The 72,089-nt window shown below is 43.0% G+C and overlaps 1 protein-coding gene across 1 annotated transcript; it reads left to right on the top strand.

The window, feature by feature from the left end:
* Positions 1–47,518: 47,518 nt before the first annotated feature.
* Positions 47,519–63,127, top strand: LOC127339164 (uncharacterized). Its single transcript, XM_071827801.1, has 20 exons — positions 47,519–47,965; positions 48,657–48,802; positions 49,785–49,882; positions 50,007–50,064; positions 50,212–50,354; positions 51,937–52,115; positions 52,211–52,356; positions 53,057–53,338; positions 53,777–53,917; positions 54,171–54,425; positions 54,609–54,752; positions 54,829–55,122; positions 55,271–55,444; positions 56,403–57,342; positions 57,420–57,505; positions 57,923–58,027; positions 58,121–59,251; positions 59,802–60,731; positions 60,836–61,031; positions 61,460–63,127. Exons 5-20 carry the CDS (start codon positions 50,287–50,289, stop codon positions 62,722–62,724), a joined length of 6,336 nt encoding a protein of 2,111 aa, XP_071683902.1. The 5' UTR covers positions 47,519–47,965; positions 48,657–48,802; positions 49,785–49,882; positions 50,007–50,064; positions 50,212–50,286; the 3' UTR covers positions 62,725–63,127.
* The last annotated feature ends 8,962 nt before the right edge of the window (positions 63,128–72,089 follow it).

Here is a 72,089-nt window from a genome sequence, read left to right as displayed (position 1 = left end):
AATGTTGTTTACAAACCACACGAGTATAAATGTTTCCTCCTAATACAGTTCTAGAATGGAGCATAAACATTTATCACGAACAATGAAATATGATAATAATCTTATTATTATTGCCTATAGGGCATATTTCTAATATGTCAGCCATAACAACTTTTCTTCTAGTGAATGGTGTTATTCTAACTTTTTTTTATAATTTTCTCTTTTTAGATGAACTAGTATGCGCCTATGCAGTGTACAAAGAGTGACCCCAGGAGTCTATAGTTCATGACAGAGGTGCAATGAACAAATGACATACTTCAAAAACAACCGCCACAAAGGGTTTGAGACTAGAGAGAAAGTAGAGGACAACTACTCCTAGTTTGTAGTTGGAGAGAAGTCCAATCATGGAGTAGGAAAGTGTAAGGGTGTAACATCCCAAATTTCAAAACAAAGAAGAAATGCATTTTCCCTTATTACAAAATTTGGAGCCAACAAAAACTTGAATTGATTTATATGGTGTGCATAGTTTTCATGCATGAATGTGTGATGTTGCCATGATGTTTGTTTGAAGTGCTTGACAATGTTCCTAAACCCTAAACCATGCCTATTTGGATCCAAGAGAAACAAAGAAAAAGAAAATAAAATAAGAATAGAATTATATATGAGCCTATGGCCACATTTGCAAATCTTAACCTATGCCATGTTTACTTGGTGTAAATGGTTTGAAAACAATACTAAACTCAAAATAATAACATTTGTGTCAAAGAAAAGCAAAACAAATCAAAAGAAAATGAAAAATCCATGCACATGTGATAATGGTCATTTTTGACAAATTTAGCATGATGCCTACTTTGAAACCCTGTGGTTATTCTTTTCTAAACCAAACCTCACAATCTTTTTGCCCAGATCTATAGTACACATAAAAGTGAACAACTTGGTGTTGGCCAAACTTGCTGAATCAATTTCCATTTTTTATAATAAGCAACCAAAGTAGCAACTATGAAACAGATTTAAGATCACCTCCATTTTGAATTTTTTCAAATCAACTTCATTTTGCAAACCAATACCACCAAGAGATGCCAAACATTATTTGACTGACACCCATAAAATATTTTGGCAAAATTTAAATTTAAATTTCTTGCGGCCATTAACACAAACACCTTGCGTGCATAATTCATCTATGTGCATACCCTCTAATATCCAGCAGGTTTTAGCCTAAACCATCCATGCTTGTGTCATCCTTAGGGTTCCCTTGCATCCTCTGGACAATGCCAAGCTTTGGCACCACTGTTCCTTGACGAAATTGACCAAGTCAAGCCCATGTCGTGAGCTCATGCCACTCCTCCATGCCACCCTTCTCTCCACTCCTCTCTGGTTGACCTCAGCATGTCCTGGAGCTTCCCCTCTCTCTACTGAGCACGCTGGTACCAGCCCTTGGCCAAGGAGAGACCAGCACAGCCCTAGCCAGGACGTCCCCATGTCATCCAGTGACGCCAGGATCGGCATGGCCACGCCCACGAGCACGCCAGAGCACGCGCTCGCCCCGTCGACTCCGACCTCGCCTTGACCCATGCTTCCGCCATGAGCATCGTCACGCCACCAGCTACCTCCCAGACACGACCATTTGGACCAGAGCATCCTGTAGCCGCCGTCATCGTCGGCGACCTCCGCCGGACCCGTGACAGACACCGACGTCGCCCGAGCCATCCCGTCCACCTCCTGCTGCGCAATGACGCACACAAGGACCGCCAGGCCACGCTGCACCGTCCTAGCTCCTCGCCCACGCCTCTGCGCCGTTGTAGCACCGTCGACACCGTCGCCATGTCCGTGAGCCTCGGCACCTCTCGCTCGCTATAAAAGGAGCACTCCCCCGTGCTCAATCTTCACACCATTCCACTCCTCTCCTCTCCCTGATCCTCCTCGAGCAAACTGATACGTCTCAAACGTATCTATAATTTCTTATGTTCCATGCTAGTTTTATGACAATACCTACATGTTTTGTTCACACTTTATGTCATTATTATGCATTTTCCGGAACTAACCTATTGACGAGATGCCGAAGTGCCAGTTCCTGTTTTCTGCTGTTTTTGGTTTCAGAAATCCTAGTAAGGAAATATTCTCGAAATTCGACGAAATCAACGCCCAGCATCTTAGAATTCCACGAAGCTTCCAGAACACCCGAGAGCCACCAGAGGAGAGCCACAGGGGGGCCCACACATGGGGCTGGCGCGGCCAGGGCTGGGCCCACGCCGCCCTATTGTGTGGCGGCTCCGTACCCCCTCCGACTCCGCCTCTTCGCCTATTTAAAGGTCCCTGACCTAAATCTTCGATACGGAAAAGCCACGGTACGAGAAACCTTCCAGAGCAGCCGCCATCGCGAAGCCAAGATCTGGGGTGTTCCGGCACGCCGCCGGGACGGGGAAGTGCCCCCGGAAGGCATCTTCATCAACACCACCGCCATCTTCATCAACGCTGCTGTCTCCTATGATGAGGAGGGAGTAGTTCTCCCTCGAGGCTAAGGGCTGTACCGGTAGCTATGTGGTTAATCTCTCTCTCATGTACCCCAATACAATGATCTCATGAATTGCCTTGCATAATTGAGATCCATATGATGAGCATTGTATCACTATTAGTCTATGTGCTACTCTTGTGATGTTATTAAAGTATTCTATTCCTCCTTCACGGTTTAATGCTGACAGTGTGTGCATCATGTAGTACTTGGCGTAGGTTATGATCATAATCTCTTGTAGGTTATGGAGTTAATTATTACTATGATAGTATTGATGTGATTTATTCCCCCTTCATAGTGTAAAGGTGACAGTGTGTATGCTATGTTAGTACTCGGTTTAAATTGCAAAGATCTATTATGCTCTAAAGGTTACTTAAATATGAATGCCGAATGTTGTGGAGCTTGTTAACTCCGGCATTGAGGTGCTCTTGTAGCCCTACACAACGAATGGTGTTCATTATCAAACAAGAGTATATGTAGCACAAAGGAAGAGAACTTATTTATTATGTGATCAATCTTGAGAGTGTCCACTAGTGAAAGTATGATCCCTAGGCCTTGTTTCCAAATACTGCAATCATCGCTTGTTTACTGTTTTACTGCATCTTTACTTCCTGCAATATTACTACCATCAACTGCACGCCAGCAAGCACTTTTCTGGCGCCGTTACTACTGCTCATATTCATTCATACCACTTGTATTTCACTATCTCTTCGCCGAACTAGTGCACCTATACACCTGACAAGTGTATTAGGTGTGTTGGGGACACAAGAGACTTCTTGTATCGTGATTGCAGGGTTGCTTGAGAGGAATATCTTTGACCTCTTCCTCCCTGAGTTCGATAAACCTTGGGTGATCCACTTAAGGGAAACTTGCTGCTGTTCTACAAACCTCTGCTCTTGGAGGCCCAACACTGTCTACAAGAATAGAAGCACCCGTAGACATCAAGCACTTTTCTGGCGCCGTTGCCGGGGAGGTAAGGTAAAAGGTATTCACATCCTCCGACTACTAAGCTATTTCCTAGCACTGTTGCCGGTGTGTGAGTGCTCGAAGCTATTTCCTTTAGATCCTGCAATTGCATCTTTTTGTTTCTTGTTAAACACTAGTAAGGCATAATGGAAAACATCTGTGAGCTTTTTAAACTATTTTCTGAGTCAAGACATGAATGGTTTAATGCGAAAATAAAAAAACCTATGGAACCTTATTTGCATGCTAGTAGCAATGATATTAGTATGAACGCTTTGAACACCATTGTTGCTAATGATATAGAAAATTCTAAGCTTGGGGAGGTCGGTTTTGATGAAAATGATCTATTTAGCCCTCCGGGTATTGAGGAGAAAGTTTATGTTGATTATGATATGCCTCCCATATATGATGATTATAATGATACACTAGTGGAGAAGAGGCCTTTGGACCCAAGCAAATGACCCACTGCTGAACCAAACCGGGTCCAATGCCCCCATTGGACCCGGTTCGTTTCTGCCCAGGACGACCCCACCCGCTGGCGCCTGTCCTGTAGCGGCCTTTGGACCCGGTTTGTCATACAAACCGGGACCAAAGGGTCCACCCGCAGGGCGCGGCAGGCCGTGTCAGCCTGGGGAACCCTTTAGTCCCGGTTTGTATGACAAACCGGGTCCAAAGGCCCCCCTCTGGCTATATAACCTTGCCCCTGCCCAAGTGTGAGCCACACTTAGCCATTTTTTCACTATCTTCACAAGAGGGTGTATTGCTCTCCTCTCTTCTTCACATGCACAAGAGGTGTTTGATGAAATGCTTAAGAGGATTTGCCACTTGAGTTTACACAAATCAAGCCACACTTAACTTGCTTTTTTCTTCTTCATCGAGGTTAACAACTTTATCCTTTTCATCTGCAATTGATAAAATGCATGTGTATATATACATCGTGATGTTCGTAATGGTTTTGATCAGCTTAATTATATCATGCGGATGAATCAGCAATGGATGTACATTGACCGACGGTTTGACGAGTTCATCGCGGGCCTGGATAATTTTATGGCCGTGGCGGAGGCAAACAAACATGGTGGCTTCATGTATTGTCCATGTGTGGACTGCAAGAATACCGTAAATTATGCTCGCTCGAGTCTCATTCACAGCCACCTTCTGCGATCCGGTTTCATGCCCAAGCATTATTGTTGGACCAAGCACGGAGAAAGAGGGGTTATGATGGAAGACAATGACGAAGAGGAAGAGGATGATGACGGTTATCCCAATTTCCCTGAATACGATGATACTGCAGAAGGCAATGAAGACAATGAAGTAGAAGATCAAGAGGCACCAGATGAGCCTGCTGATGATGATCTTGGCCGGGCCATTGCTGATGCAAGGAGAGAATGTGAAACTGAAAAGGAAAGGTTGGCCTTCGACAAGATGATAGAAGATCACAACAAATTGTTATACCCAACTTGCGAAGATGGCCATAAAAAGCTAGGCAGCACACTGGAATTGTTGCAATGGAAGGCAGAGAACGGTGTCACTGACTCAGGATTTGGAAAGTTGCTGACAATAATTAAGAGGAAGCTTCCAAGGGGTAACGAATTGCCCGCCAGTACGTACGAAGCGAAGAAGATTGTCTGCCCTCTAGGATTAGATGTGCAAAAGATACATGCATGCATTAATGACTGCATCCTCTACCGCGATGAGTACGAGAATTTGGATGCATGTCCGGTGTGCACTGCATTGCGGTATAAGATCAGACGAGATGACCCTGGTGATGTTGAGGGCGAGCGCCCCAGGAAGAGGGTTCCTGCCAAGGTTATGTGGTATGCTCCTATAATACCACGGCTGAAACGCTTGTTCAAAAATAAAGAGCATGCTAGGTTGTTGCGATGGCACAAAGAAGACCGTAAGAAAGACGTGATGTTGAGGCACCGCTGATGGCTCCCAATGGAGAAAAATCGATAGAGAGTTCCCAAACTTTGCACAGATGCAAGGAACTTACGGTTTGGTCTCAAGACAGATGGCATGAATCCTTTTGGAGAGCAGAGCTGCAGCCATAGCACCTGGCCCGTGACTCTTTGTATATATAACCTTCCTCCTTGGTTGTGCATGAAGCGGAAGTTCATTATGATGCCGTTGCTCATACAAGGCCCGAAGCAACCCGGGAACGACATTGATGTGTACCGAAGCCATTAGTCGAAGAACTTCTACAGCTGTGGTCCCTAGCAGGTGTACGTGTGTGGGACGAGCACAAGCAGGAGGAATTTGACCTAAGAGCGATGCTTTTCGTAACCATCAATGACTGGCCTGCTCTTGGTAACATTTCAGGACAGTCAAACAAGGGATACAATGCATGCACACACTGTTTACATGAGCTCGAAGGTGATTATTTGGAAAAGGTCGAAGGTCGTGTACCGGGGCATCGTCGATTTCTTAGGCTTACCCATCCCGTAAGAAAGAAAGGCAAGCATTACAACGGTGAGGCTGATCACCGGAGGAAGCCTCCCCATCGTGATGGTGTTGATATATTTGGTATGGTCAAGGATCTAGATGTAATATTTGGAAAGGGTCATGGCAGACGGTCTGTTCCGAATGACGATGCCGGACACGCGCCCATGTGGAAGAAGAAATCTATATTTTGGGATCTACCCTATTGGGAAGTCTTAGAGGTCCGCTCTTCAATCGATGTGATGCACGTGACGAAGAATCTTTGCGTGAACCTGCTAGGCTTTCTGGGTGTGTACGGGAAGACAAAAGATACACCAGAAGCACGGGAGGACCAGCAACATTGGAAAGACCCCAAAAAGCTGCATGAGAGAGTTAAAGGACGTAATTTATCCAGCTACGCTCTTACAAAAGCAGAGAAGGAAATATTTTTTGAATGTCTTAGCAGTATCAAGGTCCCGTCTGGCTTCTCCTCCAATATAAAGGGAATAATAAATATGGAGAAGAAAACATTCCAGAACTTGAAGTTTCATGACTGTCACGTGATAATGACACAGTTGCTTCCGATTGCATTGAGGGGGCTTCTACCGGAAAATGTTCGACTGCCCATTGTGAAGCTATGTGCATTCCTCAATGCAATTTCTCAGAAGGTAATAAATCCAGAAATTCTACCGAGGTTGCAGAATGATGTGGTCTAATGTCTCGTTAGTTTTGAGCTGGTGTTCCCAGCATCCTTCTTCAATATTATGACACATCTCCTCGTTCACCTGGTCGATGAGATTTCCATTCTCGGTCCTGTGTTTCTACACAATATGTTCCCCTTCGAGAGGTTCATGGGAGTCTTGAAGAAATATGTTCATAACCATGCTAGGCCAGAAGGAAGCATCTCCAAGGGCTATGGAACAGAGGAGGTCATTGAATTCTGTGTTGACTTTATTCCTGACCTTAAGCCGATTGGTGTTCCTGAATCGCGGCATGAAGGGAGACTAAGTGGAAAAGGCACGCTAGGAAGGAAATCAATGATATGTAGGGACGGGATTTCTTTGACTCAAGCACACTACGCAGTCCTACAAAGTTCCACCTTGGTGGCTCCGTATATCGGTGACCACAAGAACTTTCTACGCTCCCGTAACCCGGGGCTCGAACGATTGGATTAGACGTGAACACATGTCGACTTTCGAGCGGTTGGTTGCAAAAACATCTCCCGAATAACAAACATATTGAAGATCAGTTGTACTTGCTGGCCCGTACACCATCTTCGATCGTAGTGACTTTCCAAGGGTACGAGATAAATGGGAATACATTTTACACGATCGCCCAAGATAAAAAGAGCACCAACCAAAACAGTGGTGTCCGCTTTGATGCAATAATGAATGAAGGCCCAAATGACACATATTATGGTTACATAGAGGATATATGGGAACTTGAGTATGGACCTTCTTTTAAGGTCCCTTTGTTTAGGTGCAAATGGGTCAACAAAACAGGAGGCGGGGTTCGGGTAGACAAGTTGTATGGAATGACAACAAGGATCTCAACAATCTTGGGTATAGAGACGAACCATTCGTCCTAGCCAAGGATGTGGCCCAGGTTTTCTATGTGAAGGATATGTCTACCAAACCAAGAAAAAGGAAACATAAGGAAACAAATACATCAAACGATGAGCCAAAGCGCCACATAGTTCTTTCCGGAAAAAGAAACATCGTGGGAGTGGAGGACAAGACAAGACATGTCGGAAGATTATAATCAGTTTGATGAAATTCCACCCTTCGTAGTGAACATTGATCCAAGCATCAAGTTAAATGATGAAGATGCTCCATGGTTACGGCCGAAGAAGATTAATTAAATGATGAAGATGCTCCATCATCAAGTTAATTGAAGAATGTTCATGGCACAAATGAGTATCTCAACATGGCAATCAATTTCCCATTTATTTTTGTGTTATCATGTAATCGTATGTAAGATATTAAAAGTGGAGATGCGCCACGGGAGATTTCCCAACCCTTTCCCCAACACATTAGATGAGATGTAGTCGTTCAGGGGCTTGGCAAGGCGTATCGATGCTCCTTTTATAGGCACGGCACCTCTTCTACTTTGTCTTGTTCCTTCGACAGGGCGTCGTGCGCTACATGCTTTATCTCATCGAGCAGTGCGTCCACCCATGCGTTCTTATCCTGCCGACATCTTTAGTCCCGGTTGTACCCACCAGCCGGGACTAAAGGTTACCCACACGTCCTTATCCCACCGACAGTTTTGTTAGATGACACAAAAAAGGATCTTTAGTCCCGGTTGTACCCACCAGCCGGGACTAAAGGTTACCCACACGTCCTTATCCCACCGACAGTTTTTGGCGCCACTGCGTTCCCGCCTATTTTTCTTCCCGCGCTTTCCACTGCTTCCCGCCTCCGTCCTCCCGCCATTTTTTCACTATATATATGTTGGCTTGGCCTCCATTTACATATCACATCTAGACTCATATCTGCAAACCTCATCACCAGGTCACATGGCTTCCATTGTATCTCTAACCCTCCGGGAGGCGGAGGCGCTTTGCGCGTCGAACTACCCCTGCCCGTCGGGCTACCGCGTCCCTACCGGCTGGTTGCTGAGCGTCGGAGGGGTACCGGTCCCTCCTGTCCCTCTAGGTGTGGCGCGCGAGATGGCCATCACGAACCACTACTACTTCGAGCTCACGCCAGAGCAGCGGAGGAATCCCCAGTGGCATCCCGACTACAGCCCGACTTGGGAGAGCTTCTTCATCAATCGGCGTGAGAGGGCGCTCGCCAGGCACGAGGAGGGCGGCCCGCCTCCTTCGAACTTCAACGAGGCCGGCCGTCGGCTGTGGTGGCGCGACCGAACTCTCCAGGGTGTCATGGCCCACCGTGGCCCCCGCCTGCGCTACCCTCAGTCCCAGCCCACGCGTGCTCTCCCGCCGAGGTTTGACTACCGCGACCCCGATGCCAGCGACGATGATGATGGCGACTACGACGACTACAGTGGCGAGTACTATAGGGCTAGGCACGAGTATGACTGAATGACTCGAACAGTCGAATCTGGCCATGTATCTTAATTAATTTTCAGTTGAGCTAGGCACGAGTACTATAGGGCTAGGCACGAGTACTATCTGGCCATGTATCTTAATTAATTTTCAGTTGAGTTCTGTACTTTAATTCCACATGTAATCTGGCGGGAAACTTTTCTCATCATCAGCGTCTGCCACAACGACTTTATTGAAAATACAATAAAATAGATAAACAACTAGTCTAGTCGATCTACTCGTCGTCGGAGGTTGTCTTGGTCCAAATGTCGTCCCACCGAGGGTCGTTGTCGGCCCAAGTTGTATTCGGTTTATCGAGCTCGAACACGGCGACGGCCCGACGATGGCGCCTGTTGGACCTGCGTTGTGCCCGGAGGTCAGCGAAGAACGCGGCGGTGTTGTCGACGTCGTTGGGGAACTGCGCCCTCCACTGGCGCATCAACTCCTCGTCGTGCTCGGCGATTGCGATCCGGCGCTGCACCTGGCGGTGGCGGCGACGGTCCTCGTCGTCGACGAGGCACGGCGTCGGCGCGAGGAACTCCGCCTCCTCTAGCGATTCGACGTCTGGGAAGGTCATGTCGCACCGTGGCCGCCGAAATCGCCATGCGGCCGCGTCGTAAGCGCGCGCCGCCAGCTCCGGGGTGTTGTACGTGCCGAGGGTGAGTCGGAAGCCACCGGCACGCATCTCGTCGTAGAACCTACCGTTCGGCCGCGCTCGGACGCCACGGAAACCGGACGAGCCGCGACGGCGCGGCGGCATCCCGGCGACGAATGAACGGAGGCGACGGCGACGTGTGGTTCCGCGCGCACGCGGCGCTTTATAGCACAACGACGCGGCAAGTTTGGCGACAGGTGGCGCGGGGAAGCGGCGGGGCGTGGCACGTGGAAGCGGCGGCGACAGGTGGCGCGGGGAAGCGGCGGGGCGTGGTACGTGGAAGCGGGATCTACACGCCGCACGGCGGTGGCGGCGGGGCGAGGCACGTGGAAGCGGTGGCGACACGTGGCACGCGGGAAGGGACACGTGTGGCGGTGGCGGTGGTGGCAGCACGGCGGTGGCCCGTACATGGCGGTGACGGTGCTGGCCGGCGGTGGCGGTGGCGGTGGTGGGCAGTACACGGCGGGGCCGACGGTGGCCAGTACCCGGCGGTGGCGGTGGTGGGCAGTACACGGCGGTGGCCCGTACATGGCGGGGGCGGCGGGGCGAGGCACGTGGAAGCGGCGGCGACACGTGGCACGGGGAAGGGACACGTGTGGCGGTGGCGGTGGTGGGCGATACACGGCGGTGGCCCGTACATGGCGGTGACGGTGGTGGCCAGGCGGTGGCGGTGGTGGGCAGTACACGGCGGTGCCGACGGTGGCGTACACGGCGGTGGCGGTGGTGGGCAGCGGTGGCGGTGGCGACAGTGGCCACTACACGGCGGTGACGGTGGTGGCAGGCTGTGCGGTGGCGGTGGCGGTGGTGGGCGTACACGGCGGTGCCGACGGTGGCCAATACACGGCGGTGGCGGTGGTGGGCGTACACGGCGGTGGCCCGTACATGGCGGTGGCGGCGGGCGAGGCACGTGGAAGCGGCGGCGACACGTGGCACGGGAAGGGACACGTGTGGCGGTGGCGGTGGTGGGCAGTACACGGCGGTGGCCCGTACATGGCGGTGACGGTGGTGGCCAGGCGGTGGCGGTGGCGATGGTGGGCAGTACACGGCGGTGCCGACGGTGGCCGATACAGCGGTGGCGGTGGTGGGCAGGCGGTGGCGGTGGCAGCGATGGCCACTACACGGCGGTGTCGGTGGTGGCCAGGCGGTGGCGGTGCGGTGGCTTTTTTTCATTTGAAATAAGGCGGGAATGAAATTTTTTAAAAAAATTGGCCTTTGGACCCGGTTTGTATTACAAACCGGGACTAAAGGCCTTTTTGCGCGCGCAAAAACGCAGCAAAAAGACCTTTAGTCCCGGTTTGTTTTACAAACCGGGTCCAAAGGTCTTGGACCCGGTTTGTAAAACGCACCGGGTCCAAAGGGGGAGCACTATAATCGTCGCCCCTTCGTCTCGCGGAGATCAATCCCGCGGAGACGAAGGCAACGACGCCGCCGGGCTGCTTGGTCTCGCCCGCTTTGCCGCGCCGCCGCCGTTCGCCGCCGCCGTGCACCGCCGCCCTCCACGCGCGTGCGCCGCCGCCGCTCGACCACCGCGCGCGCCGCCGCCCTCCGTTCGGCCGCGCGCTCACCGGCGCCCTACCGCCCGCGCGCGCCGAGCCGTTCGGCCGTGCGCCGCCGCCGTCGCCTCCACGCCGCGCCACCCGCGTCGCCCTCCTCCACGCCACGCCCCGCCACCGCGCCTCCTCCTCGGCCGCCTCCTCCTCGACAGCCGCCGCCTCCTCTCCGCCGGCCGGCAAAGGTGAGCCCCCCCGGCCACACCCCCTTTTTTTATATTTTTGTTTCTTATCAAATTTGACATATTAGATATATATTAGATGTATCAAATTTGTTAGTATAGTTGTTAATTAATTAGTATAGTTGTTAGTATATAGTTGTTAGTATATTGTTAGTATAGTTAATTCGAAAAAAATGTTATATAGAAAATAGTGAAATTTATATATGATTTGTTAGTATAGTTGTTAATTAGTATAGTTGTTAGTATATATTGTTAGTATATAGAGTATAGTTAATTAGTATAGTCGGCGCCCCTCAAACGGGTAGTGCCGGCGCTCTCAAATGGTAGTGCCGGCGCTCTCAAACGGTAGTGCCGGCGCTCCTCAAACGGTAGTGCCGGCGCCCCTCAAACGGTAGTGCCGGCGCTCTCAAACGGTAGTGCCGGCGCCCCTCAAACGGTAGTGCCGGCACCCCTCAAACGGTAGTGCCGATGCCCTCAAACGGTAGTGCCGGCGCCCCTCAAACGGTAGTGCCGGCGCCCCTCAAACGGTAGTGCCGGCGCCCCTCAAACGGTAGTACCGGCGCTGACTAAATAGAGTAGTGCCGGCGCCGACTAAATAGTGCCGACGCCCACTAACATAAAAGTAGTAAAGTTATTTTTTAATTTATGTTAACGTTGGTACATATATATATGATTTGTTTTCGTAGCTACGATGCCGCGACAGCGACAGCCGGCGGGCCGTGGTCTGACTCTCACCGAGGAGATGGAGCAGATGGGGGAGGTCCGGGACTGGGCTCCACCGGGGTGGCACTGGGAGGTCTTAGCTTCCGGGTCGCGCACCTTGGTGCGGAATCCGGGTCCCGTTGTCGACCCGGATATTCTTTGGTGGAGGTCTTATGGGCCACGGTCGTTTCAGAGGGAGCCGGCCCCGCCGGAGGAGGTAGCTCAGCGCATTGAAGCGGAGGACCAGCACGTTCGCCGTTACATGTACGCGTTAGACAACATGTATAGGACCGGATGGAGCGTTATGCGGGGATCTCATGTTAGCTATGCTCCCGTTGTTGTTCCGTGGCTTTGGGGGCACACCCAGCCGCGGCTCGTGACCCGGTCGGCGCCCTCTAGGACCCGGTCTGCGCGGTTGAGTGGTTGTAGTAGTGATTGATATGTATTAGGGTTAAATAAACATGAACCCGATCTATGTATGCATGTAACTGCAGTATCTGCTTTCAGCACTATATTATCGATCCTTAGTTAAGACTGAAGAGCAAAAGGCGTTTCTTGCAACTGCGCCGAAGAAGATGTTTATTCCACCGCAGACAGTGAAGCACTTTGCCGGGATTCTTTATTACCGAGGTCCTTACCCCAGATGGAGAGCACTATCGGAAGATCATGACGGCGGAGGATATTCGTTCAGAAAAAGTTGTATTGTAAATATGCATGCATTACGTGTACTGTGTTGACTATGTCGTGTACTGTTGACGATGTCTATATATATTCATGACGATTTTTTGTGGTTTCTTGAATGATATATATATGCATTGCTGAAACTCTGCCGCGGCAAGGGAAACAGACTGTTTCTCTGCCGCGGCAGAGACACGCTGGTACAGCCCCAAGGTGTCCCGCGGCAGAGAAATAGCAATTCTCTGCCGCGGCAGAGAAACATAGGCCCGGTTCGTACCACGAACCGGGACCAAAGCCCTTCCAGCGCGAGCTCCCTGGTCGCACCACGTGTTGAGGCCTTTAGGCCCGGTTTATCTTTGAACCTGGACTAAAGGGTACCCCCTTTAGTCCCGCCTAGTTGGTCCCGGTTCAGGAACCGGGTCTAAAGGCCCAAATGGACCGGGCCTATTGCCCAGTTTTCCACTAGTGATAGTGGTCTTCTAGTGCCGCCTACTATGGAGGATAAAGTTTATTATGATGATACTATACCTCCTATATTTGATGATGAGAATAATAATGATAGTTACTTTGTTGAATTTGCTCCCACTACAACTAGTAAAATTGATTATGCTTATGTGGAGAGTAATAATTTTATGCATGTAGCTCATGATAAGAATGTTTCATGTGATAGTTATATTGTTGAATTTTTTCATGATACTACTGAAAATCATTATGAGAGAGGAAAATATGGTTGTAGAAGTTTTCATGTTACTAAAACACCTCTCTATATGCTGAAAATCTTGAAGTTGCGCTTGTCTAGTTTTCCTATGTTTGTTGCATTATGCCTACATGACTTGTTTATTTACAAGATTCTTTTTCATAGGAAGTGGGTTAGACTTAAATGTGTTTTTAATTTGCTTCTTGATGCTCTCTTTTGCTTCAACTCTTATTTCTTGGGAGTGCATCATTAAAATTGTTGAGCCCATCTTAATGGCTATAAAGAAAGAACTTCTTGGGAGATAACCCATGTTTTTATTTTGTTACTGTTTTATTGTGTCTTGGAAGTTGTTACTACTGTAGCAACCTCTCCTTGTCTTTTTTTATTGCATTGTTGTGCCAAGTAAAGTCTTTGATAGTAATGTTGATACTATATTTGGATTACTGCGCAGAAACAGATTTCTGTCTGTCACGAATTTGGGAAGGGTTCTCTGTAGGTAACTCAGAAAAATCTGCCAATTTACGTGCGTGATCCTCAGATATGTACGCAACTTTCATTCAATTTGAGCTTTATCATCTGAGCAAGTCCAGTGCCTCTAAAAAAAATCGTCTTTACGGATTGTTCTGTTTTGACAAATTCTGCCTTTTATTTCGCATTGCCTCTTTTGCTGTGTTGGATGGATTTCTTTGTTCCATTACCTTCCAGTAGCTTTGGGCAATGTCCAGAAGTGTTAAGAATGATTGTGTCACCTCTGAACATGTGAAATTTTGATTATGCACTAACCCTCTAATGAGTTTGTTTCGAGTTTGGTGTGGAGGAAGTTTTCAAGGGTCAAGAGAGGAGGATGATATACTATGATCAAGAAGAGTGAAAAGTCTAAGCTTGGGGATGCCCCGGTGATTCATCCCTACATATTTCAAGAAGACTCAAGCATCTAAGCTTGGGGATGCCCAAGGCATCCCCTTCTTCATCAACAATTTATCAGGTTTCTTCTCTTGAAACTATATTCTTATTCGGTCACATCTTATGTACTTTACTTGGAGCGTCTGTGTGCTTTTATTTTCGTTTTGTTATTTTCATTCTCTGAATAAATTCATGCTTGTGTGGGAGAGAGACACGCTCCGCTGTTGCGTATGAACACATGTGTTCTTAGCTTACTCTTAATGTTCATGGCGAAGGTTGAAACCGCTTCGTTAATTGCTATTTGGTTGGAAACAGCAAATGCTTCATGTGGTAATTGGTATAATGTCTTGAATAATTTGATACTTGGCAATTGTTGTGCTCATATAGATCATGTTTAAGCTCTTGCATCATGTACTTTGCACCTATTAATGAAGAACTACATAGAGCTTGTTAAAATTTGGTTTGCATGATTGGTCTCTAGAGTCTAGATATTTTCTGGTTAAGGTGTTTGAACAACAAGGAAGACGATGTAAAGTCTTATAATGCTTACAATATGTTCATATGTGAGTCTTGCTGCACCGTTTTATACTTGAGTTTGCTTCAAACAACCTTGCTAGCCTAAGCCTTGTATTGAGAGGAATTCTTCTCGTGCATCCAAAATCCTTGAGCCAAAAACTATGCCATTTGTGTCCACCATACCTACCTACTACATGGTATTTCTCTGCCATTCCAAGCAAATACTTCATGTGCTACCTTTAAATAATTCAAAAGCTATTATCTCTTATTTGTGTCAATGTTTTATAGCTCATGAGGAAGTATGTGGTGTTTTATCTTTCGATCTTGTCATTTACTTCTGACAGACTTTCACAATGGACTAGTGGCTTCATCCGCTTATCCAATAACTTTGCAAAAAGAGCTGGCAATGGGGTTGCCAGTCCCTATTAATTAACTTGCATTAATAATTCTCTTCACATGTTTTGCTCTGATTCATCAGTAAGCAACTTAATTTTGCAAATAGACACTCTTTCATGGTATGTGATTGTTGGAAGGCACCCGAGGATTCGGTTAGCCATGGCTTGTGAAAGCAAAAGGTTGGAAGGAGTGTCATCCATAAATAAATAAATAAACTAAACTAAAGTACATGTGTAAACAAAAGAGAAGAGGGATGATCTACCTTGCTGGTAGAGATAACGTCCTTCATGGGAGCCGCTCTTGAAAGTCTGGTTGATAAGGTAGTTAGAGTACCCGCTACCATTCGTTGACAACAACAAACACCTCTCAAAACTTTACTTTTATGCTCTCTATATGATTTCAAAACTTAAAAAGCTCTAGCACATGATTTAATCCCTGCTTCCCTCTGCGAAGGGCCTATCTTCTACTTTATTGTTGAGTCAGTTTACCCACTTCTTTCTATCTCAGAAGCAAACACTTGTGTCAACTGTGTGCATTGATTCTTACATGTTTACCTATTGCACTTGTTATATTGCTTTATGTTGACAACTATCCATGAGATATATATGTTACAAGTTGAAAGCAATTGCTGAAACTTAATCATCCTTTGTGTTGTTTCAATGCCTTCTACTTTCAATCTATTGCTTTATGAGTTAACTCTTATGCAAGACTTATTGATGCTTGTCTTAAAAGTACTATTCATGAAAAGTCTTTGTTATATGGTTCAGTTGTTTAATCATCATCTTTACCATTGCTTTGAATCACTTAATTCATCTCATATGTTTTACAATAGTATTGATCAAGATTATGTTGGTAGCATGTCACTTAAGAAATTATCATTGTTATCGTTTACCTACTCGAGGGCGAGTAGGAACTAAGCTTGGGGATGCTTGATACGTCTCAAACGTATCTATAATTTCTTATGTTCCATGCTAGTTTTATGACAATACCTACATGTTTTGTTCACACTTTATGTCATTATTATGCATTTTCCGGAACTAACCTATTGACGAGATGCCGAAGTGCCAGTTCCTGTTTTCTGCTGTTTTTGGTTTCAGAAATCCTAGTGAGGAAATATTCTCGGAATTGGACGAAATCAACGCCCAGCATCTTAGAATTCCACGAAGCTTCCAGAACACCCGAGAGCCACCAGAGGAGAGCCACAGGGGGCCCACACATGGGGCTGGCGCGGCCAGGGCTAGGCCCGCGCCGCCCTATTGTGTGGCGGCTCCGTACCCCCTCCGACTCCGCCTCTGATATGTCTCAAACGTATCTATAATTTATTATGTTCCATGCTTGTTTTATGACAATACCTACATGTTTTGTTCACACTTTATATCGTTTTGATGCGTTTTCCGGAACTAACCTTTTGACGAGATGCCGAAGTGCTAGTTCCTGTTTTCTGCTGTTTTTGGTTTCAGAAATCCTAGTAAGGAAATATTCTCGGAATTGGACGAAATCAACGCCCAGCATCTTAGAATTCCACGAAGCTTCCAGAACACCCGAGAGGCACCAGAGGGGAGCCCTGGTGGCCCCACACGTGTGGGCGGCGCGGCCAAGGAGCCAGGCGCGCCGCCCTATTGTGTGGTGGCCCCAGACCCCCTCCGACTCCGCCTCTTCGCCTATTTAAAGCTCCCTGACCTAAATCTTCGAGACCAAAAGCCACGGTATGAGAAACCTTCCAGAGCCGCCGCCATCACGAAGCCAAGATCTGGGGGACAGGAGTCTCTGTTCCGGCACGCTGCCGGGACGGGGAAGTGCCCCCGAAAGGCTTCTCCATCGACACCACCGCCATCTTCATCACCGCTGCTGTCTCCCATGAGGAGGGAGTAGTTCTCCCTCGAGGCTAAGGGTTGTACCGGTAGCTATGTGGTTAATCTCTCTCCTATGTACTTCAATACAATGATCTCATGAGCTGCCTTACATGATTGAGATTCATATGAGTTTTGTATCACTATTAGTCTATGTGCTACTCCTGTGATGTTATTAAAGTAGTCTATTCCTCCTTCACGGTGTAATGGTGACAGTGTGTGCATCGTGTAGTACTTGGCGTAGGTTATGATCATAATCTCTTGTAGGTTATGGAGTTAATTATTACTATGATAGTATTGATGTGATTTATTCCCCCTTCATAGTGTAAAGGTGACAGTGTGTATGCTATGTTAGTACTCGGTTTAAATTGCAAAGATCTATTATGCTCTAAAGGTTACTTAAATATGAATGCCGAATGTTGTGGAGCTTGTTAACTCCGGCATTGAGGGAGCTCTTGTAGCCCTACACAACGAATGGTGTTCATTACCAAACAAGAGTATATGTAGCACAAAGGAAGAGAACTTATTTATTTATGTGATCAATGTTGAGAGTGTCCACTAGTGAAAGTATGATCCCTAGGCCTTGTTTCCAAATACTGCAATCATTGCTTGTTTACTGTTTTACTGCATCTTTACTTCCTGCAATATTACTACCATCAACTGCACGCCAGCAAGCACTTTTCTGGCGCCGTTACTACTGCTCATATTCATTCATACCACTTGTATTTCACTATCTCTTCGCTGAACTAGTGCACCTATACATCTGACAAGTGTATTAGGTGTGTTGGGGAGACAAGAGACTTCTTGTATTGTGATCGCAGGGTTGCTTGAGAGGGATATCTTTGACCTCTTCCTCCCTGAGTTCGATAAACCTTGGGTGATCCACTTAAGGGAAACTTGCTGCTGTTCTACAAACCTCTGCTCTTGGAGGCCCAACACTGTCTACAAGAATAGAAGCACCCGTAGACATCAAGCACTTTTCTGGCGCCGTTGCCGGGGAGGAAAGGTAAAAAGCACTCATACTCCGGTCCCAGGTAACTAAGTACTTTTCTGTTGCCGTTGTGTGTGTGCTCGAAGCTATTTCCTTTAGATCCTGCAATTGCATCTTTTTGTCTCTTGTTTTACACTAGTAAGGCTTAATGGAAGACACCAACAAAATGAGAGATCTTTATGAACTTTATCTTGAATTAGGACATGATGTGTTTGAAGAGAAAATTAAAAAACCCATGGAACTTATGCATGCTAATGGGAATGTTATTAGTATGAATGCTTTGAACACCATTGTTGCTAATGCTATGGAAGAATTTAAGCTTAGGGAGGTCGGTTTTGATGAAAATGATCTCTTTAGTCCTCCGGGTATTGAGGAGAAAGTTTATGTTGATTATGATATGCCTCCTATTTATGATGATTATAATGATAGTGGTCTTTTGGTGCCGCCTACTATGGAGAGTAAATTTTATTATGATTATACTATGCCTCCTACACTTGATGAGAATAATAATGATAGCTACTTTGTTGAATTTGCTCCCACTACAACTAATAAAATTGATTATGCTTATGTGGAGAGTAATGATACTTTTATGCATGTGAATCAGAATGCTTTATGTGATACTTATATTATTGAGTTTGTTCATGATGCCACTGAAAGTTATTATGAGAGAGGGAAACATGGTTATATGCATCTTAATAATATTAAGTTTCCTCTCTTTGTGTTGAGAATCTTGAAGCTACTCGTGTTTTATCTTCCTATGCTTGTTACTTTGCTCTTCATGAACTTGTTTATTTACAAGATTCCTATGCATAGGAAGCATGTTAGACTTAAAAGTGTTTCTAATTTGCTTCTTGATGCTCTCTTTTGCTTCAACTCTTATTTCTTGCGAGTGCATCATTAAAACTGCTGAGCCCATCTTAATGGCTATAAAGAAAGCACTTCTTGGGAGATAACCCATGTTTTATTTTACTACAGTACTTTTGTTTTATATTTGAGTCTTGGAAGTTGTTACTACTGTAGCAACCTCTCCTTATCTTTATTTTATTGCATTGTTGTGTGATACGTCCAATTTGCATCACTATTTTATATCATAATTTGCTGTTATTCATTGATATATTTCATATTTGGACACAATACTTATGTTATTTCATCTATTTTGCATGTTTCATCATTATTGGAGGATCAAGCACCGGAGCCAGGATTCTGCTGGAAAAAGCACCGTCAGAACGCAATATTTTGGAAGATCAACTGTGGAAGGAAATTATACCAAAAATCCTATTTTTCAAGATGACGAAGGAAGCCAGAAGGAGGAGCTGAGAGGGCCCAAGGTGGGGCCAGACCACAGGCTGGCGCGGCCCATGGCCTGGCCGCGCCACCATGTGGTGTGGGGACCCCACAGCCCCTTTCGCCTCCTTTTCTTCGCGAAACCCTTCGTCCCGAAGACCTAAGCCACAGAGGGTACCTCACGAAGGGTTACAGCCGCCTCTGCGGGGCGGAGAACACCAGAGAGAAAAGAGCTCTCCGGCGGGCAGGAATCCATCGGGGAAATTCCCTCCCGGAGGGGGAAATCGACGCCATCATCACCGTCATCGAGCTGGACATCATCTCCATCACCATCATCATCATCTCCACCATCATCACCGCCGTCTCCACCGCAGCACCTCGTCACCGCTGTAGCAATTTGGGTTTGATCTTGATTGTTTGATAGGGGAAACTCTCCCGGTATCTATTCCTACTTGTTGTTGATGCTATTGAGTGAAACCATTGAACCAAGGTTTATGTTCAGATTGTTATTCATCATCATATCACCTCTGATCATGTTCCATATGATGTCTCGTGAGTAGTTCGTTTAGTTCTTGAGGACATGGGTGAAGTCTAAATGTTAGTAGTGAACTATGGTTGAGTAATATTCAATGGTATGATATTTAAGTTGTGGTGTTATTCTTCTAGTGGTGTCATGTGAACGTCGACTACATGACACTTCACCTTTATGGGCCTAGGGGAATGCATCTTGTACTCGTTTGCCGATTGCGGGGTTGCCGGAGTGACAGAAACCTAAACCCCCGTTGGTATATCGATGCAGGAGGGATCGCAGGATCTCAGAGTTTAAGGCTGTGGTTAGATTTATCTTAATTACTTTCTTGTAGTTGCGGATGCTTGCAAGGGGTATAATCACAAGTATGTATTAGTCCTAGGAAGGGCGGTACATTAGCATAGGTTCACCCACACAACACTTATCATAACAATGAAGATTATTTAGCCGTATGTAGCGAAAGCACTAGACTAAAATCCCGTGTGTCCTCGAGAACGTTTGGTCATTATAAGTAAACAAACCGGCTTGTCCTTTGTGCTAAAAAGGATTGGGCCACTCGCTGCAATTGTTACTCTCGCACTTTACTTACTCGTACTTTATTCAACCGTTACATCAAAACCCCCCGAATACTTGTCTCGTGAGCATTTACAAGTGAATCCTTCATCGAAACTGCTTGTCAACACCTTCTGCTCCTCGTTGGGATCGACATTCTTACTTATCGAAAATACTACGATACACCCCCTATACTTGTGGGTCATCAAGACTATTTTCTGGTGCCGTTGCCGGGGAGTGAAGCGCTATTGGTAAGTGGAATTGGTAAGGAAAACCTTTACTGTTTGTGCTGATTTTATTTCTGCTTTTCTGCTATAAGTCATTATGGAGAGATCTTCTCTTCAATTTCTATTTGGGAAATCTACTACTACTGCAACGGTAGTGGATGAGGCGCCAGGTGAGGAAGTGATACCATATAAAATACCTATGAAAATTATTGAACGTGTTATGGATAACCGCTATGAAGGGGATGGAACTGTCCACCCTGGAGATCATTTATTGTTCTTGCATGAATTATGCGGTTTATTCAAGTGTGCAGGTATTGCTATGGATGAAGTGAGGAAGAAACTATTCTCTATATCGCTGTCCTGGTAAGGCGGCGCATTGGTATAAATTCTTGGATAATGGGGATTCTCTTGAATGGAATGATATTGTGCCCCGGTTTTATTCTAAGTTCTATCCTCCAAGTGAAATTCACAAGGATCGGAATCGCATATATAATTTTTGGCCTCATGATGGAGAGAGTATTGCCCAAGCTTGGGGAGATTGAAGTCTTTAATGCTCAAATGCCCCATTCATGAGCTTCCTGGTAATGTTATTATTGATAATTTCTATGCAAGACTTTCTTTTCAAGACAAGACCTTGCTGGATACTTCTTGTTCTGGATCATTTACACGCAACAAAGAAGAGTTTAATAGGGACCTTCTTGATCGGATCCAAGAAAATACTGAAGGTTGGGAGAACGACAAGGATAGAAAATCAGGTATAATTTATGATTATAAATGCATTGAAGCTTTTATGGATACTGATAAATTTCGTAATATGAGTGCTACATATGGCCTTGATTCTCAAGTTGCTGCAAATCTTTATAAAGCTTTTGCCTCTCATTATGAATTGCCTAAGAAGAATTTTGATAAGTATCATGAACCGTATAAAGATAAAATTGATTCATCTATTAATAAATGCTTTGTAGTTGAAACTGCTGATCATGTTATTCCTGAAGCTTATATTGAAAAAACTCCTTTCCCTGCTAAAATGAAGGAGTACTCTGTTATAAATAGTGCGGTTCATAAAAGTGAAATGAAACTGTAGAACACGAAGAACAAATAAAAGTTGAACTCTTTGTTGCAATAATTAAAGATCTTGTGACTGAAAATGTGGAGGATGGTCATATTATTTTCTGTGAAGATGCTTCTAATATTGTTTCACATCCTAATAAACCCAAACAAGTTAGTGTTCCTATGCTATCTGTTAGAATTGGTGATCATTGCTATTATGGTTTATGTGATATTGGTGCAAGTGTTAGTGCTATTCCTTATGAGCTTTACACGGAGATTATGCACGAAATTGATTCTTGTGAACTTGAAGATATTGATGTGGTTATTCAGCTGGCTAATAGAGAAACTATTTCTCCAATTGGTATTGTTCGAGATGTAGAAGTTCTATGTGGTAAGATTAAATATCCTGCTGACTTTTTGGTACTTGGTTCTGCTGCTAGTGATTATTGTCCTATCATTTTTGGTAGACCTTTTCTAAATACTTGTGGAGCTATTATAGATTGCAAGAAAGACAAAATTTTGACTAAATTTGCTGGTGAATCTTATGAGTTTAACTTCTCTAAATTTACCAAAACTCCTTATAAAGCTGATTTGCCTAGTGATGATTTTAAAATGGAGCAGTGTGCATCTATTGTTCTTGTTCCTAATAATCCTTTGCAGCAACATTTGGAGAATAGCGAGAGTGAAGTTTTTAGGAAAGAAAGAGAAGAGCTTGAGGAAATTTTTCTCCGCCAACCTATTCTCAAGCATGATTTACCGGTGGAAGATTTGGGTACAACACCGCCACCAAAGGAAGATCCTGTTTTTGATTTAAAGCCTTTACCTGATAATCTTAAATATGCTCATATTGATGATAAGAAAATATATCCTGTTATTATTAGTTCTAAGCTTTCAGAGATTGAGGAAGAAAGGTTATTGGAAATATTGAAGAAACACCGAGGAGCTATTGGCTACACTCTTGATGATTTGAAGGGGATTTCTCCTTCTATTTGCCAACATGCTATTAATATGGAAGATGATGCAAAGCCTGTTGTTGAACATCAGCGTCGTCTAATTCCGAAGATGAAGGAGGTGGTAAGGAATGAGGTATTAAAACTTCTTGAAGCTGGTATTATATATCCTATTGCTGATAGTAGATGGGTTAGTCCTGTGCATTGCGTTCCCAAGAAAGGAGGAATGACTGTTGTGCCTAATGATAATGATGAGCTCATCCCTCAAAGAGTAGTTGTAGGGTATAGAATGTGCATTGATTTTCGAAAAGTTAATAAAGTTACTAAGAAAGATCATTACCCTTTACCATTTATTGATCAAATGTTAGAAAGATTGTCTAAAAATACTCATTTTTGTTTTCTTGATGGTTATTCTGGGTTTTCACAAATTGCTGTTAAAACTAAAGATCAAGAGAAAACCACTTTTACTTGTCCCTATGGAACTTATGCTTATAGGCGTATGCCTTTTGGTTTATGTAATGCTCCTGCTACTTTTCAAAGATGCATGTCTGCTATTTTTCATGGCTTTTGTGAGAGTATTGTGGAAGTATTCATGGATGATTTTTCCGTCTATGGGAATTCTTTTGATAGTTGCTTGCGAAACCTTGATAAAGTTTTGCAGAGATGTGAAGAAACTAACCTTGTTCTTAATTGGGAGAAATGCCACTTTATGGTTAATGAAGGAATTGTATTGGGACATAAAATTTCTGAGAAAGGTATTGAAGTTGATAGAGCTAAAGTTGAAGCAATTGAGAAGATGCCCTATCCGAGGGATGTTAAAGGTATTCGTAGTGTTCTTGGTCATGCTGGGTTTTATAGGAGATTTATTAAAGATTTCTCCAAGATTTCAAAGCCTCTTACTAATCTTCTTCAAAAAGACGTACCTTTTGTTTTTGATGATGATTGTAAGGAAGCTTTTGAAACTATAAAGAAAGCCTTAACAACTGCTCCTGTAGTTGAACCTCCTGATTGGAATTTGCCTTTTGAAATTATGTGTGATGCTAGTGATTTTGCTGTAGGCGCTGTTCTTGGACAGCGAGTAGATAAAAAACTGAATGTTATTCATTATGCTAGTAAAACTCTTGATGCTGCTCAAAGAAATTATGCTACAACTGAAAAAGAATTATTAGCTGTAGTCTTTGCTTGTGATAAATTTAGATCTTATATTGTTGATTCAAAAGTTACGATTCATACTGATCATGCTGCAATTAGATACCTTATGACAAAGAAAGATGCTAAGCCGAGGCTTATTAGGTGGGTACTTCTTTTGCAAGAATTTGATTTACATATTGTAGATAGGAAAGGTGCTGATAATCCTGTCGCTGATAATTTGTCTAGATTGGAAAATATTGCTTATGATCCTGTTCCTGTTAATGATAGTTTTCCAAATGAACAATTGGCTGTAATAAAGGTGAGATCGCGAGACATTCCTTGGTATGCTGATTATGCTAACTTTATTGTTTCCAAGTACTTGCCTCCAACCTTTTCAGCTCAGCAAAGGAGGAAATTCTTTTATGACTTGAGGCATTATTTCTGGGATGACCCACACTTATATAAAGAAGGAGTGGATGGTATTCTGCGAATGTGTGTTCCCGAATATGAACAACAAGAGATATTAAGTAAATGTCATGGTAGTGCTTATGGAGGACATCACGCCGGAGAAAGAACCGCGCAAAAGGTTCTACAATCAGGTTTTTATTGGCCAACTCTCTTCAAGGATGCGAGAAAGTTTATTTTATCTTGTAATGAATGCCAAAGAGTTGGTAATATCTCCAGACGTAATGAAATGCCTATGAATTATACTCTTGTTATTGAACCATTTGATTGTTGGGGATTCGACTTCATGGGGCCTTTTCCGTCCTCAGAAGGTAATACTCATATACTTGTTGCTGTTGATTATGTTACTAAATGGGTGGAAGCCATACCTACAAAAAGTGCTGATGGTGAGACCTCTTTAAGAATGCTTTTAGACATTATTTTTCCTAGATTTGGAGTGCCTAGATATATTATGACTGATGGAGGTTCTCATTTTATTCATGGAGGTTTTAGAAAAACTCTTGCTAGGTATGGTATTAATCATAGAATTGCTTCCGCTTATCATCCTCAAACTAGTGGTCAAGTAGAATTATCAAATAGAGAGATTAAATCTATTTTGGGAAAGACCGTTAATAAAACTAGAAAGAATTGGGCTAGTAAATTGAAGGATGCACTATGGGCTTATAGAACTGCTTATAAAAATCCCATGGGAATGTCACCTTATAAAATGGTTTACGGAAAAGCTTGTCATTTACCTTTAGAACTAGAGCACAAAGCTTATTGGGCTGTTAGAGAACTAAATAAAGATCCTAAACTAGCTGGTGATAAGAGGTTGTTGCAATTAAGTTCTCTAGATGAATGGAGAAGTGAAGCTTATGAAAATGCTAAACTCTTTAAAGAGAAAGTTAAGAAATGGCATGATAGGAGGATCATCAAAAGAGAATTTAATGTTGGGGATAAAGTCCTATTGTATCGGTCTCGTCTCAGACTCTTTGCAGGGAAATTACTCTCGAAATGGGAAGGACCATATGTTGTTGAGGAGGTATATCGTTCAGGAGCAATTAAAATTAGCTCTCTCCAAGGCAATGCTACGCAAGTGGTGAATGGACAAAGACTCAAGCATTATATCTCGGGTGATTCTTATAATGTTGATGTTGATATTATTCAAGTGGAAACACCGGAGGCTTTCATCAAAGGACAAATTGACAGTCCGCCAGAACTCGACTTTGGATAGGTAACAGTACTGGTAATTAAAAGTTCGCAATTTACTTTCCGAACAATATTTTTGCTGTTTTTGGAAAATATGAAAAATTACGAGTTCGAAACGGAGTGGAAAGGACGCACGAGGGCGTGCCACCATAGGCCGGCGCGGCCTGACCTGGTCCCGCGCCGACCTATGGTCTGGCCGCCTCGTCGCCCCTTTCCGACTCTGGTTCGATCTGGTACTTTCCGTTTGTCGTGAAAATTTTTGCTATATAATCCCCCGGATCCCTGGAGGTCCGTATATCGTTTTCTCGATGTGTTTTGTTTCGAGCTGTTTCTGCCAGGATCTGTTTTCGGTCTAGAAGCACCATGGCCTCCAACAACAAGGGCAAGGGGCTTTCGGAGGAAGAAGTGAAGAGGGTGCCATCAAGACAAGAGCAGCAAGCCGTTGGGAGCAAGCAAATCTTGGTGGGATCTGTTGACACTCGACGTTCTTTTTCTCATAACTTGCAGGGACCTTTACCACCCGCTCTTAGCCTCGACTCCTTCCCTGTGTTGGAAGAAGCTCTACGGACTACCGATGAGTTTTGTGATCAATATCGGGCTCTAAGAAGAGAAGTGGAGATACTCCAGGAGGAGAATTGCCGTCTCCGAAGAATGCTGGAATACCACTCGATTCACATCACAAGGTCATCATTGCCAACTTCAGATAACAATGAATCTCTTCGAGTCTTAGTGCAGAATTGCCAAGCTGAGAAACCAGTGAAGGAGATCTGTAAGAAGCGCGGGAGGAGTTCATCACCATCATCGCCAAAGGAGTAATTCATCATCGGTATTGGCATCCCCTTGGTTTGTTCCAAGCTTGGGGGAGTGCCGCGGTATCACATCATCACTATCTTTTACTTTTTACTGTCAAGTAGTGTCATGTCATGAGTAGGGAAGTTATCATATAAGATGGGTTGCAGTTTGGAAGTATCTCTCCTTTAGTTGGTTATCTATGTATCCCTTGGTGTGAGTTATCGTTATGAAATATTAATGAGAAGTCTTATCATTTACATATTGCACACCTTATTTTAGTTTGCAATTTCTACTATATGATTGATCTTGATTTTAGTATTGGTACCACTTTGGGAGCATTGAGTAAATCTATTTGATTTTGGCAAACTTAGCAATGGTCAATAGCAACAACACTTTGAGTTCAAGAAGAATAGAGGAAATACATGTAGAAGATGTTATTATCTTTCTTATCAGTTCTTAGCTTAGTATTCTGAAGTTAAAACTGTTTGTACTTACAAGGAAGATGCATGATTGTTTCTATCACATGTATATTTGTTTGTTTCCTTCAACTCTTATGCTTGCTAATTAGCCTTGCTAGCCAAAAACTTGTACTGAGAGGGAATACTTCTCGTGCGTCCAAGCCTTAGCCCGAACCTATGTCATTTGTGTCCACCATACCTACCTACTACATGGTATTTTCTGCCATTCCAAGTAAATACTTCGTGTGCTACCTTTAAACAATTCAAAACTTATTATCTCTTATTTGTGTCAATGTTTTATAGCTCATGAGGAAGTATGTGGTGTTTTATCTTTCAATCTTGTTGGGCAACTTTCACCAATGGACTAGTGGCTTCATCCGCTTATCCAATAATTTTGCAAAAAGAGCTGGCAATGGGATTCCCAATCCCAAATTAATTAAACTAAATAGACACTCCTCCATGGTATGTGATTGATGGACGGCACCCGAAGGATTCGGTTAGCCATGGCTTGTGTAAGCAAAGGTTGGGGGGAGTGTCATCATCATAATAAAACCAAGATAAAAAGGCACTCTTTCATGGTATGAGATTGTTGGCAGGCACCCGAGGATTCGGTTAGCCATGGTTTGTGAAAGAAAGGTTGGAAGGAGTGCCACACAAAATAAAAATAAAATGGGAGCCGCTCGTTGAAGGTTTGTCTGGCAAGGGGGTTAGAGTACCCGCTACCAGTCGTTGACAACAACAAACACCTCTCAAAATGTTACTTTTATTATCTCTATATGATTTCAAAACTGAAAAAGCTCTAGCACATGATTTAATCACTGCTTCCCTCTGCGAAGGGCCTGTCTTTTACTTTATGTTGAGTCAGTAAACCTATTTCCCTCCATCTCAAGCAAGAGTAGTTGTGATCAAACCATTATATTGTGATTTGCTTCATCATGTCCTTTATTCTTCCTTGTTTAGTACAAGTTTTATCTGAATGAATATAGCTTTGCAAGTTATCAATGATCATGAGGACCATTATGATTGAGTATGCAAGTTGTGCCTTATAAACTTTAACATGAGAGCGCTGCTCAATAAGATAAGTATAATCTGTTAATTGTTCTCTGACCAAAAACGAAGTTTGCCATCACCAACTATGATTTCTTATGCACCTTTATTTGTGATTACCTTATACTTGTTTCAAGTTGAACTATATGAGGAAGTTGTTTACTAGAATGTCTTGTGTGAATGAATATGATGCTTCTTGTCCGTATTTTATTTATCAACTCTTCACTCCATAAACATGTGGTCCTGTTTATCGAGTTCGCCGCTTGGGGACAAGCGAAGTCTAAGCTTGGGGGGAGTTGATACGTCCAATTTGCATCACTATTTTATATCATAATTTGCTGTTATTCATTGATATATTTCATATTTGGACACAATACTTATGTTATTTCATCTATTTTGCATGTTTCATCATTATTGGAGGATCAAGCACCGGAGCCAGGATTCTGCTGGAAAAAGCACCATCAGAACGCAATATTTCGAAAGATCAACTGTGGAAGGAAATTATACCAAAAATCCTATTTTTCAAGATGACGAAGGAAGCCAGAAGGAGGAGCTGAGAGGGCCCAAGGTGGGGCCAGACCACAGGCTGGCGCGGCCCATGGCCTGGCCGCGCCACCATGTGGTGTGGGGGCCCCACAGCCCCTTTCGCCTCCTTTTCTTCGCGAAACCCTTCGTCCCGAAGACCTAAGCCACAGAGGGTACCTCACGAAGGGTTACAGCCGCCTCTGCGGGGCGGAGAACACCAGAGAGAAAAGAGCTCTCCGGCGGGCAGGAATCCGCCGGGGAAATTCCCTCCCGGAAGGGGAAATCGACGCCATCGTCACCGTCATCGAGCTGGACATCATCTCCATCACCATCATCATCATCTCCACCATCATCACCGCCGTCTCCACTGCAGCACCTCGTCACCGCTGTAGCAATTTGGGTTTGATCTTGATTGTTTGATAGGGGAAACTCTCCCGGTATCTATTCCTACTTGTTGTTGATGCTATTGAGTGAAACCATTGAACCAAGGTTTATGTTCAGATTGTTATTCATCATCATATCACCTCTGATCATGTTCCATATGATGTCTCGTGAGTAGTTCGTTTAGTTCTTGAGGACATGGGTGAAGTCTAAATGTTAGTAGTGAACTATGGTTGAGTAATATTCAATGGTATGATATTTAAGTTGTGGTGTTATTCTTCTAGTGGTGTCATGTGAACGTCGACTACATGACACTTCACCTTTATGGGCCTAGGGGAATGCATCTTGTACTCGTTTGCCGATTGCGGGGTTGCCGGAGTGACAGAAACCTAAACCCCCGTTGGTATATCGATGCAGGAGGGATCGCAGGATCTCAGAGTTTAAGGCTGTGGTTAGATTTATCTTAATTACTTTCTTGTAGTTGCGGATGCTTGCAAGGGGTATAATCACAAGTATGTATTAGTCCTAGGAAGGGCGGTACATTAGCATAGGTTCACCCACACAACACTTATCATAACAATGAAGATTATTTAGCCGTATGTAGCGAAAGCACTAGACTAAAATCCCGTGTGTCCTCGAGAACGTTTGGTCATTATAAGTAAACAAACCGGCTTGTCCTTTGTGCTAAAAAGGATTGGGCCACTCGCTGCAATTGTTACTCTCGCACTTTACTTACTCGTACTTTATTCAACTGTTACATCAAAACCCCCTGAATACTTGTCTGTGAGCATTTACAGTGAATCCTTCATTGAAACTGCTTGTCAACACCTTCTGCTCCTCGTTGGGATCGACATTCTTACTTATCGAAAATACTACGATACACCCCCTATACTTGTGGGTCATCATTGTGCCAAGTAAAGTCTTTGATAGCAAGGTTGATACTAGATTTGGATTACTGCGCAGAAACAGATTTCTCTCTGTCACGAATTTAGGCAGGGTTCTCTGTAGGTAACTCAGAAAAATCTGCCAATTTACGTGCATGATCCTCAGATATGTACGCAACTTTCATTCAATTTGAGCATTTTCATCTGAGCAAGTCCAGTGCCTCAAAAAAAATTCGTCTTTACGGACTGTTCTGTTTTGACAGATTCTGCCTTTTATTTCGCATTGCCTCTTTTGCTGTGTTGGATGGATTTCTTTGTTCCATTGACTTCCAGTAGCTTTGGGCAATGTCCAGAAGTGTTAAGAATGATTGTGTCACCTCTGAACATGTGAAATTTTTGATTATGCACTAACCCTCTAATGAGTTTGTTTCGAGTTTGGTGTGGAGGAAGTTTTCAAGGGTCAAGAGAGGAGGATGATATACTATGATCAAGAAGAGTGAAAAGTCTAAGCTTGGGGATGCCCCGTGGTTCATCCCTGAATATTTGAAGAAGACCCAAGCATCTAAGCTTGGGGATGCCCAAGGCATCCCCTTCTTCATCGACAACTTATCAGGTTTCTTCTCTTGAAACTATATTTTTATTCGGTCACATCTTATGTACTTTACTTGGAACGTCTGTTTGCTTTTGTTTTTGTTTTGTTTGAATAAATTCATGCTTGTGTGGGAGAGAAACACGCTCCGCTTTTTCATATGAACACATGTGTTCTTAGTTCTATCTTTAATGTTCATGGCGGAGTTGAAAACCGTTTCGTTAATTGCTATTTGGTTGGAAACAGGAAATGCTTCATGTGGTAATTGGTATAATGTCTTGAATAATTTGATACTTGGCAATTGTTGTGCTCATATAGATCATGTTTAAGCTCTTGCATCATGTACTTTGCACCTATTAATGAAGAACTACATAGAGCTTGTTAAAATTTGGTTTGCATGATTGGTTTCTCTAGAGTCTAGATATTTTCTGGTTGAGGTGTTTGAACAACAAGGAGACGATGTAAAGTCTTATAATGCTTACAATATGTTCATATGTGAGTCTTGCTGCACCGTTTTATACTTGAGTTTGCTTCAAACAACCTTGCTAGCCTAGCCTTGTATTGAGAAGGAATTCTTCTCGTGCATCCAAATCCTTGAGCCAAAAACTATGCCATTTGTGTCCACCATACCTACCTACCACATGGTATTTCTCTGCCATTCCAAAGTAAATTACTTGATTGCTACCTTTAAAATTCTATTCTTTGCCTTTACAATACATAGCTCATGGGAAAATAGCCTTAAAAACTATTGTGGTATTGAATATGTTGCTAGGTATCTTATTTCTTATAAGTTGCTTGTTGAGCGGTAACGATGTTTCTGGGGACGCCATCAACTTTTACACCTTTGTTGAATATCATGTGAGTTGCTATGCATGTTCGTCTTGTCTGAAGTAAGGGCGATTTTCATGATCAAATGGTTTGAGTATGCATATTGTTAGAGAAGAACATTGGGCCGCTAACTAAAGCCATGAATCATGGTGGAAGTTTCAGTTTGGAGCCAGGCGCGCCGCCCTGTTGTGTGGTGGCCCCAGACCCCCTCCGACTCCGCCTCTTCGCCTATTTAAAGCTCCCTGACACAAATCTTCGAGACGAAAAGCCACGGTACGAGAAACCTTCCAGAGCCACCGCCATCGCGAAGCCAAGATCTGGGGACAGGAGTCCCTGTTCCGGCACGCTGCCGGGACGGGGAAGTGCCCCCGGAAGGCTTCTCCATCGACACCACCGCCATCTTCATCACCGCTGCTGTCTCCCATGAGGAGGGAGTAGTTCTCCCTCGAGGCTAAGGGCTGTACCGGTAGCTATGTGGTTAATCTCTCTCCTATGTACTTCAATACAATGATCTCATGAGCTGCCTTACATGATTGAGATTCATATGAGTTTTGTATCACTATTTGTCTATGTGCTACTCTTGTGATGTTATTAAAGTAGTCTATTCCTCCTTCATGGTGTAATGGTGACAGTGTGTGCATCATGTAGTACTTGGCGTAGGTTATGATCATAATCTCTTGTAGGTTATGGAGTGATCATAATCTCTTGTAGGTTATGGAGTTAATTATTACTATGATAGTATTGATGTGATTTATTCCCCCTTCATAGTGTAAAGGTGACAGTGTGTATGCTATGTTAGTACTCGGTTTAAATTGCAAAGATTTATTATGCTCTAAAGGTTACTTAAATATGAATGCCGAATGTTGTGGAGCTTGTTAACTCCGGCATTGAGGGAGCTCTTGTAGCCCTACACAACGAATGGTGTTCATTACCAAACAAGAGTATATGTAGCACAAAGGAAGAGAACTTATTTATTTATGCGATCAATGTTGAGAGTGTCCACTAGTGAAAGTATGATCCCTAGGCCTTGTTTCCAAATACTGCAATCATCGCTTGTTTACTGTTTTACTGCATCTTTACTTCCTGCAATATTACTACCATCAACTGCACGCCAGCAAGCACTTTTCTGGCGCCGTTACTACTGCTCATATTCATTCATACCACTTGTATTTCACTATCTCTTCGCCGAACTAGTGCACCTATACATCTGACAAGTGTATTAGGTGTGTTGGGGACACAAGAGACTTCTTGTATTGTGATCGCAGGGTTGCTTGAGAGGGATATCTTTGACCTCTTCCTCCCTGAGTTCGATAAACCTTGGGTGATCCACTTAAGGGAAACTTGCTGCTGTTCTACAAACCTCTGCTCTTGGAGGCCCAACACTGTCTACAAGAATAGAAGCACCCGTAGACATCAGCCTCTTCGCCTATTTAAAGGTCCCTAACCTAAATCTTCGATACGAAAAAGCCACGGTACGAGAAACCTTCCAGAGCCGCCGCCATCGCGAAGCCAAGATCTGGGGGTCAGAAGTCTCTGTTCCGGCACACCGCCGGGATGGGGAAGTGCCCCCGGAAGGCATCTCCATCAACACCACCGCCATCTTCATCAACGCTGCTGTCTCCTATGATGAGGAGGGAGTAGTTCTCCCTCGAGGCTAAGGGCTGTACCGGTAGCTATGTGGTTAATCTCTCTCTCATGTACCCCAATACAATGATCTCATGAATTGCCTTGCATAATTGAGATCCATATGATGAGCATTGTATCACTATTAGTCTATGTGCTACTCTTGTGATGTTATTAAAGTATTATATTCCTCCTTCACGGTGTAATGGTGACAGTGTGTGCATCGTGTAGTACTTGGCGTAGGTTATGATCATAATCTCTTGTAGGTTATGGAGTTAATTATTACTATGATAGTATTGATGTGATTTATTCCCCCTTCATAGTGTAAAGGTGACAGTGTGTATGCTATGTTAGTACTCGGTTTAAATTGCAAAGATCTATTATGCTCTAAAGGTTACTTAAATATGAATGCCGAATGTTGTGGAGCTTGTTAACTCCGGCATTGAGGTGCTCTTGTAGCCCTATGATGTCTACGGGTGCTTCTATTCTTGTAGACAGTGTTGGGCCTCCAAGAGCAGAGGTTTGTAGAACAGCAGCAAGTTTCCCTTAAGTGGATCACCCAAGGTTTATCGAACTCAGGGAGGAAGAGGTCAAAGATATCCCTCTCATGCAACCCTGCAACCACAAAGCAAGAAGTCTCTTGTGTCCCCAACACACCTAATAGGTGCACTAGTTCGGCGAAGAGATAGTGAAATACAAGTGGTATGAATGAATATGAGCAGTAGTAACGGCGCCAGAAAAGTGCTTGCTGGCGTGCAGTTGATGGTAGTAATATTGCAGGAAGTAAAGATGCAGTAAAACAGTAAACAAGCAGTATTTAGGAACAAGGCCTAGGGATCATACTTTCACTAGTGGACACTCTCAACATTGATCACATAACAGAATAAATAGATAGATGCTAGACTCTACACCCTCTTGTTGGATGATGAACACCACTAACTGTGTAGGATTACACGAACCCTCAATGCCGGAGTTAACAAGCTCCACAATATTCAATGTTCATATTTAAATAACCTTAGAGTGCATAACAGATCAACATAACCAAACCAAGTACTAACATAGCATGCACACTGTCACCTTCACACTACGAAAGGAGGAATAGATCACATCAATACTATCATAGCAATAGTTAACTTCATAATCTACAAGAGATCACAATCATAGCCTACGCCAAGTACTACACGATGCACACACTGTCACCATTACACCGTGCAGGAGGAATAAACTACTTTAATAACATCACTAGAGTAGCACATAGATAAATTGTGATACAAAACACATTGCAATCATAAAAGGATATAAATAAGCACTTCACTATGCCATTCATACAGTGAATAAGTATTCTGTGAAATATAGCCTAAGAGACCCACACGGTGCACACACTGTCACCTTTACACACGTGGGACAAGGAGTCTCCGGAGATCACATAAGTAAAACCCACTTGACTAGCATAATGACATCTAGATTACAAGCATCATCATATGAATCTCAATCATGTAAGACAGCTCATGAGATTATTGTATTGAAGTACATAGGAGAGAGATGAACCACATAGCTACCGGTACAGCCCCGAGCCTCGATGGAGAACTACTCCCTCCTCATGGGAGACAGCAGCGGTGATGAAGATGGCGGTGGTGTCGATGGAGAAGCCTTCCGGGGGCACTTCCCCGTCCCGGCGGCGTGTCGGAACAGAGACTCCTATCCCCCAGATCTTGGCTTCGCGATGGCGGCGGCTCTGGAAGGTTTCTCGTACCGTGGCTTTTCCGTATCGAGGTTTTAGGTCAGGGACCTTTAAATAGGCGAAGAGGCGGAGTCGGAGGGCTGACGGGGTGGTGACACAACAGGGGGGCGCGGCCCACACCCTGGCCGCGCCGCCCTATCATCTGGGCCCACCAGGGCTCCCCTCTGGTGGCTCTCGGGTGTTCTGGAAGCTTCGTGGAAAAATAGGATGCTGGGCATTGATTTCGTCCGATTCCGAGAATATTTCCTTACTCGGATTTCGGACACCAAAAACAGCAGAAACAAAGAATCGGCCCGTCGGCATCTCGTCAATACGTTAGTTCCGGAAAACGCATAAATATGACATAAAGTATGCATAAAACATGTAGATATCATCAATAATGTGGCATGGAACATAAGAAATTATCGATACGTCGGAGACGTATCATTAGTTCCTGCTCGTCCCGAGCAGGTAAACGATAACAAAGATAATTTCTGGAGTGACATGCCATCATAACCTTGATCATACTATTGTAAGCATATGTAATGAATGCAGCGATCAAAACAATGGTAATGACATGAGTAAACAAAATGAATCATAAAGCAAAGACTTTTCATGAATAGTACTTCAAGACAAACATCAATAAGTCTTGCATAAGAGTTAACTCATAAAGCAATAAATCAAAGTAAAGGTATTGAAGCAACACAAAGGAAGATTAAGTTTCAGCGGTTGCTTTCAACTTATAACATGTATATCTCATGGATAGTGTCAACATAGAGTAATATAACAAATGCAATATGCAAGTATGTAGGAATCAATGCACAGTTCACACAAGTGTTTGCTTCTTGAGGTGGAGAGAAATAGGTGAACTGACTCAACATAAAAGTAAAAGAAAGGTCCTTCAAAGAGGAAAGCATCGATTGCTATATTTGTGCTAGAGCTTTGGTTTTGAAAACATAAAGAGAGCATAAAAGTAAAATTTTGAGAGGTGTTTGTTGTTGTCAACGAATGGTAGTGGGCACTCTAACCCCCTTGCCAGACAAACCTTCAAAGAGCGGCTCCCATGAAGGACGTTATCTCTACCAGCAAGGTAGATCATCCCTCTTCTCTTTTGTTTACACATGTATTTTAGTTTTATTTATGGATGACACTCCTCCCAACCTTTTGCTTACACAAGCCATGGCTAACCGAATCCTCGGGTGCCTTCCAACATTCACATACCATGAAGGAGTGTCTATTTGCAAAATTAAGTTGCTTTCTGATGAATCAGAGCAAAACATGTGAAGAGAATTATTAATGAAGGTTGATTAATTGGGGGCTGGGAACCCCGCGCCAGCTCTTTTTGCAAAATTATTGGATAAGCGGATGAAGCCACTAGTCCATTGGTGAAAGTTGCCCAACAAGAATGAAAGATAAACACCACATACTTCCTCATGAGCTATAAAACATTGACACAAATCAGAGGTGATAAATTTTGAATTATTTAAAGGTAGCACTCAAGCAATTTACTTTGGAATGGCGGAGAAATACCATGTAGTAGGTAGGTATGGTGGACACAAATGGCATAGTGGTTGGCTCAAGGATTTTGGATGCATGAGAAGTATTCCCTCTCGATACAAGGTTTAGGCTAGCAAAGTTATTTGAAACAAACACAAGGATGAACCGGTGCAGCAAAACTTACATAAAAGACATATTGTAAACATTATAAGACTCTACACCGTCTTCCTTGTTGTTCAAACTCTTTACTAGAAATTATCTAGACCTTAGAGAGACCAATTATGCAAACCAAATTTTAGCAAGCTCTATGTATTTCTTCATTAATGGGTGCAAAGTATATGATGCAAGAGCTTAAACATGAGCACAACAATTGCCAAGTATCAAATTATTCAAGACATTTTACCAATTACTACATGTAGCATTTTCCGTTTCCAACCATATAACAATTAACGAAACAGTTTCAACCTTCGCCATGAACATTAAAAGCTAAGAACACATGTGTTCATATGAACCAGCGGAGCGTGTCTCTCTCCCACACAAGGATGAACTTATTCAAACATAAACAAAAACAAACACAAACAGACGCTCCAAGTAAATTACATAAGATGTGACTGAATAAAAATATAGTTTCAAGAGAAGGAACCTGATAATTTTGTCGATGAAGAAGGGGATGCCTTGGGCATCCCCAAGCTTAGACGCTTGAGTCTTCTTGAAATATGCAGGGGTGAACCACCGGGGCATCCCCAAGCTTAGAGCTTTCACTCTTCTTGATCATAGTATATCATCCTCCTCTCTTGACCCTTGAAAACTTCCTCCACACCAAACTCGAAACAAACTCATTAGAGGGTTAGTGCATAATCAAAAATTCACATGTTCAGAGGTGACACAACCATTCTTAACACTTATGGACATTGCTCAAAGCTACTGGAAGGTAATGGAACAAAGAAATCCATCCAACACAGCAAAAGAGGCAATACGAAATAAAAGGCAGAATCTGTCAAAACAGAACAGTCCATAAAGACGAATTTTAAAGTGGCACCAGACTTGCTCAAATGAAAAAGCTCAAATTGAATGAAAGTTGCGTACATATCTGAGGATCACGCACGTAAATTGGCAGATTTTTCTGAGTTACCTACAGAGAATTCTGCCCAGATTTGTGACAGACAGAAATCTGTTTCTGCGCAGTAATCCAAATCTAGTATCAACCTTGCTATCAAAGACTTTACTTGGCACAACAATGCAATAAAATAAGATAAGGAGAGGTTGCTACAGTAGTAACAACTTCCAAGACTCAAATACAAAATAAAAGTACTGTAGCAAAATAAACACATGGGTTATCTCCCAAGAAGTTCTTTCTTTATAGCCATTAAGATGGGCTCAACAGTTTTAATGATGCAATCGCAAGAAATAGTATTTGAAGCAAAAGAGATCATCAAGAGGCAAATTCAAAAAAAAATTAAGTCTAACATGCTTCCTATGCATAGGAATCTTGTACATAAACAAGTTCATGAAAAGCAAAGTAACAAGCATAGGAAGATAAAACCAGTGTAACTTCAAAAATTTCAGCACATAGAGAGGTGTTTTAGTAACATGAAAATTTCTACAACCATATTTTCCTCTCTCATAATAATATCCAGTGGCATCATGAGCAAACTTAATAATATAACTATCACATAAAGCATTCTTATCATGAGTCTCATGCATAAAATTATTACTCTCCACATAAGCATAATCAATTTTATTAGTTGTAGTGGGAGCAAATTCAACAAAGTAGCTATCATTATTATTCTCATCATCAAATATAGGAGGCATATTGTAATCATAATCAAATTTATCCTCCATAACAGGCGGTACTAAAAGACCAATATCATTATAATCATCATAAATAGGAGGCAAAGTATCATCAAAGTAAATTTTCTCTTCAATGCTTGGGGGACTAAAAATATCATGCTCATCAAAGCCAGCTTCCCCAAGCTTAGAATTTTCCATATCATTAGCAACAATGGTGTTCAAAGCGTTCATACTAATATGTTCCATAGGTTTTTAAATTTTCGCATCAAACCATCCATGTCTTAAATCAGGAAATAGAATAAGAAGCTCATTGTTGTCCATTATGCCTAACTAGTGTAAACAAGAAACTAAAAGATGCAATTGCAGGATCTAAAGGAAATAGCTTCGAGCGCACACACAACGGCAACAGAAAAGTACTTAGTACCTGGGACCGGAGTATGAATGCCTTTTACCTTTCCTCCCCGGCAACGGCGCCAGAAAAGTGCTTGATGTCTACGGGTGCTTCTATTCTTGTAGACAGTGTTGGGCCTCCAAGAGCAGAGGTTTGTAGAACAGCAGCAAGTTTCCCTTAAGTGGATCACCCAAGGTTTATCGAACTCAGGGAGGAAGAGGTCAAAGATATCCCTCTCATGCAACCCTGCAACCACAAAGCAAGAAGTCTCTTGTGTCCCCAACACACCTAATAGGTGCACTAGTTCGGCGAAGAGATAGTGAAATACAAGTGGTATGAATGAATATGAGCAGTAGTAACGGCGCTTAAAAGTGCTTGTCAAGTGCGATTGATGGTAGTAATATTGCAGGAAGTAAAGATGCAGTAAAACAGTAAACAAGCAGTATTTAGGAACAAGGCCTAGGGATCATACTTTCACTAGTGGACACTCTCAACATTGATCACATAACAGAATAAATAGATAGATGCTAGACTCTACACCCTCTTGTTGGATGATGAACACCACTAACTGTGTAGGATTACACGAACCCTCAATGCCGGAGTTAACAAGCTCCACAATATTCAATGTTCATATTTAAATAACCTTAGAGTGCATAACAGATCAACATAACCAAACCAAGTACTAACATAGCATGCACACTGTCACCTTCACACTACGAAAGGAGGAATAGATCACATCAATACTATCATAGCAATAGTTAACTTCATAATCTACAAGAGATCACAATCATAGCCTACGCCAAGTACTACACGATGCACACACTGTCACCATTACACCGTGCAGGAGGAATAAACTACTTTAATAACATCACTAGAGTAGCACATAGATAAATTGTGATACAAAACACATTGCAATCATAAAAGGATATAAATAAGCACTTCACTATGCCATTCATACAGTGAATAAGTATTCTGTGAAATATAGCCTAAGAGACCCACACGGTGCACACACTGTCACCTTTACACACGTGGGACAAGGAGTCTCCGGAGATCACATAAGTAAAACCCACTTGACTAGCATAATGACATCTAGATTACAAGCATCATCATATGAATCTCAATCATGTAAGACAGCTCATGAGATTATTGTATTGAAGTACATAGGAGAGAGATGAACCACATAGCTACCGGTACAGCCCCGAGCCTCGATGGAGAACTACTCCCTCCTCATGGGAGACAGCAGCGGTGATGAAGATGGCGGTGGTGTCGATGGAGAAGCCTTCCGGGGGCACTTCCCCGTCCCGGCGGCGTGTCGGAACAGAGACTCCTATCCCCCAGATCTTGGCTTCGCGATGGCGGCGGCTCTGGAAGGTTTCTCGTACCGTGGCTTTTCCGTATCGAGGTTTTAGGTCAGGGACCTTTAAATAGGCGAAGAGGCGGAGTCGGAGGGCTGACGGGGTGGTGACACAACAGGGGGGCGCGGCCCACACCCTGGCCGCGCCGCCTATCATCATCCGGGCCCACCAGGGCTCCCCTCCGGTGGCTCTCGGGTGTTCGAAGCTTCGTGGAAAAATAGGATGTCGGGCATTGATTTCGTCCGATTCCGAGAATATTTCCTTACTAGGATTTCTGGAACCAAAAACAGCAGAAACAAAGAATCGCCCTTCGGCATCTCGTCAATACGTTAGTTCCGGAAAACGCATAAATATGACATAAAGTATGCATAAAACATGTAGATATCATCAATAATGTGGCATGGAACATAAGAAATTATCGATACGTCGGAGACGTATCACCCTACACAACGAATGGTGTTCATTATCAAACAAGAGTATATGTACCACAAAGGAAGAGAACTTATTTATTATGTGATCAATGTTGAGAGTGTCCACTAGTGAAAGTATGATCCCTAGGCCTTGTTTCCAAATACTGCAATCATCGCTTGTTTACTGTTTTACTGCATCTTTACTTCCTGCAATATTACTACCATCAATCGCACGCTGCAAGCACTTTTCTGGCGCCGTTACTACTGCTCATATTCATTCATACCACTTGTATTTCACTATCTCTTCGCCGAACTAGTGCACCTATACACCTGACAAGTGTATTAGGTGTGTTGGGGACACAAAAGACTTCTTGTATCGTGATTGCAGGGTTGCTTGAGAGGAATATCTTTGACCTCTTCCTCCCTGAGTTCGATAAACCTTGGGTGATCCACTTAAGGGAAACTTGCTGCTGTTCTACAAACCTCTGCTCTTGGAGGCCCAACACTGTCTACAAGAATAGAAGCACCCTTGGACATCACAAACCTCCGTCCCAATTTAGCCCGTAGCCACCCAATTGTTCGCCGGAGCTCCGCCAGCACCACCGCAAGCTCGCCGACGATTGGAGCCACCCCAGGAGCTGCCGCCGGTACCAGGAGCCTCGCCGTCTTCTTTTTTTTGAAGGTGAAACAGTGGGAGAACCCACTGCAATTTTTATATTAACATAGTTTATATCATTACATGAAAGAGGGAGAGCCTCTTTAAAAGAAAACAGAAAAACAAAACTAGTCTAAATATGATATTGGAGCCATTCTTTAAAAGTATCTGCATGCTTCTTCTTCATTCTGTAAGTGAGCAACTTTGCTTCTTGGAAGAAGATAATTTTCCAAGTTTCAAAACTTGGCGCTCGCCGTCTTCTTCCACGTCGATCGCCGCCAAACCCGACCATCACCGGCCACCGGTGAGCCCTCCGACCCCCTAGGTTCGCCACCATTAGGGTTTGAGCTCGCCGTCGACGACGAGCCTCGGCCGTTCGATCGTGTTCTAATCCTACGGTCCATCTCTCGCGTACAGTTTCGGCGTGTTAAGTGACGCTGACAGTGGGACCCACTGTTAGGCCGCCCGCGTGTGCGAGACACACTGCTGGGCTGGCCCGTTTCTCTTTTTCTCTGGCCCGTTAGCATTTCCCGCCTAGCCCACGAATTCAAATTTGATTTAATTCATTTAACCTAAATTCCAATACTGGTGCCCTGTTCAAAATTGAATAAAAACAAATATACTAAGCCAATTTGAATGATTCAAAGTTTGTGTGAAAGTAGATAAAAATATCTATCCAACCCCACTGGTCTCAACCCTTGATTTATTACAGAACAATGGCAATAAAAATAACAAGGTAGTACCTTTGCCAAATTCAAACATTTTTATAAAATCAACCATAAATGATTTTGAGGTGATTCCACCTCTCATAATTCACATTTCAAATACTCTATTTGAATATGTAAAAATATGACATGGTTGCTTCATATGATCATAGGCTAGATTCAAATAATGGCAATGTGGCTATTTCTAGCCCATTTAAATTATTCCAAAAATAGTATTTAAAATCTATGAGATGTAGCATCTCATTTAAATCACTTTACCAAGTAATTTGATGTGAGGTTATGACTTTTCTTACATGGCCTCATATTTTATTATTTGAGGATATTAAATCTTAGTAATTTTCAATGAGAGGAAATTATTTTTCAAAGGAAATACATGGAAACCCTAGTATTATGTTGGGTGATGATTGTGATGATGCTAGATCATCTTGTGTGTTAAATAGAATACTTAAGTATTGTTTGGTGATTGTATACCTCGTATCCGTTTATAGACGCTAGTACCGAAGGCTACGAGGAGGAGGAGGTCTTCTACGAAGAAGAGGAGGAAAACTTTGATCATTGTACCAATCAAGGCAAGCAATTACCAATACAAGCTCCATTAATACAAGCTATACTATTGCAAGATACTCTTGCAATATTATTGTGTTTAAGGATTTGTCCAAGCCCAAGTTTTTATCTTGCCATCTTTTACTTTGTTTATCAAGGCTTATTTTTTATAGTTAACTTTGGTCTAAGTGTAGAGTACTACAAGAGCATAAAACTTAGCCTAGAGAGTAAAAACTTAGTTAGCACCCCTCATGACTAGTTGCTAGTGCTAAAACTAAAATTGACTACTCTAGATGGGAACTTGTGAATCAAATGACTTTGAAAACCTTAGAATGAGGAGTCATTCTACTGAAAGTTTTGAAGGTGAATATGACTTTTGAATGACAAGGTGAATTTGACAAAAACTGATGGTTGGGTTCGGATGCGATACCATTCCAACTTTAGAGTACCCCCACAATACCTGATAATGGGTAGGGCTTAGCTGGAAATTTATGTGCTTTAGTATGGGTTCCCTCTGAACAAGCGTCATAGGGGTTATGCCGAGGCTGCCTCCGTGAAAAGTGAAATGACGTGAAATAGAGGTGAATCTCTTACCCAAGCCCTGTGCAGTTCCCAGGATGGCAGATTGCCATCGCTGGGAGGCCAAGCTCATAGGGGAGGTGCCTATACTAGGGTATGTAAGTGAAATGTTAATGGTTGATGATCCGCATACTGAGTATGATTATTCAGGGCTATCCCTGACGGATGTAATCAAAAGTTGTGGCACAAGTGTACAACCTCTGCAGAGTGTTAAACTATTCGAATAGCCGTGTTCGCGGCCATGGAAGGTTGGATGGCCATACTGTTCCATTGTCAGATGTTTTCTAAAAATGACTTGTGACTTGAAAGGTGAATCTGACTTGATCACAACAGAGTTGTGGGAATGACACTAATGTTCCCACTTGAGTAAAACTTAGACAACTAAAGAGTCTTTGAGTATTAAGTATTTATGAAATAAAACTAGCTTTGTGCAAGTAAACCTAGAAGCTTAGAACTATGATTAGAGCTATTAGTACTTCTATTAGTGGTAGTTTGCGAGTACTTTAAAAGTACTCATGGCTTTGTCCCTGGCTATTCAAATGGCCAGACTATGAAGATGAGCACCAATACCAGGAGGATGGACAGCAGGATGTCTATGATACCTAGGACTACCTCCCAACGTCAAGCGTTGCATGTGGAATAGATGGACCGCTACTACGTTTTCTTCCGCTATGTGTTATGTAATTGATCTGTAGATCAACTGTTGTTGTAAGACTGGATCATGAGATCCTTTGTTGTAAGACGATTATGGTTTGTAATAAATAATGTTCTGTGATATCGACTATTATGTCTCGCAAAAACAATCTTCCTGGGATTGCGATGTATGGCATAATAGGCATCTGGAATTAAAAATCCGGGTGTTGACAAAGGGTATATTGCCCCTATGTGTGGTTTTGGCAATTAGTGACAACCCCTATGGACTAATGTTTTCATTGAGTTTATATGAAGAAATATTCCATAGGTACTACTTGTATTCCATGTGTTGGATTCAAGTATGGATGTCATGAAGATAAAGATATACCTTGTGTATTGGCATCAGGATCATCGATTTGAAGATATATATGTGATATGCTCAAGAAGAGGAAATGAAGATGGAGATCTTATATGGAACTCAATATTAGCCATGGTCTAGCTTATGTGATAAGCAATGAATGATCAAGATCTTGAGTGCTTGATTCCAAGTGAAGAATTCAAGTTATGACTCTAAGTCGGTGTCATGATAGTCTCATAAGTTGAGCTATGGTTGACTAAGATTTAGAGCATGCACACAAATGAATAATTCTATATACACCTCAAGATAGTATGATAGAGCATTAGAAGATACAAGGTTGACCAATACAAAGAGTGAAGAATAGATTCAAGTTTGGTCAAGACATGAAGCATGAAGAATGTGCCACGAGAAGTCATGTGGTATGGTAAGCCGTGTCAATTATGCTTTATGAACTAACCCATCATATATGTTCCCTTGTGTTGTCTATGTGGGTTAGGTATCTTTTCATGGGCATGCATCAAAAGTGAAATCTCATATAGCCCATGAGAGGATGACGTCAAGTGGTGATCGTCATCAAGGTTGAGTTGGGCTTGTTCAAGTTGAGCATCTCAAGAGGATCATATGCTTGAAGCTTTTCATCCATTTGGTGATAATGGACATGTGAAGATGTGCATCAATGGAGCTTTCCCATCATGGTGTATGGGGGAGCATTTGTGAGTCTTCATGAAACAACAATGATCAAGTGAGCCATTCCGGCTTGAGTGGAGCTTGAAGAGTTATCATCAAGATCAAGTGGGATGCGCAAGACAAAGTTATGGCCTTGCTAGGTTTCCCTTTTACTGGTCTCAAGGTGGTTGTTTGGAGACCGGGTTATAGGATACATAGCCGCACTATCAAGAGGGGCTTTCGGTTGGGTAACTTGATCACATCGTCTTAGGGAGCTCAACCCTTTGCATGATTTGCATTCCATAAATCTTGTTTCTTCTTGGTGTTTCTCTGTGTGAGGATCTCTAGCTTGTTGCTAGCTTCACAACAAGCCCAATTTCATCGAAAATGGAATTCGTATGCATCTTCTATTGCGTTTTTGAGCTTGGATGTTTTACCGGTGTCTCTTTTATAGATATGTCAAAATATTCATCTTCTGGTTTTTACTCCGTGGGTGCACAATGATGTTTCTATGCATAAAGTTGTAGGACTTGTTGTTCTGATTCCAACAAGCCCAAGATCATCGAAATCGGAGTCCTGACGCAAAAGTTATCATGGTTTTTGTAAAACATGTTTTCATGTTTGGCCCGGTGGCGCCGACTCGGCTTGTCCGACACAGACCGGCTCCCACACCGGTGCCGACCGGATGGTTTCCAGGGGGCTCTCAGAGTCGCCCAGTCCCTGGCCCGGTCTGACTGGCTCTCCCACCAGGCGGCCCGGTCCCTGGCCCGGTTTGGCCCGGTTTGCCAGGCTGCTAGAAAAAACTCCCAGATCTGCCCCAAACGCATATTTCGTTTGGCTATAAAAGGGGCTTCTTCCCCAACATTTTTCTAGGGTTCTTGAGCACGTTTTTAACCACCATTGTTGAACCTTTTGAGCTTTCTTCCTCTCCCTTCCCTCCTATGATTCTTGCATATTCTTGGGGGATCTGAAAGAGGAGATCTAGATCTACAACCTCCTTCAATCCATTCCTCCTCTAAGTGAGGGGAACTCTTGGGATCTAGATCTTGGAGTCATTTGTTGATTTCCTCCATTGTTCTTCCTCCCTAATCTCATCCTAGCATTTTTTTCTTTGGTGGGATTTGAGTGTGAAGGATTTGAACACCTCTAGTGTTCTTGCTTTGCATCATTGCATAGTGTTGAGCTCTCCACCACGATTAGTTCGAGTGAGAGACCGTGAGCTTGTTACTCTTGGAGGGTGACCTCCTAGCTGACTTGGTTGGTGTCCCGGTGACCTCTTCGTGTAAGATTGTGAAGGGGCAAAGGCTTCTCCTTCGTGGAGCTTGTGAAGTAGTTGTGGAGCTTGCCATCTCCGGAGTGGAGGAAAAGCTAGCCATAAGGAAAGGGCTATTCCTTCGTGGGATAGGCTCGGAGAATAAGGTGAGCCTTCGTGCCGTTGGGGAATCCTTCGTGGGACCTCCACCCCTCCAAACGTGACGTACCTTCCTGCAAAGGAAGGGAACACGGGAATACATCTTCGTCTCCGCGTGCCTTGTTTATTTTTATACCCGAGCTTACTTTTTTTGTGATAGCCATCGTGCTTGAAGTACATATATCTTGCTATCACTTGTGCTACATATATCTTGTGCCTATCTTGCTTAGCTCTAGTTGTTGTTGTTGCACTTAGGTGAGTCTAGCATATTTAGGGTTTGTGCTTGTAAAATAAACGTTAGTTTAATTCCGCATTCTTACAAGCCAAATCCGTAAGAGTTTTTAAAATGCATATTCACCTCCTCTAGGCAACATCTCGTCCTTTTAGAAAGGGTGAAAGATCAAATCGGTTTTAGTATGTTTAAAGACATCATAATCATCGTACAATTTGTTATAATCGTGACGCTCTTGTGTTTTCTAATTGCGTGTAGAATCATTTGTATGAGACATGCAATGCGCAACTAAAGATCCACATTTGCATCTACCCAACACAAGAGCCACAAAAAGCCAACCAAAGAGTAGGGGGTAAAGCTTGCGCTCTCATCTCCATAAGGAAAATACATGAACCAAATTAGTTACAAAACATGATTGAAAGCCTGCGTACAACTAAGTAGACTCACATGAGTCATGAAACCAAAATGCACGCAAATCTCGTGAACAACCACACATGTCCTAGAACATATAATGAGCCATGTCCAAACTGTCGAATCCTCCCAGGCCCAACAAGGCCCATTCTCACGTCTCTCGTAAGGTCGATTCCTCGCCACCATTTTGTATCAATGCTATATTTGGTCGCTAGCTGTCTCTTAGATACGCTATATTTGATCACGGTTTAGATTTGGGATGTCAAATATTTGTTTCCAGATGTATACTGAATTAATTCTACCTTAAAGGGGGCTAGCCTACCAGGTCTCCCATGCCATCCTCACGCAATCGCGTTCATTAGCTATTAGACGCGGCTGCCAGCGTATGTCTTTATTGCCGACAGACTGTGCGCCGTTCTTCCTGATTTCACCGTTGTCTGGTTTTGGAAGGTGCATGACCGGTGGACCTCGTTACATGGAGGCTAGGAAATGACAGGAGGGTTTTCTCCGGCTGGTCATACGCGAAGCACGACCATATATAGATGTGAAACCCTATAAGCAGCGGCCGACTCCCCTCCTCTCTCTTCACTTTTTCCTTCCTCGCGCAGCCGCCACCGCCGCTAGGGTTTTTCTCCGGTAGGTCATACGCGAAGCATGGACCATATATAGGTGTGAAAACCTATAAGCAGCGGCAGACTCCCTCCTCTCTATTCACGTTTCCCTCCCTCACGCAGCCGCCACCGCCGCTGTTGCCTCGTCCCCCAGCCCAACACCGCCTTCTTCGAGGGCGACAACCCACCCACTCCCTCCGCCTCCATCCCCATGCGTGCAACGACGACCCAAAGAGGAGCTCCGAACTCGGCAAGAAGAGCTCGAGCCGCAGCGGAGGTCCACGGCACGGCCGCCATCACCATGGGCAGGTTTGTAGAATCAATCTACACCGCTTACATCACCTTATCGTTCTTTGGTGTTTACTACCAAGTATTATTTGGCCGTGCTCCAACTGCTACCCTAGGGATTTTCTCCATACACCAAATTTATCTCATCGAAATAATATTCGTCGGGATTTTCCGTGTGGTAAATTTTCCGATACAGTGAATTAATTTCACTGTAATCATGGTGAGCCGTTGTGGCTCGTAGTAAATACCTCGCCATTATTTGTACCGACGGTAATAATGGGTGTGGGAGCCAGCAAAGACCACTGCTGCTACTACAGTGCCTGCGACGTGACGGCGGGTAAAAAAACAGAGCTTCTTTCCGGCGGCGGCTGCCCAAAACCCCGTCGCGGGCTGCCGCCTCCTTTGAGCGATCGGGCGGAAACCCTAGCCCCGCCCCGCCGTCGATGGTTCCGCGCGTTTGGTGGAGAGGGGAACGGCCGGAAGCTTATATCCGGCGGCCCCCCTGTTCTCGGATTTGTTCTGGGTTTCTTGGCTTCCGGACGGCGGCCGCCTTTGTGACTGCAATCTCGCTCGATTTTGCTTCCGATTCTTCCTTGCATGCGATGCGGGGTTGGGGTTTTGGTTCTGGTTCTTTCTTTTTTTGACAATTTTCTTGTTCTGATTCGATTACTGAGGCTGTGTATGAATTTGTGACTAACGGAAAGTTCTGTCTGTGATTGGTGCCAGCACGCCGCGTGCTTCCGGAGGCCCCGTGACCCGGGCGGCGGCGGCGAGAAGCCGCGCAAACGATGCTCCCCGCCCGCCGGCGCCAGGCGAGCCGGGTCTGAGGAGCTCAGGTGGGGAGAGGGGTCCCCCTGACATTAGCCACGGAACAAAAACATTCACCAAGAAGGGGAATGGGAGCACGGGGAGGGAAGACGCAGGCACGTCACACGCGCCCAGAGCGTCAGACGTGGTTAAGAACAGCGCTTTAGGTTCCCTGTCAAGAGATTCAGACAGGAGCGCTGGCTCTCCGAAGGGCGCAGAAACGGCAATTGGTGAGAATGCCAATGGTAGCAGCACGTCAAAGAAGCGGAAAAGGATCGTTGCCGTGTATTCCAGAAGATACCCGAAGAGATTCAAGGCGGTCCAAGGAGGGAATGCCGCAGGTATCGAATTCTCTTATGGTATAGTATCTACTTAGGGGCCCAATGGTCCCTTCCTGTGAAACTATTAGATTTTTATGGCATATGTGTGCTTAGGTAGGCGCTTTTGTTGGTAACTTTGTTAACCAGTGGCATCCTGCATTAAGCATATAATCTTGGTTGCAGTTGTCTAGTGTGATAATATTAGGGATTTTCAAAATTAAAAACGGTGGAAAAGTTAATGCTCGAATTGGTAGATCAAAATTGGCATGTCTAAGAATAGGGTTAAAAAAACTTAGAATTTAGTATTTGATAAAAAATATTATTAGTAGATTCATAAAACTGGCTGAAACAAATCTTCCAATAAAGTCAAGGTCTTTTATTTGGTTGCAGAATGGACAAGCTAGTGCATACCCTGAAACGACTTTTTCTGACCATGTCTACACTCTGATTGGGCCAAAAAAAAGGCATGTAGGACCAACTTTTGCACACCTGTTTGCAATATAAGCATAGCAAAGGAGAGCTGGATCGTAGGATAAGCAGAGTAGTAAGCAGAAATACACAAAGAGATGGCAGCCAGGAGCCTTCGGCTTCACGACGTTGCTTTGTGTAACAGTTTCTTTAGGAACAACCAAGCACTCAAGTGAACTAATAGCATTTTTTGCACTAATTCATCCGAATACTAGCATGCCTAACTTATCTCTTAACTTTCCAGATGTAGTTGTTGCTTCTCCTGACACAGTGGGGAAGGAAAACACTTCAAGCGGGCATGTGGCAGAGAGCAACATTTCTAAGCTATATGAAAGTAGCAGGTTAACTGAAAAAAACAAAGTTAACCAATATTCTGCACCGTATTCAGAGGTTTGTTTTCCACTGTCATTTTGATTAGCGCTAATGCCCCTGTTTTACTCTCTGCAAAATAGAAACTCTTTGAACATATTAGCAAGTTCTTGGTAGACTTCAATGCCATCTGGTGCAGGATCTAATGTAATGTTGCAATACCTTTTTCTTTGCTTCTATGTTACTGGCAGGGGGGTTTATTGTCCGTTTCCTTAGTAATCTTTGCTAGAACAGTTATCCACTTAAGTGGGATATTTCATACTGTACTGTCTGTACATTGAATTGAAAAAGCATCTCCAGACTTAGAGAGCCACATATATACCTATTTTTTCTCGGTCTGATTCAGTTCTCATTCACGTACTTTTGCATGTGCATCAGGCAGGACCTATGTTTTCAATAGCATGTACTGCAAGATTAGTGGCTATGTATTCTCTCACAGCAAAACTCTCTTGGTTGTATTCGCAAATTCTTCAAGTCACTCAACTCCATCTACCTTAAAGTGGACCGGTGAAGATATATAAGTCAACATGATTAATATGCCACGAAAATGTAAAATTCAGCATCATGAATTAATAGTTTTTCGTTCTCGTCCAAAGGTACTGGACTGATGCGTTCTTCACTCCTCTGTTTTTGGTTGTCAATGTGCATGTCTGGGATCTTGGTTAAAGAATTTATAATGACAGATGGCTAGATAAGAAAATGGTTAGTGGAAGATGCCACAGTATTAAAGCTCAAGCATGTTAAGTGCAGTTTCATGCATCGATTGTTCATGATAAATGATGTGCATGTGCTTGGGAAGAAGCAACATGCAATAGATGGCTCCCGTTGAGTCCTGAAACATTTTCTGTGCTAAAGCACCAATATACTTTCCTGCTATAGTGGCAACTGAGTGGCACATTTGCACTACAAATCTAATCACTAACAGCAGTCAGGTGCCTTGTACTCGATTGGACATCATTTGAAACAGTGAAAATGACCAACCTCTTATCGTCAATTGTTGTAGGTACAGCCGCGTAAACCTACCAATGTGTGCCCGCAAACTGCAGCGGCTGAAAGCAGTCTTCCAGTGAAAGCTGGAGACCAACACATTGCCCCCGCAAGGTGCTTTCTTTCTCAGTGCAAGGATTGCTATTCTCAGCTCAGCCTTTGCGGCTTATTAGATATTAAGCAGCTGGGTATGCATTTGAATCCATGTTGATTCTATGTTAACCTTTTCATTTTGCAGACAAAGTTGTCTGTCATCATCGCAAAGTGTGCCAATATCTTTTATTCATCATGAAGAGGTACCTCTCCAAACTAAAAAAATAATTCGATTCTTTCGGCAATTTGTTTTTATGCACTAACCCTCTTGTCTCATCCATTATGTGCTTTCTGGATTTTATGCATCAACGGATTTGGGGCTGAACATTTGCTCTTTGACATTGTGTTAGATCAAGAGCACACTTGGAGACAGTGAACCAATTATCGTTCAGAAAGAAGATTCTGCTTCAGGACATGTCAAGGTGATGCCATCTGATGAAACAGATGGTAACTCCAACATATGCGGTTCTTGTGGGTCCCCAGGAACTCTTAGGTAAGTCGATTATTTTTTTTATCAACATCAGTTTTACTAATGTTTTTAAAGAACAGCCGTGCAAACAAAGCCATTTCTCTTGGATAGCAACATAATAGATTATTGTGATTTAGTGATTTATAAATGAAAATATCATCTACCCTTGCTGAACTAAGGGGTTTCTCCATTCAATTTGAATGTTCGGCCTTGTATGCTCCTTATTACCCAATTTGTCCAGGGGCCTGCTCTGAATTTTTAAGTGTCAACAATTATAATCCCAAATCAATATTTTCAGAACCGTCATGAAATATATTTCCATATTATGTGCATTTAAAATTGTAGGTGTTGATACTTTTTGTTACTCCGTATACAGTTGATCAAACTTCAAAAAGTTTGACTTTGACCAAAAACTATAGGCATCCTAATTTGGGAAGGAGGGAGTATATGTTTGTCTGTGTGTGTATGTATAATTTTATGCGAGCAACATGCTTCAGCCTGTAGTAATATTTGGCATGTTTTATTGTTTAGTGGGCAACAAAATTAATAGGTATTGTTTGCTTTGTTACCATGGTACTGAATTCTGTTTTGGCTTCCATGATGCCCAATCTTATTTCTTATCCTGAAGAATGTATCGATTCTTAATGCACCCAAAGGAGATATATGCATTCATGCATTATAAATCCAATATGTATACTTTTGCCTTGTTCCATCATGATGAATGGAGGGATGGCATGCCATGTGATGGCTGTGCATTGAAGAACGTCTGAATGCTGGACATGGTTTTTTCCTTCTTCATAATTTCACTCGCCACATCTCCAATTTCTATAGTTATGTACTTCTTAAATTTTTTATTTGGAGAGTTATCATAACAATTCACCCAAATTAATGGTTGTATCAGTTATCAAACCCTGTGGTATAATCTCAGCCGAACACCAGGTTAGTAGAACTTACAAGAATGAAAATGCACATCTGAACCCGAGCTCATATGCTCCTGCCCGAATATTTTTTTTTTGCAAAAAAGAATCAAAATAAAAAATTCTGATTTTTTTATGACGAACATGAGAATGTGTTCTAACTGCAAGCAACATTGGGGTGAGAAATGACATGTTTGGTGGTCTATGAAAAAATAACAAAATTTGATGCTGTTTGGAGCATATGGATTTGTTGTTTGCAACAATCAGATTTGTCTTTTTTGCACAGACCAATACATATATCGTTTCTCGGAGATTTTTGGTAGGCTATTGTAACACATGTTTTTGTTCATTGTACAAAATTTTCAGAATTTTTTGACTTTATTTGCTATTTTTCTGAATTTTTTATTGAAGCAGGAGCATATGAGCTCGGGAGCAAAAAAAAAAAACCTTGCTTACTTAGTTTAAGACTTAAGAGTGGGTATCCTAAAATTAAAATATCACAGAATCAGATAACATGTTTTATGAGTACCAATTTGTAAGTGCGCATGTAACTCTCTAGCATGGTAAGAGAACACACTATTACAACTTATAATCGGATCTGTGTATATTACTGATATTCTGCGTTTACTTTGGTCCATCATGCACAATATTCACTTCATGATCTGATTTATATATTCGACTGATAATAGGTCTTGTGATGGGAAATCTTGCCAAAGTAGATACCATATCTCTTGTTTGGATCCTTCCCTGGAATATTTATCTCCTGGAATTTGGTTCTGTACCAGCTGTACAAAGAAGAGGTTCCAGTTTGGTTTACATTCTATTGTTGATGGAATAGAGTCTGTGTGGGATGTCAAGGAGGCTGAGGGTAAGTACACCTTTTCTTATGGCGTGAGACAATCTATTTAGCAGTTCTTCTATTTCCAAATTGGTTAACTCTTTTTATTGGTTCTATGTTTGTAGGAATGCAAAATAGCAAGCAGTATTTTGTTAAGTATAAGAATCTGGCGCATGTCCATAATTGTTGGGTTCTAGAAGATGATATCAATGTCATGCCTGGAGGTCCTGATGTTCTTTCCTTGTTTAACAAGAGGAATCATACTGAGAAGGTGATTGCTTTTGTGGTGAACTTTATTTTGTTATCCATATGAGCAATGATTCAGGCTTTGCAAAAGAACTGTGCTGTTGTGGACTTCGATTCACAACGGGATAACTGCCGTGCAGAAGATAGCCATACGGCGTGGCTGCGAGGGATTGGGTAGACATAGATTGGGTTTAGAGAATAGTTGGGAGAGATTAGATTGATTATTCTTCCTTGTCTCAAACCTAGATACATGACATCCTTATGTAGTGGATGCTAAGCAGCGGCGAAACCAGCGTATGAACAATGCGTGTACAAAGCAGAGTAAAAGTTACAGTTATACTCATATTTCTCCTAATTTATTTGATGTATATTGCTCTACATGTGAATTAGACACAAATATACAAGCTTTTGCCAAAAATAACGGGTGTACATTTGTACACCCTTGTACTGATCTCCCGCCGCCCATGATTCTAAGGCTCCTGTCCTTTACTAACACAATACGGACTCCTAATACATTATACTCCTTTAATCCTAAACTTTCCAGCACAATACTATTTCCTAAAAGACTCTGCTCTCTTCTGTTTTCTTCATGTCGTATGTCTGTCCCCAACACGTGACCTGCTGCTGCAACATGTTGTTGCATTGGCCCTTTTGCTGGCCGGCTGCATGTACCGTGCTAGTGTTCCACAACATGTGCTGATGCTTTTTCTTTAATGATTCTCCAGGCAATTTGGAAGGAGGAATGGACTAAGCCACACCGCCTGTTGAGAAAGAGGCTCCTTATGCACCCAAAATTAGCTGATGATTTCTTTTCCTCATCTGGCCTTAAATATTCATATTGTAATGTTGAATGGTTAGTGAAATGGAGGGGTCTTGGTTATGATCATGCAACATGGGAATTAGAGACTTTACCCTGTTTATGTACGCCTGAGGCCGACGAACTTAAAAAGAACTACGAGGACCGCCGTGAAGTTGCAAAACGATCATCTATCACTACAAAAGCAAAGGTGTGGCGGGAAAACTAATTTTAATGCTTTATCTTGTACTCCTAATATTATTTGCAATTCATGCACGATACGAGTCTGATAGGGAACATATCCTGGCCAGTTCGATAATAATAAAAACTAACATCATTTTGTAAGTTATATATATTGTTAAGATTGTCGCTGCTTAAGATGATCGATAAACTAGCCACAAAAAAATTGAAAACTGAAAGCTGGGTTAACTGGTCTGCTAATTCATAAAAAAGTTTAAGTGCACATTAACTGCACTATATTATCTTTCCACACTTATTTTCTTTTGTCTAGCTGTATTGAACTATCACAGCATTGATATTATATTATGTCGGTTCTCTTTGTCACATATTAGTTAGACCTGTGCGCTTAAAACCTATACATATTCATGAAACTGCTAATTTTCTGTGTCATTATTACTTGTCTGTACAGGTTAAGCAAAGCTCATTTAAGAAACTTCAGAGATTACCAGATGGGTGCCATCCTGATTTTGACAATGATCACTTGTGTTCTATCAATCTCCTCCGAGAGTTCTGGTACAAATCTCGTGGCGCTGTTCTTGTTGATGATAAGGTAGGACTTATGCAACTAGCTTAGCTGCATTAATCTTAAAAAGGTCAAGAAACAAGACTTCATCTTTCTATTCTAGTTTTCCACTCGTTTATACTTGTTAGTTCTGGCCACTGGCATGGTCATATGTTGTAGTACTTCCTTACATGGATCTTACATTGGACTGTTATAAGTACATCTCTTGCATTCATACTTGGTTAATTTTGAATTCCTTTCTGAATGAATAAAAAGGACCCCATGTTTAACTATCATGCAGGAATTTGTAACAAAGACCGTCTTATTCACACTGTCTGTATTACCTGACGTCAGCCAACCCATCCTAATTGTAACAACTCCTGCTTCTCTGTCCTTATGGGAGGTTCAGTTCAATATCTTGGCACCATTTATCAATGTTGTTGTGTATGACGGAGGGAAAGACAAGCTCAAATTAATTCAAGATTTGGAATTCTATGAGAGTGGAAGCTCTATTATGTTACAGGTTCTCTTATCCCATGCTGATGCTGTCTTGGAGGTAAGTCCCAACTGCTAAGTATCCCCTTGCTAGTCTTATCAAACAAATGCTGCTTACCAATGAAGAGCACATAAATTGCACAGATCCACCTATATCATATTGGGTGTCGTTACTAGTTACTACCCCATAGCTCTGTTAAGCTTATGCTTTTCATTTAATTGTAATCTCTCTGCCATGGCACAGGATATCGAACCTATAGCACGCATTGATTGGGAGGCAGTCATAGTTGATTATTCTCAAAAATCAACCCTACAACATCTCGAACAACTGAAGCAACTTTCCAGTGATTTTAGAATGTTACTTGTGAGCTCCCCAATTAAGGTTAAGGTGCCTATCAATAGTTCTCGCCTGTTAACTGCTTTTGTGCCACAAATAAGCCATGCTGAAATTTTCTATTTCACAGGAGTATCTTCCTGAGTACAGGAAACTCTTAGGTTTCCTTAATTCTGGAGAGCAAGAAAATGGCAGTTTCGTTGATGCTGAGGCCCTTGTGATGTCGAAAGTGAACTTCAAAAGTCATATTGCATATGAGCGCCCAGCAGATTCTTCAAAAATATTGGAGCACTGGGTTCCTGCTCACATTTCACAACTGCAGCTAGAGATATATTGTTCCATACTGCTTTCAAATTCATCTGTCCTCCAGTCGAAGATGAAAAGTGATGGCTCTCTTTGCGACATTATTATCTCTCTCTCAAAGGTGTGCTTTGCAAACATATTTACAGCTTGCATGATAACAAGTAAAACATTCTATGTGCAATCTGCAGCAATGTAATTTTCTTCTTCTTCTTCTACAAAGTTACTGACACTGCTATTAACTTTGATCTATTCTTGTCCTTATGTTTTAGTGCTGTGATCACCCTTACCTTGTTGATGAATTCCTGCAAAATTCGCCTGTCGACCATCATGATCGTACTGGTACTCTAGATACCAGAGTGCAAGCATGTGGCAAGCTATGGCTTCTTCAAAAAATGCTTATAGAGATAAGGAACAAGAGGCTGAGAGTCATTATTCTTTTTCAAGTGAGATACTCATGGCATTACCCTCTTTAGTTATTACCTATGTATGGCACAATGTACTAAATCTTAGATCTCTGTAGTCGTTCCATGTTATGCAAATAGTTTATCGTCTTAGAAGGTTTCATGCTATCTATTGTATAACGGTGATGGTAATTGCTTCTAAATACTGGTATGCAGTATTCGTTCGGTCATACACCTAGACACCTAGTAGTGATTTGGTAGCCCCAACTAGTACAGTTATGGGGCCAAACCGGTAACATGTATGGGGCATCTGTTCCTTTTTATGCCATGTGATCTCTATTTTGTAGCACTTGCGTCCTATATTTGTTCGGTCATACATCTGAACACCTAGTAGTGATTGCGTGGCCCTAACTGGTCCATTGTGTGGCCTAACCGGTGATTATACAGTAAAATGTAGATGCACCTGTTCCTTTTTATGCCACATGATCTCTGTTTGGAGGACACTGCTGCCTGTAAATTCCTTAGAGGCTGGATATAGGTATAATTAGCATCTGAACTTTAAATAATCATACATAGTCCCTAATACTATTCTCTACATAATCAGAATATGCTCATTAGCTTTGATGTTTTGCATCTTGCCTTGGTTTCAATGTCATGCTGCTGCATAAAATTCCAATATGCTATTTATGTCAGCAGATATTTACATGAATGAACATGGTGACCTGCAGAAGTATTTATTTTATAACAAGTAATTAACAATTCAAAAAAAGTATAGATGACAATTTCCTAAGTCTGACATATAAGCCCCATTTCACATATTGTTCCGAACGTGTTCCCACATATTGTTCGGAACATGTTATCTTAAGTACTCATCAATGTTGTCATTCCCTTTTGAAGTATCCGCTTCATGCTTTTCTAGGGAATCTTTTGCCCCTTTGACAACTTTCCTTTAATTTTCTCAATTTACTAATTCAGCCGTCTTTTTGGGGTACTATGGCAGTCTGGTGTAGCAAGTGGAAACTCAATGGGTGGTATATTGGAAGGTGTTGTTTGTGACATATTTGGCCGTGAGTCATATGAGCGTGTTGAAAGTGGTGCACCATTGGCAAGGAAACAGGCAGCAGTAAATATGTTCAATGACAAGACTAAGGGGAGATTTGTTTTTCTGATTGAAAGTCGTGCATGCCTCCCAAGTATTAAGCTCTTATCTGTGGATGTTGTTATCATATACAATAGTGACCGTAACCCGCTAAATGATCTTAAGGCTATTCAAAGAATCAAAATAGAGTCACCGAAGTATCCGGGCATTTTTCGTTTATACACTCCTTTCACAATGGAAGAGAAGCAGCTTGTGCTTGCAAAACATGGCGTGCTTACTGGTAACTACAAAGATATGCCACATAGTTTGGGCCATTCATTGGTCAGTTGGGGTGCATTATCTCTTTTCACCAGATTTGATGAGCTTCAGCATGATAACTATGCAAGTAAAAGTTTTGAAAGGGATACAGTAATTCTGGAGTTCTTAAAAATGTTAGCCACAAATGTTAAAGAGAACACCGAATCCAATTGTGTGTTCATATCGAAAGCTAATATGAGCGGGGAGTTTTATTCAAGAAGCATTACTTTAATAGGCGAAAGTGGGGTGCCTGCATCGGATGGAGATCCATCTAATTTTTGGTTAAACTTACTGGATGGGAAATCGCCTCGTTGGAGCAATCTATCTGAGCCACAACAATCAAGACACAGAATGTTACAGAACATAGAAGAACTAGCCAGAGTTCCGGCTGAAGAAGCTAGAAGGATGCGTACAAAGGTTGACGGAATCACAGTTCCATCTTCAAAATGTTCATCTGACAACAGTCATGATGATGTGTTACCTAAAAGTTGTTCTACATTGACCCCCCCTCTTCAACAACTTGATGACACAGAACAAAAAGAAGGTATCACGTTTGTGACAAGAATACATTCTGCTGCAGATATGCATATTACATTGTTCTGATATTATTTTGTTCTGAAGGGATGAAAAAACTGACCACACCAAAGAATCTTCATGTTCAACTTAAGAAAGAGCTGTCGAAACTAATTAAGGTGTTACAACTGCCGGTATGCATTTGCTTAGTTCTTTTACTTCCTCTTTGTTTTCATTATGACACACTATTGGCAGAAGGCATCAAAATAACATTTATTCATGCTTAGAGCATGTTCCACTAATGTAAAAAATGTTGCACAAAAATCCTTACCTGCATGCAAAAACAATCTGTCTGTCGTTCAGACATGCTCTTCTGCACTTTCTGCAGTTATCTGATATGCCTAATAGTTACACAATTTTGACACCCACGTGAAAGTTAAAACAATGATTTCATACTGGAATACCTTCTTGCCAATGGTTCATTTGATTTTTATTGCATAACTTCTGCATTTGTTCACACTGTTCTTATTTTTTTTTATTCCTTGGCTCCCCCACTGCCTCTTTGTGCTTTACCTGATCTGTCATGCATTTTGTATAATTTACAAATGCAGGATAATGCAAAACTTAAGGCCGAACAGTTCTTTGAATATTATTTGAACAATCATCTAGTTCTTCCCGAGCCAGTGGACATATTGCGCACATTCAACATAGCCTTGGTAAGAAAGGCACCCATACATTTTTTTTTATGTTTTTGCTTTTCATGTTTATATTTATCAAATATGCTTATGTGCTTTGATTTTTTTCTTCAGTGTTGGCGTGCTGCTTCTCATCTAAATTATAAGGTAGATCGCAGAGAGTCGCTTGCCCTTGCTGAGAAAGGCTTCAATTGTGAGTACAATGAAGCGCTTGTGGGGTTGATCTATAAGAAATTAAGGACCCTAAAGAAAAAAGTTCCAGATAGAGCAGGTGAAGCAAGTATCAAGGGTCAACCAGTGTCAGTAGAGGACACCCAGCTTTCATGGCAAGAAAATTCTTACTTGGAAAATGACCACATGTTCCAAAACAAGAAAATTGATCTTCATGGTAATTTCATAGATGGTGCACCTCAGGAGGTCTCATCTGTTGCTGAGCAGATGATCTCAGAGGGGCAAGAATCTGTTAAGGAAACTCACAAAGAATGTCACATGCTAAATGATGAGCCTCCTAATATGATAATGGAGAAAAGTATAGATTTAGTTGAAAATGTTTTCTCCATAAGAAAAAATAACATCCTTTGCAAACAACAGCTTGAGATATCAGGTTTAGTGACACACAGGCAGAACAATGTCATCAGATTGAAAGAAGTTTACAGTTTAGTTCTGGAACATATTCGTAGAAGTCACATTGATGAAATGACCAGGAGTGAAAAAATAAAGCTGACTGCTCAGTGGTTCAGTATGCTTATTTATGCATTTTTGGAGCACATGAAGCTCCAGCATAGCAAGCTTGAGGGACTGCAGTCTGATACATGGTCTTCAGAGTGTCAACTGAAGGAAAAGCTCCACCAGGTAGCAAGATCAGGCCAATTAGATCGAGACTTTGATCGGCATATTGCTCTACCTGACTCAAACTTTGTTATGGAAGAATTCATCCATTTTGAAGAACAGAATGATGTGTATCGTATTGCTGAAAGTTCTGTGTCAGATTGTCAACAGTCATCAAATGACACAGTGTCGATGGAAATTACATTAGTACGAAGTGAAGCTCTCTCAGAGCCCATATCTATACACGCAATGGAAAATGAGCCAGTTGAGACTTCTGCGGGCTCTGCCGTAGGACCAGCATTAGAAGCTGTTGATTTTCAAGAAAACAACATCCACTGTAGTTCTGATGGCATTAGTGTACAAATAGCTGGGTGTTCATCGAGTACTATTCCTGCAAATGATGATTCCACCGGCCAGGTATTATGTTGCTCATTTTCCAAGTGCATTATGTTTGTCATATGCTGATATGCGTGCATAAGCTTCTTAGTTCTTGACTTACACAAGGACTATGTGCTACTTGTGACATCGTTTGACTACAGAATCTCCTTATGTGACATGGTATTTGACTACAGAAATGATTGTACCCCACCATATATTTGTCTGGTCCAGATTGTTTAGTGATGTTTATGCGGTCTATTATCATTTTTTCCGCTGGTATTGCCTGCTGTGCTCTAGGCATTGAGAGTGATATATGTTACCTTCACAAGAATATTTTTCTGAGCAATTAGCTCTTTCGGTTGGTGGAAAACATTTCAAAGTTGTGCCACTTGGCATAGCTGATATTTAATTAGTAGATTTCAGAACATATTTGTCCTTTTTCCACTGTTCATAAATCACCAGCGCGTCTTGCTTTGTATTTTTGTGTTTCCTCGTACTTGACTTATTTATGTGTTCATTTATCACTATATATATATATATGCTTTGGTGATGCCAGACACTGATCACAAATACCTTTAATTTATATCAGGAATCCTTAACCAGTGAGTGTAGAAATGCTGAACATATTGAGATATGCAATATTACTAAGTCAGATGATGAACCTGCAGAGGCAGAGCGAGCAGGTACCTTGGGTGCCATAGCAGCTCAGGATTTGCAGCCTGAAATGCACTCATTAACCACCCATGTAGAACCTTCACTGGATCCACATGGAAGGGTAGAATCAGCAGGCATGGTGACAGCTCATGATCTCCAGGCCGAAATACTACCATCAGCCTCAGTGCCTACGGAACAAAGTACAAGCCCTGCCCAACAAAGTTTAGCAACTTCAGGACATTCACCAGCAGAAGCCGAACAGGCAGATATTCTGGGCACAGAAACCACTTGCAGTTTGCAGCCTTCGCAAGGTGAAGTGCAACTGTCAACCACAACGCAAGATCAACCTGCAGAAGTACAAGCATGCACCTTGGGCGCCATAGCTGCTCGGAGTTTGCAGCCTGAAACACAACCATCAACCTCAACGCAGAGTGCTCCTTTCGAAAGAACCTATCTGGTTGGCATGCCTGTGCTACGAAGTCACAGTGCCAGGGCAGAATCAACACGTACTTTGGGCTCACTGATAGCTCACAATCTGCATTCTGAATTACATCCATTGGCCTCAATGCAGGATCGACCTGCAGAAGCAGAAGGAGGAGTTATGTTGGGCTCCACGGCAGCCCAGGATTCGCAGCCTGAAAGGCAATCATCAACCACAGTTCAGCATATTCCACTTGAAAGAGTACACTCTGAAGAAAGGATACAAATTGGTTTTCAGCCAAATATGGTACCTGGTACTGAGCAGCCCACCCAACACCCTCCAGTCACAGCGTTAGTGTTTAATAATCCAATACTTAGTGACGAGCCGCTGAAAAATGAGTTGGAAAGGTTAATGCATTGCAGCAGGGTGCTTCATGAACATAAGGTTTGCTTTTTTATTCTGTCTGTAATCTGTTTTTACTGTGAATTGTCTGTGCTAGTCGTCAGTTATTTCATTTCTTCCTTGGCTGCACCTTTATTTTTGAACAGAAATCACAACTTCTAATAGAGTATAACCAAGAAAGAGAGAAGATAACAAAAAAGTATGACTTGTTATCTCGAAAGGAAGATTCCGCTTATCTTCAGAACCAGCGCGAGCTTAGTCATGTCTACAGGAATGTTTTTGTAAACAAATCACTAGCTGAGAATTTTCGAAGGGTCTTCACACCATCATCTGCAGCTCAAGGTATACAACTAAGCGTCATATCTCTTGTTTTTCAAAATAATATTCTGGTCATAACTAGTCTTTCATCATTTAGCTTCGTTCGCTGTGGTAATTTTTTAATGCATATTATTCAACTCCACCTTTTTTGTTTTGGTGGACCTATACTGTGGAGCATGTTCTTCTTACACGATTCAATCTACCAACGGCTTGTGTGTCTTGTGTATATTCGGTCGTTATGTATGGCGAACATTCTATATTGTGATCTGTTAGCAGTGTCATTCTCCTGTTGTTTCTGGTTTCCTTTCCAGTAATGCCATGGTAGGTAGTTGCGTTACATTGATCTTAAAAATTGAAAGGGCGACTTTGATCTAGGATCTGTTACGTAGTCGGATGCTCTTTAAACCGTAGATCATCTGAATAATGGTTTGTTTTTTCCATGTGCAATGCAGGGAGATTGACGACCCCTGTAGCGGAGCAGCCATTTGAGTTTTCTTCAGCGGCTCAGACCACAACATCACCAGCTATCTCGTCATCAGCCATCAGACCACCAGGATCTTATGTGCGACCTTCGTTTGTGGCTCGGCCGCCATCATCATCATCATGGAATGCCCAACTACCTGGCAATCTCTATGGAACAGCATCATCACCTTTTATTCCAGCGCCTGTGCCATACGGCAGCTACACACCAGCTGGAGCACAGTCACGTGCTGTCCAACCACTATCAGCCTTAGCCAGCAATCTCTATAGAACGATGCCACCTGCTCCTCCGCCGCATCTGCCACATGGAAGCTACAGATCCGCTGCAGCACAACTGCGTGCGCCATCTCCTCATCTCCAGCAGCTCAGGATGCCCTCTCAGTATGCCATGCGCACAGACCAGCAGCAGCGTCGTGCAGCTAGTGGAGCGGTTCCATTGTTGGGACAGTATGGCAGGGGAAGCTACGCATCGACAGTTCCACAGGGAGGCGCCATACGAAACTCCATGGACCCAAGTTCAGCTCACCAAGCATCAAGCTCACGCCCACCTCACCGAGCGTCCTTTCTGCCACCCCAACGACACCCAGAGTCCATGCTCAGCTTGCAGCCATCTACTTCAAACCCCATCTTCATGCCAGCCCACCAACCGTCGTCATATCCAAGCATGGCCTTGGGCAGCACTGCAGGTCCGCAGAATGCAGCGCCAGGAAGCCAGCAGCACGGAGTCGCCCAGATAGCCGGCGTCAATCACAATCAGCCCGGATCCAAACCGTCGTCATATCCGAGCATGGCCTTGGGCGGCACTGCAGGTCCGCAGAACGCAGCGCCAGGAAGCCAGCAGCACGGAGGCGCCCAGATAGCCAGCGTCAATCACAATCAGCCAGGCTCCAAACCGTCGTCATATCCGAGCATGGCCTTGGGCGGCACTGCAGGTCTGCAGAACGCAGCGCCAGGAAGCCAGCAGCACAGAGGCGCCCAGATAGCCGGCGTCAATCACAATCAGCCCGGCTCCAAACCGTCGTCATATCCGAGCATGGCCTTGGGCGGCACTGCAGGTCCGCAGAACGCAGCGCCAGGAAGCCAGCAGCACGGAGGCGCCCAGATAGCCGACATCAATCACAATCAGCCCGGCTCCGAATCGGCGTGGCTGAGTGCGTACCTGAAAGATAGGCTTCGCCTGGTTAGCAGTAGCAGCCCCGCAGGTGCAGGGGCGGCCAGCCCAGATGAAGTTGTGTGACTCTCCGACGATGAACCGTAGCAGCGACAGTCAGATATCTGTGTTGACTTAGAAGCCGCCCATCTAAAAGCCTCTAGCATCATCATCCGTGTAGCAAAGAGATGGACAGCTGCACATCGGAAGAGAACGTTGCACCTGTTGAGAAGTTGTAGAAGCTGATGTAGTAGTACTGATATTTTCACCAAGTTTTGTGTAGTGCGAGTTGATGTTGCGAATGCCTGACTCTTTTTATTTCTTATGGGAATCTGACATTCTGACTGGCTGTCTGACCCTTTGTTAGCTTGTTGAGATTGCTCCTGGCTTCAGTCTACAACCGTGCCAGGCTTCTCCTAATTTCTGATGACAATCTTAATATGTATATCAAGCTTACTCTAAAGCCAGAAGAGTTAAGTTGCATTTATAACTTTAGTTAGTAGCTACACCTGCATGTCTTTGTCAGTTTTTTTTTTAAATTTGATTTTGCTTTTATTCTTTATGTTCTATTCTTTAAAAATGTTGTAGCTCATGTTGCTGCAATGAGGTTGGTTGGTTTCACTGGAATGACCCGAGCTGACCTTTACCTGATCCGATCTAGTGGCCACACAACACATAGAGAGATGTAGGTTTGTGGTGCGTAAAACTGAGATGCAGAGGTGTGATATCGGTGGGGCAAATCAACTCAGCTGCACATGGCATATGTCAAGGGAGGGAGGGAGGTTGGAACACTGATCCAGGTCTAGGAATACTGGGGAGTTACTTAGACTAGTCACAATGCATAGTATCATATAGAAGTATCATGCGTATGATACTACTACATGTTATTATCTCCACAATGCATGGTATCATATACTAGTATTATAGTCTCCATATATTAATTGTTTTGTAGAATCTCAATGCAAATATGTGTACAAGATTTACTTGACATTATTTTTTCTAGTAGTATGTGCTATGATACGGTATCTACCTATGATACTAGTACACTCTCTCTCATCCTTAATTGCACTGCCACATCAGTATTTTGCATGCATGGAATGCATGATACTACCTATGATACTCCCATTGTGGGTAGTCTTAGTTCACTAGTGTCGCACTTGTTTATCATGTCCTAGTACTCCTTCGACCCAAATTAATTGACTCCACTTTATCTATACGTTTGTTACTAGATACATCTGTATCTAGATAAAGTTTAGTTAATTAATACTGTATGTTCGGGAAACTGAAGGACTGGTGGACTGACACTAATGCTTACCTGTTGTGTGAAACCTGCTGCTAGTGCCGTGTGTGGCAAGAGAGAATTTTCCGAATCCGGACGGTGCGGTGTGTTTATTTTCGGACGTTCGATTTTCAGAACCGGATGCTGGAAATGCAAGCGGTGTGGTGCGTACGTGGGGAGCGCATAAATCTTGTGTGTAGCTGCTATGGTTGGTGTCGTGCGTGAGGACAGAATGAGTGAGGCGAGCATGACTTGGTGGTCTAGCATCACGCTCCCTCATCCTCATGCCGTACTAATTTTAATGGCCTTTTAATTGATGTCCTGAACCTGGGAGCATTTGACACTTTGACTAGCTACAGTGTAATACGGCAAGTTTATTATGGTACCGCTCTTTTCCTATTGCAGAGCTGGGATGAACAGAACATCCTTGAAGGCATGCAACAGTGTTGTTGCAGGGAAGGTCCCAGCTGCAAAATATGTGGGCTGACTAGTTAATTAAGTGCTGACATACTACTTTATAGGCTAATGAAAGTGCTGTGTACTGTATACACTAATGGACGAATAAACTTGTTCCGTGATGTCGTAATGAATGGATTAGTCTTCTACGTGCAGTCAGCTGCTGGAAAACTAATGGAATTAGTGAATGACAAGTTTCAGGCATTCTATTACCTTGTAGTAGTACATAGTTCAGCATTTAAATGAACAAAGTGTGCAACACTCCAGTTCAGAAGATCATTGGAGATACAAATACAGGGACACTGCATTCTTTTTTTTTGTTACTCTTGGCTACCGGACCTGAGCTGAAAATTCTGTCGACACCATGTTCATTTCCATCCTTCGTGTGATTTTCCATCTTAACAAACTGAAATTTATGGTCCTGTTTCTCTAGCGAGGTTTCGGGTTTTGGATGCTCCACCTATTCTGCTGCATGTTACCTTACTTGCAGCTATAATATTCGTGTCACACTGGTTTGCTAAGTTTCATCAAGTTTCATTGTGTTTTTCAGTTTGGTCCAACAGAATAGAATGCAATGATATGTAATGAACCAGTGCACGGGACAATCGCCACTCTCGTACTACTTCAGATGCAGATGTAAGCTCTGCTCCTTTCCGGAAGGTAATTGAAAAAAAAAACACAGTAACACTGATACACATAACTCTCAGCATACTGATGTTTTTAATCTTTCTTTCTTATTAGTAAGGTTTTGTGTTTTGGATGTACCACCTGTCGTATTGCTATTTTGTTGTTTCCTGCTGTTGAGCTTGCTCTTTGCAAAGCATTCCCAACTTGGTGCTTGGCCCTGTTCACCGTCCAGGCTTTGTTTCCAAGGAGAAACAACCTTGGGATCTCTTGTGTTTGGATGCTCCACCCATTTTGATCTAGCATGTCGATTTCTACAGCCAGTCTATTACCTTGTAGTTCAGGATTCAGATGTAAATTGTGTTTAAACTATTTTCCAGAACATAATGTTGAAATAAAGTTAATACAAATAAACATGCAGTGTATTGTTCTTTCTACAGTACTGTGCACCATGCACCGTTTCAAGACTATGATTCTGTATATCTGCATACTGATGATTTTGATCTTTCTTTCTTAGTGTGGTTTTGGATTTTGGTTTCTGGATGCTGCACTCGGTGCTCTGTCTTTAACATACTGATCGTTTTGATCTTGCTTTTCTTAGCGAGGTTTTCGGTTTTGGATGCTCCACTCAATGCTTGTCGACCGGTTTGATTTGTACGACCATCGTATTTGCTATTTTTCTGTTTGCTGGTTGTTGCTTTCAACAGTGAAAGCTGGCTCCAAGGAGAAGCAACTTTGGAGTTCCAAGTGTGTTCCAGTGTTTTATTCTTCTTTTAGCTTCGGTTGCTATGGCCCGATTCGGCTAACGGGAACGTCGACTTCCATGGCGTGGACCTGGCCACTTGGGCACACACACACACCAAATACCAAATGGTCACTTAATTTGCCATGCCCGGGCTCGTCAAAACTTAGTCACGTAGGCTGCCCTGTCCTGCGCCGGCCTTATGGCTAGGTTGATTTAATCAGCCTACGAGAACCAGTCCAAGACTGGGACTTGTCGTCAATGGTAAGAGATGTAAACAACATGCCGCTCTCTCTATGGTTATGGTATGGTCTCAGGAGGCCCTGCCTTTGGTCTGCTTGGCTTTATTAAAGCAAACGTGTTGCATTTCGGCCTTCAGGACTACGAAGAGTTTCGTTGCATGAAGCAAGCGGCAGCTCTGCTACTTTGTTTTCTTGCTGTGTACTACACTTCTCCTTGCTTAACACAGTTAACAGTTGTTAACACTCAGACCAATTAGTGGTTGGTACTGACGGCCGCCAGTGTCTAGTGGTAGTAGTAGAATCACCTCCCTGCCTCGGGATCACATTAGTTATCTGGCACATCAAGGATGGAAGCTAGCTTGGAAGTTGGAACTTGGTCTAACAATATGTATGGTCATGTCACACTGGAGTTGTTTCTTTCTGGTTTCTGTCTTGCTGCTGATGGCTATGTGCTGAGAGGAAAACACAGGTGAGGACTGAGGCAGCCTATTGTTTTCCAGCATGTGTGGAAAACACAGTTTCTTTTGAAAACAGAAGATTATATTGGGTGACTAGAAGACATGGGCATGCAATTAATATGTTGGACTGTTCTCGTAGAGTGTTAGAGCAATCAGCCTCATTGCCACCTCCCATATGACAAAAGCTCGAGGGATTGGGGTAGGTTCAGATATCTTATCAGAAATCGTTCAAGCTTTTGCTACCTTGGATAAGGTAGCATCTGCCCGGAGCCGGGCCAGCTAACTAATTGTGTTTTTTTTCTGTCGATCAGTACGATATCACTCTGCATCATTTGGATATTCAGAGTAAGGTCGGAATCCAAGAGTATACCTCAAAAGGGTGCGTGTAGACGTCGTATATCTAGTGTATACTCCCCCACTGTCGTTATGACCAGACAGCTCCCATCTTTTCCTGCATTGACTCTTATCCTTGAGTTTGTTGTTCTCTTAGAGTGATAAGCAATCAACATCGCTGCCACCTCCCAGATGACAAAAGCTTCAAGAACTGTCAAATATCTTACAAACCATTCAAGCTTTTGCTACCTTGATAAATAGAAGTATATATCTTATACACCAAGGGTAAGTGAAGATCGTATAGTTGATTTCTAGCCTCAAGGATGTCATACCCAGACTCTGCATCTGCTAACGAACTCAGGTCTTGCTGAACAGTATTACACCAGAAGAGCTTAATCGGTGCACATCATCCGCACACTGATCAACGTTAGGCCACCATCCAAGAGTGTACTTTAAAAGGGTATGAGCAGACGTCGTGCATTTTTGACAAAAGAGACCACCTGGCCGAGTGAATTGTCAAAAAGGACCATCTCAGAAAATTATTGTCAAAAAGGACCACCTGCGTTGTGGCGGCACGCGTGGCAGGCGACACGTGTCGTCTGCCGCCACAGCCGGAGGCGGCAGGGCCTGCCACCGTTGCCCGTGGCGGCATGTCCACAGTGATCAATGAACATCTCAAAAAAATTTCAAAACGGGCTACTGTTCATCGATCAGGCCCTGCCGCCTCCGGCTGTGGCGGCAGGCAACACGTGTCACCTGGCACGCGTGCCGCCACGACGCAGGTGGTCCTTTTTTACAATAATTTTCGGAGGTGGTCCTTTTTGATAATTCACTCGGGCAGGTGGTCTCTTTTGTCAAAAATTCGTATAAGTAGCCTGCTACATGTTACTGGTATTGATTCTTCAGGTTCATTGCACGCACAAGATCGTCATGCCACTCGATTTGACTGAACCATAGGCAGACCAATGGGTACTTCCCCACTGTCGTTGTGACTCTCCCATCTTTTCATACCTTGACTCTTGTCCTTGAGGTTGTTGTGCACGTCTCTTAGTCCATTAATTCTCTATTGTTTCAGAAACCATATATACACGGCAAGCACAGCACTCCATATATGCGTACATATCTCCCTTAACAAATAAAGCACAGGTACAGGATTTACCATGAAAGAGCCTATATATGAACAGTTCCTAGGTAGGAGTAGTAGCCATATGGATACGAATTTCCTAGAAACATGTCAAGTCGTTGGCTAGCCTGATTGGGGTTGCTTCAGACGAAGACTTGCTGCCTTGCTGGGTGTGGCCCACTGTTTTTTGGAACCAAGTTAAGTCGTTTCAAATCCAAGTGTCCGATCGATCAGTAGCATGACAAGGAATTGTCGATGCTTGGATATGATGGGTCCTGACTTTGATTGGACGAGATGGTTTTCCTGTTCGATGCGACGTAAGGGAAATCGGTGGAGCAGAGAATAAGCCCGTTTGGTCCAATACCACCGGTGAACATCCATTTTGTGGAAGCAATGAGGATGTTCTTGTGATGTGGATCACGGCATCAGCTATTAGACGGAGGGAGTATGTGCAAAAAGCACGCATCAGTGGTAATTCTTTCTTTTTCCTCAACATGTAGAGCATAGCCCCGGATGCACGCATCCGATTTTTTGCAAAGTTTCACAGTGGAATTCAAAATTTACATCTCAAGAACAAAAGAGAAAGTGCTTATGCAACTTATAATCTTCTAAAAAGTTCTGAGCCACCCTGGTTGTAGATATCCCGAGCAATTCAGAAACCATATACTCCCGTTGCGCCTCCTATAGAGGAAGAAATAACCGGTCATGAATCCAACACGTAAACATACGGATAAGTGGAAATTCTCAAGGTTTTGCCCATAAGAAGTAAAAAATGATTTTTCTACCTCTGTTTTCCCCCTTACATAGGGTGTACCTTTGGCAGACACCTGGTCCGAGATTATGACAATGTTTATCTTATTGATCCTAGCTATTTCAACAAGCTATATGGGTTTCACCTTATGGTAAAATTTCACCTTATACCTAGATGTTACCTTTAAGGGCGTGACTAGCTTCCTATGTTTACTCTGCTTAGGCTAGAGTAAATTGCAGATTTTTAGTGTTTGTTGCGTCACCCTGAGATAGAAGCACATGATAATTACAGAAAATTCCAGTATATTATTTAAGTTTATATAGAGGTAAAATCGAAAACTATGGCCTTATATGACTGGAAGCCTCGTGGTGCCAAAATGAGGAGATTACAACGCCAACCAGTGTTAGATGCGATACTGAGTCTCGTGGTGCCAAAATGAGGAGATCCGCAATACATAAATACAAAATAGACTTATTGTTGAGCCAATCTGTTATTGTATATAACACGGGCCGAGAGTTAGCATCCTTTTTTATAAATACTATATCACTCAAACTAAATCACAGTTATCAATAAAAAGCAGATGCTCCAAGCAGGTTCAAAGCCTGCAACATATTTGTGCTGCATGTTGGGGTAGAGCGTGCTGCATGTGACACTCATCTCGGGGTTAGCCATGGCCCCGGTATCTCCCTTCGCGAAGATGGAGTTCGCCAAGAAGGTGGCGAAGTAGCGAATGGTGGGGTTCTGAATGGTGGCGGACTTCTTCCGCAGATAGTTCAAGTTCATGTACACAAAAATACGTCGCCAGGCTTCTGCTGCCTCTAAGACAACCTCCTCAGTAAGCTCGGGCTCTCTGGTAGTGGAGAACCCGAAGCAACCACAAAATTCCTCAAAAGTAAGGCAATACAGTGTACTGTTCAAGGAAAAACTCACAGTGGTGTCTCGGCCAAGGATGGCGAGGTCGTCATGGAAGGTCGCGAGGAACTCGAATGTGGCACGCTTGTACGTGTCACAATTGAGTGACGAGAAGACCTCCATGCCGGCGTTCCTCACCAGCGTGGTAAAATCGTTGTTGAGGCCTTGGTCGGTAAGAAAACCCTCATCGACCCACTTTGTCAGGAGTACTTTGCGAGCGGACATCCGCTTGTACTCCTTGTTGAAGTCGGTCTCGAGCACTTCCTTATCCTTCCGCGAATCGTGATGGCTGCTAGAGCCACCAGCTCCATTGCTCGAGCTCTTACGGAACGCACCGATAAAACTCATTGTGCTGCAATAAATTTCATAGCAAAAGTATAGGCATTAGGTTTCTATGGTATTATTCAACGATTACATGCACAAACATTGAATTCGAACGTATAGAATCAACAAGAAATTTCAAAAACTATGAACTCATCTAGGTAATCAATATGAGGGATTCAACCGTTCATTGCTGCAAATAACACATGAATCGGGTGAGAAACGTACCGATGTGAAGAATCCCCAACTCAAACGGACGAAATCGGCGAAGAATCGATGATTCTAGGGGATTAGGGTTTGAGATTTTGTGAGAGAGAGAAAGGAGAGAAATAATGGATGGTTTGGGGGTTTTTCCCGGCCAACTCGACGTTTTGGCGATGCCACTGATGCGGTACGGGCGGACGGTACGGGGCAAACCCGCCCATACCGGTGATCGCCACTGTTGGATGCGTCGGTTCGAGTAGGATTACATACCTGGATCTGGTACGGATGGACGGTACGGGCGGATGCCTGTTAAACTTTCTGTAAGTTGTCGACGAAGATTGAAGTTTCTCGTCCGAACTAGTACAGGTGGATGGTACGGGCAGATGCCCCCATACCGATGCCCGTTAAACTTTCAGTACATTTTCGACGAAACCTCGAAGTTCCTCCTTTGAACTGGTACGGGCAGATGGTATGGGCAGATGCCCTGTACCGATACCCGTTAAACTTACAGAGAAGTTTGACGCAAATCGCGAATCATGCTGCTTATTTGATACGGGCGGGTGGTGCGGTCGTACCCGTCGTACCGTTGTCCACCAAAGCTACTGTTCCAGTAATCATGTTCTCTTTTCTTCCTGGTCTCTCATTTGGGTCTTTTCCATTAAGAGTTTCTGCAATTCATCAGAACTAAGAAGAATTTATTACCGAAATCCTAATGTCTAAAAAGAAAGAAATAATCAAAACACTACAATAAAAACTAAATTGCGAGTAAAGAAAAAGATGGGTTGACTCCCATTAAGCATTTTATTAAAGGCTCACCCATTGCTTCAAGTATATTTTCGATAAGTGGAACTCACCGTAAGTTGTCCACTATCACAAAAATTTACCACTTGAGTACGCTTACCGGGCGGCACATACTTTTCTTCTAGCTTCTTAGGAAAGTATCGAGTAATCTGATCATCATAAATATTGAAAACGATCTTTCCCCCATGGCAATCAACATTCACTCGTGCGGTACTCAAAAATGGTCTCCCTAGTATAATGGAGAATTTATCATCATGATGCATATCTAAAATTATAAAGTCAATGGGTATGACTTGTTTATTTATTCTAAGCAACAAATCTTCTATCATCCCCACATGCTTCTTAGTTGTTTTATCAGCAGTTTGCAAAGTAATAGATGTCGGAGAATAATCTCCTAGGCATAGTTTCTTGTAAAGGTCATATGGCATAACACTAACACCTGCACCTAGGTCTCAAAGAGTATTGTGAATTCTAGTCTTTCCTATTGCACAAGTAATGGTAGGTATGCCAGGATCACCTAGTTTAGCTGGGAGTTTATCTCCATAGCTAGTCATCACGTCCACAGTTGTAGTTACTTTCTTTTTTCTTTTGAGAATATCACGAAGAAATTTAGTGTATGTATGAACTAATATAGCATTTGCTAATGGAAGTTCTAAACGAATTTTATCAACAGAATCAACAAAGGCGCCATAAAGGTGTTTACTATGATCAATCTTCATTCTATCAGGATAAGGAAGATCTTTAGTTGGTACCTTTGGTTTTACCTTTGGTGCTGGCTCCGGTTCCTTTTTGTTTGATTTCTACTTAGCCTTCTGCTTGTCTAGTTTCTTCTCCTTTGATATTATTTCTTCTTCTTTTTCTCGGCATACCACCTCTTCTTCTCTGGGGTCTACCGTCTCAGCATCATAATCATATACCTCGTCTTGGTTTTCAGTATTTTCTTCACTCGAGGCTTCTTTCTTCTTATTTTGTTCTTCATAGTCAATATCGTCTTGCGGATCAACAAGGTTTCTTCTTTTTGGCTCATTCTTCCTAGTTCTTTAGCTTTACGAGCCTATTCTTCTTGATACCAAGCTGGACCTGTAGGTTCCTGCGTTTCTGTACCTCGTCTTGTGACAACATTAGTAGGAATAGCTTTACTAAAATCCTTTTGGCTTAAAATCAAAGCTTGAGCTTTAGCTATTTGGTCACATTGCACTTGAACCA

This window comes from Lolium perenne, chromosome 3, assembly GCF_019359855.2.
Source record: "Lolium perenne isolate Kyuss_39 chromosome 3, Kyuss_2.0, whole genome shotgun sequence".
NCBI lineage: Eukaryota > Viridiplantae > Streptophyta > Magnoliopsida > Poales > Poaceae > Lolium > Lolium perenne.
Note: the sequence above shows the minus strand (reverse complement) of the source record. Positions and strands in the feature narration are given on the sequence as shown.

What these genes read in the sequence shown, in the direction of transcription:
- LOC127339164 (XM_071827801.1), top strand. Translation starts at nt 50,287, where the DNA reads ATGCCATCTGATGAAACAGATGGTAACTCCAACATATGCGGTTCTTGT. An exon ending in GGGTCCCCAGGAACTCTTAG is followed by an intron (nt 50,355 to 51,936) that starts GTAAGTCGATTA and finishes GACTGATAATAG; the next exon opens with GTCTTGTGATGGGAAATCTT. An exon ending in CTATCACTACAAAAGCAAAG is followed by an intron (nt 53,339 to 53,776) that starts GTGTGGCGGGAA and finishes TTGTCTGTACAG; the next exon opens with GTTAAGCAAAGCTCATTTAA.